At 42.2% G+C, this 72,089-nt stretch overlaps 2 protein-coding genes across 2 annotated transcripts; both read right to left on the bottom strand.

Moving 5' to 3' along the window:
- Nucleotides 1-21,327: 21,327 nt before the first annotated feature.
- Nucleotides 21,328-31,298, bottom strand: LOC124791330. Its single transcript, XM_047257852.1, has 2 exons — nt 31,002-31,298; nt 21,328-21,644 (listed from the first exon to the last, which is right to left on the bottom strand). Exons 1-2 carry the CDS (start codon nt 31,252-31,254, stop codon nt 21,442-21,444), a joined length of 456 nt encoding a protein of 151 aa, XP_047113808.1. The 5' UTR covers nt 31,255-31,298; the 3' UTR covers nt 21,328-21,441.
- A 7,903-nt stretch (nt 31,299-39,201) lies between these two features.
- On the bottom strand, nt 39,202-54,703 carry LOC124795890 (histone deacetylase HDT3-like). Its single transcript, XM_047259973.1, has 2 exons — nt 54,428-54,703; nt 39,202-39,504 (listed from the first exon to the last, which is right to left on the bottom strand). Exons 1-2 carry the CDS (start codon nt 54,651-54,653, stop codon nt 39,320-39,322), a joined length of 411 nt encoding a protein of 136 aa, XP_047115929.1. The 5' UTR covers nt 54,654-54,703; the 3' UTR covers nt 39,202-39,319.
- Between the last annotated feature and the right edge of the window lie 17,386 nt (nt 54,704-72,089).

Below are 72,089 nucleotides of genomic sequence, written 5' to 3'. Positions count from 1 at the left end.
CAAAACTAAAGTGGTAATTCCGTGATATCTCAGAATGTGTCCTATCAATGATACCTTCTCTTAGTCAAGTCATGTCACACAATTCTTTTCCCCGGTAATTCTATTCAGTATTTCCTCGTTAGCTAAGCGACCTAAATGTAACTAACTAGCTAACTCTACCCATTTAAGGATCAGCATTTTTCTGTAGGACCATATCTCTTCTTTCGTGAACTGCTTATCGTCCACGCTTCAGTTCCGCAGAAGGCCGCGCCCCAGACAAAATGCCTTCACAAAAGACCTCCCAACACTTAAATTTATATCCGATGTCAACAAAATTTCTGTTCTTTAGGGACGCTTTCCTTGCTGTTGCCAGTCTACATTTTATATTCTCTCTTCTCCGGCCATCATCAGTTATTTTACTGCCCAAACAGTAAAACTCATCTGCTGGTTCTAGTATCTCATTGCCTAGTAGAATTCCTTCAGCATAGCCTGATTCAATTCGACTGCATCCCATTACCCTTGCTTCACTTTTGTTAATTTTCGTATCACATCGTCCTTTCAAGATACTATCCATTTCTTTCAACTACACTTCCAAGTCCATTGACGTCGGAAAAACCCTAACTTTTGATTTATTCTCTCCGAATTTGAATTTTTTTTTTTCAATTTTTCCTTGGTTTCCTTTACCGCTTGCTCAGTGTAAAAATTAACATCGGGGATAGGCTACAACCCCCTCTCCCTCCTTTCTCAAGCACTGCTTACCATTTTCGTCCTTCGACTCTTATAACTGCCGTCTGGTTTCTGTACAAACTGTATACAGGGTTGTCCATTGACAGTGACCGGGCCAACTATCTCACGAAATATGCATCAAACGAAAAAACTACACAGAACGAATCTCGTCTTGCTTGAAGGGGGAAATCAGATGGCGCTATGGTTGTACCGCTAGATGACGTTGCCGTAGGTCAAACGGATATCAACTGCGTTTTTTAAATGGGAAACCCCATTTTTTATTACATATTCGTGTAGAACGCAAAGAAATTTGAATGTTTTAGTTGGACCACTTTTTTCGCTGCATGATAGATGGCGCTGTAATAGCCACAAACGTATAAGTACGTGGTGTCACGTAACATTCCGCCACTGCGGATGGTATTTGCTTCGTGCTAAAATGGACCGTTTAGCAATTGCGGAAAAGGTCGATAACGTGTTGATGTATGGCTATTGTGATCAAAATGCCCAACGGGCGTGTGCTACGTATGTTGTTCGGTATCCTGGACGACATCATCCAAATGTCCGGACCGTTCGCCGGATAGTTACGTTATTTGAGGAAACAGGAAGTGTTCATCCATATGTGAAACGTCAACCACGACCTGCAGCAAATGATGACGCCCAAAAAGGTGTTTTAGCTGCTGTCGCGGCTAATCCACACATCAGTAGCAGACAAACTGCGCGAGAATCGGGAATCTCAAAAACGTCGGTGTTGAGAATGCTACATTAACATCGATTGCACCCGTACCATATTTCTATGCCCCAGAAATTGCATGGCGACGACTTTGAACGTCGTGTACAGTTCTGCCACTGGGCACACGAGAAATTACGGGACAATGACAGATTTTTTTCACTCGTTCTATTTAGCGACGAAGCGTCATTCACCAACAGCGGTAACGTAAACCGGCATAATATGTACTATTGGGCAACGGAAAATCCACGATGGCTGCGACAAGTGGAACATCAGCGACCTTGGCGGATTAATGTTTGGTGCGTCATTATGGGAGGAAGGATAATTGACCCCCATTTTATCGATGGCAATCTAAATGGTGCAATGCATGCTGATTTTCTACGTAATGTTCTACCGATGTTACTACAAGATGTTTCACTACATGACAGAATGGCGATGTACTTCCAACATGATGGATGTCCGGCACTAGCTCACGTGCCGTTGAAGCGGTATTGAATAGCGTATTTCATGACGATGTGGATTGGTCGTCGATGGCCCGCACGATCTTCCCCGACGGCGGCTTCTGCCAGTTTTCACATTCTTCTGTAAATAATTCGTGTCAGCATTTTGTAATGATGATTTCTTGAACTAGTGCTACGTAACATGATCATTCAATACAGGAGAAGGTCCATAAACCTGTACTGTAGTCTTCTTGTGAAAACGTATTTACCGAGATCGCTATGTTAACACAATTACTGGATTACTAGTTACGGCAATATGCTATCTCCAGATCCGTAAAACCAGGCAGACGCAGTTACATCATAATGTGCTTAAACCACTCTGTCAAATTAGCTATACAACATGTATAAGAATGACGAGGCAATACAATGGCATGGCAGGTGTGCTATCATAATGCACAGGGTGTACATAATGCCCGGGAGCACTTTCAATTAGTTATTGCACAAGAACCAAACATTGTACAGATATTATACATATGTCATTCTGAAGAGAAACCCTGAAAGTCTTTTTTTTTCCATGTATACCGCCACAGCGTACTTCGATAATTTGCCGATAGTCAGCACTAGTCGCAAACGTGGCGAGTTCAGGTGCGGAGCGAGCTTTCTGTGTGTTGGAGTTCGACAAAAACAAGTGTGCTGCATTTGTCCAACGGATGTTTAGAACCAAGTACGTTAAGAAGCCACCAACAAGGAAGGCCATTTACCACCGGTACAACAAATTCGTTACGACGGTTTGCTTGTGCCCGGCAAAGAGAAGCGGACGTCCCAGTATCAGTGAAATGAATGTGGAGCGCGTACGAGAGACATTAATAGGGAGTCCAAAGAAATCGGTGCGTCGTGTATATCAAATGTTTGCACAAAAAACTTTCAGAGTTTCTCTTCAAAATGCAATATGTATGACATCTGTACAATGTTTAGTTCTTGTGCAATAAATAATAGAAAGTGCTCTCTGACTTTATGTACACCCTGTATGTACAAATTGAAGTAGGAATGACACCAACAAGACAGAGGAATACAACGTCTGGCCTCCGCGTGGTGTAATACCATGTGGGCTGCGACAAAGTAACTCAGCATGTAACTGACTTGTTCGTGCCACTCGTGCTTCAAGCTGCATGTACATTACAATAGTATGCCTTAAATGTAATTGTAATACCACGCCGGCCGGTGTGGCCGAGCGGTTCTAGTCGCTACAGTCTGGAACCGCGCGGCGCTACGGTTGCAGGTTCGAATCCTGCCTCGGGCATGGATGTGTGTAATGTCCTTAGGTTAGTTAGGTTTAAGTAGTTCTAAGTTCTAGGGGAATGATGACCTCAGTAATTAAATCCCATAGTGCTCAGAGCCCTTTTTTTTGTAATACCTCGACTTTCCTAGGTAAATAGTATAGTTCTAATGTGATAAAGTGGTTTGTAGGATGTAACTACCACTTCCCCATGGATGGCAACATGGCAATACATATTGCTGAAACTAGTAATCCAGTAACTGTGTTAACGTAGATCATGGCAAGTAAATTAGTTTTTTCAACACAAGCCTATTAAACTGGTAGTTCAGTCATATACACACGTCAGCACCTGCTTTCTTTGGAACTGGCCTTACTACATTCTTCTTGAAATCTGCTGGAACTACGTCTGCTTTGTATATCTCGCACACATTGCTGGCTTTCCGAAGGATATCAGTAGATCTGACTGAATGTCTACTCCAGGGATCTTGCTTCGACTTGCGAATTTCATTGCTTTGTTAATTTCTTCTTGTACTATCATATATCCAGCCATCTTCATTTAGGTCCTGTTTCCTTTCTGTAATACTCCCTTAAGCTCACTTCTCTTGTATATTCGCTCTATACATACACTGTGTGACAAAAGTCGTGGGATCGCGATATGCAAATATACAAATGGCAGTAGTATCGCATACAAGAGGTATAAAAGAGCAGTGCATTGGCGGAGCTGTCATTTGTACTCAGATGATTCGTGTGAAAAGGTTTCTGATGTGATTATGCCCGCACGACGGGAATTAACAGACGGCACGCGGAGTGGTAGTTGAAGCTAGAGGCACAGGACGTCCCATTTCGAAAATCGTTAGTGAATTCAGTATTCCGAGATCCACAGTGTCAAGAGTGTGCCGAGAATAACAAATTTCAAGTGTTACATCTCACCATGGTCAACACAGTGGTCGACAACCTTCACTTAACGACCGAGGGCAGCGGCGTTTTCTTAAAGTTGTCAGTGCTAACACACAAGCAACACTCGTGAAATAACCGCAGGAATAAATGTAGAACATGTACGAACGTATGCGTTTGGACAGGGCGGCGATATTCGGCGTTAATGAGCTATGCAGCGCCTCTCCTGGCATCGTGACCATGTCGGTTGGAACATAGACGACCGGAAAACCGTGGCCTGGTTAAATGAGCCTCGATTTCATTTGGTAACAGCTGGTGGTAGGATTCGAGTGTAGTGCATACCCCACGAAGCCATGGACTCAGTCACCAAGGCACTATGCAAACTGGTGGTAATTCCATAATGGTGTGGGCTGTGTGTACATGGAATGGACTAGGTCCTCGGTTATGTTCGGCTTCTTGTAAACCATTTGGAGCAATTCATGGACTTCACTTTCCCAAACAAGGATGATATTTTTATGGTGGACAATGCGCTGTGTCATCGGGCCACAGTTGTTCGCGATCGTTCTGAAGAACATTCTACACAGTTCGAGCGAATGATTTGGCCACCCAGATGGCCCGAAGTGAAACTCATCGACCAGTTATTGGACATAATCGAGAGGTCAGTTCGTTGAAAATCCTGCACCGGCAACACTTTCACAATTACGGACGGCTATAGAGGCAGCATGGCTCATTATTTCTGCAGGGGACTTCCAATGTCTTGTTGGGTTCAACCCACTTCGAGTTACTGTACCACGCCGGGAAGAAGGAAGCCCTGCATGATATTAGGAGGTATACCTTGACTTTTGTCACCTCATTGTACGGGCGGTCTGCAAAATGCTGAATAAGTCGCTGAGGAACAAAATTATTGACTGGAAGTAAACTGTCTTCATTATTCCAATATTAAGCGTTTCGGACATTGTCATCATCAGAAGTAGGAAACAAGTTAAGTTCCGTAGCTATATATAAAACAAAAATGAGTTACACAGCGGAGATAATCGGACACACAAAAAATATGCATGTCACTAGAAGACACATATCCTGAAACATCATGCTGCACGTAGCTACAAAAGTTGCATGTTATAGTAGTAACAATCACAAGCGAACTGATTGAAGATTGACGGTTGCCATATTAAGATACAAATTTTCAATACCAGACGGCGTTGACGACACTCAGTATAGTACTAAAGTACAAACTACATATACTTTATAAAAATCGAATATAAATGGTAGCAAAAGCGATCACGGCGTACAGACAAAATGCGTAATACAGAGTAACACGAAAAGTACAATTCTTAACATACTCAGGGTGGAACGTAGTGTGAACAAGTGGCATTGTGGCGGCATTAACTAACAGGCAGAAAATAATGACAATATTTAGCTCCGTAATTATGTAATTATTACATATGAACACTATGGGCACTGTAGTGAAAAACATGACTCACGGACAATGCGGGCCATTAAACCCAAACTCGCCAAGTGTATGTCATGGAAAATGTACAAAAAATACCCAAAACACAAAGCGGAGTTGATGACTATCTCAAGTACAGAATACGCACACCCAAAAACGGTGGTTTCACAGTAAATACGGATACGAGGATGCGACGAAATGGAAATAGATAATCAGTGGGTAGTACCATATAAAACGCTACTTTCCAAAATGTTCCAAGCGCACAAAAACGTAGAATACTGCAATTCAGTGAAATCCGTCAAATATGTCTGTAAGTTTGTATACAAAGGCGGTAACATAGCAGTATTTCAAATAGCGAAAGACAGCGAACAACAAAACAGAAACGAGGGAACCTCATATGCCAAATGAGAAGATACAACAGTAATGAAGCAGCGTGGCTCATTTTCTGTTTTCCCCATACGGGAAATGGGAACCAACTATACAACATCTAGCAGTAAGTTTGGCGAGTGGGTAGAGAGATTACTTCACAAAACAAACCGCCAGATGATCCACGAATCATGAAAACGGCGCACTAGGTCAAATATTCACCATACATCCGAACAACGCCGAATGTTTCTATCTCCGGTTGTTGCTACACGAAATACAGAGCCAACAAGTTTCAAAGAACTCAAGAATGTTGACAGTTGCGTATGCCAGACGTACCGAGAAGCATGCCAACGCTTAGGATTAGTGAAAAACGACAATCACTGGAATTAACACTACAAGAAGCCTCTCTTACGGCTTCAGCTGAGCAAATGAGAGACTCACTCGCCATAATTCCATCAATATGTAACACATCGAATACGAAACAGCTATGGGACTCCTTCAAATAGAGTATGAGTAATGACATATTGTACCAAACCGAGAAGCTCATTCTAAACTGACCACAGAATTCAACGACGACATCTTCAATGAAACACTCATTCGCTTAATAGACAAATGTTTATCAATAAACAACCAGACGTTCGTACAACTTGGGATGCAAGCACCTCGAAGAGATGCTATCAGTGTGCTAAAATTCAAAATTACAAAGGAAAAAAGCTGCAACATCAACGAACTACTTCAATACATTGCTCACAATGAACCACATCTCAATGACAATCAAAAGGAAATTTACAACGGTATGATGGACCGAATCGACAACAACACCGACGGACAGTCGATAGAATTGCGCCATTCCCACACCCCACAGAAGAAAAAATTCGAAGCAACTGCTTCCGCCGGTAAAGTCATGATCACCGTGTTCTGGAACTGTGAACTTGTGACTCTCATTGAAGTGACGCCAAGAGGCGGTACCATTAATTTAGAAGCATTTGTCATCACATTAACAAGACTCAAGATGCACTTCTGGCGACTTCGGCCCCACAGCAACCCAGGAAAAGTTATGCTGCAACACGATAACTCTCGGTCCCACCCAAGTCTGAATACTGTTGAACACGTCACAAAACAGGATTGGACAGTGTTACCCCATCCACCCTACAGCCCTGACCTAACCCCTCGAACTTCCACTTGTTTGGGATATTAAAGGATGCTAGTCGTGGAAGAGATTTTGAGGACGATGAGGAGGTGATTCACAAAGTGAAGCACTACTCCGCCACCAGGACAAGGATTGGTACCGACAGAACATAACACGCCCATGTTTCGACCTGTATGAAGGCCATAGAACGGGATGGAGATTATGTGGAAAAATGGGGTTTGTAGATAAAACACCATTCTTTCGCGCGAGTAATTCTCATTATGTTCAATAAAGAACTGTTAAAGAAAAAAATGCGGTGCATTACTTTCTGCGCAACCCTCATAGCTAGTTAGAATATGTTTTTAATACAAATTTTTTACCTCTTATATTTTAACAATATTGTAAATATTTAGAATTCGTTTTCAATAAATTTTTACTACCTCTTACACTTTAATGTGTATCCGTCAACTCCCTGAGCGAAGCCGCGTACCTCGGCTAATGGCTTATATGTCTTTACTTCTTTCAGTCTTGTCCACCTTCTCACGGCACTGTTAAGAAGGTGACAGGCGTTAAGCAGTCTCCTGTGGTCCCCTCTGATTTGAGAGGCACAAAGCTAATGCCAAGAATGAATGAACTCTTTAAGCTTATCTGTGAGCTCAAAATTTCTTTCGGAAATCTGAAATTAACGACATAGTACTTTTGTTTACGCAATGAAATGAATCTTCTGCACTGCGCAAAAACGAAACCTATCACGTTTTCGAAACGTTGTAATTGTTTCCCAGTTCGACACTTAAGTTTGAAATCTGGCTCAAATTCCCTACGACTTATCTTTGTAATGGTGCAAAAGCGTGGTGCACTGCGACGCCACACTCACGCTCGGCGATACTTTAAACGACAAGGTGAAGACACATGCGGAAGAAAAGGCCACAGATCAGACGTTCATGTGAGGTGTAAGTTGGATTAATTACGTCACAGAGGCAACAAATTTTATCATAATTTTGCCCACCGCCATTGTGGACGTGTCACTCGATAAAAAATGGTCAAATGTTTGTGAATTCCTAAGGGACCAAACTGCTGAGGTCATCGGTCCCTATACTTACCCACTACTTAAACTAACTTACACTAAGGACAACACTTACCCCATGCCCGAGGGAGGACTGTAGCCTCCAGTGGGAGGAGCAGCGCAATCCGTGACATGGCGCCCTAGGCCGAGTGGCCACTCCGAGCGGCTCACACGATGAGAAGGTCGCCACATTGTAGTATCACGTACGAGACAATTTGATATTTCATTGTATTCTCTGTCTTATGACGCGTCTGCGAAAGTGGTGACAGTGTCAACACGTAGGAAATATCTTTTTTTTTTCTATTGTTAAAAGCTGGTAGTGGCCAAATGTTTACTTCCCATATGTATTGAAATTTAATGCGTAATTGTTTGTTTACGTCCGATCTGGACAGATCAAAAAAAGTTATGCATTGGTTTATATGTGTAAAACTACGACGGTAATATTGACACTCAAAGATATAGCGGTAGCTAGTGGCAGCAGCGATGCTAAAAAGAGGCTGTTGTACATTCTGTCTCTGGCTTCGTTTGCTGACTTGGATGTAATTTGTAATTTTTTTGCGTTGTCTTCCTGGCAGAAGAGCACAGAGGTGTATATTGTTGTATGAAAGGGATAGCCCGCCATTGCAATCAGAATTATGACTGTAAAGTTGGGTGCGTATCTAGAAAAGACGGAAGGATTAAAAACCATTGTAATTCGAAAGAGCTCATCTTGATGAATAAACGGCGAATATATTCATCATCAAAGATAACAAAACAGGAAACGTTAATTCATTGTTTTAAAAGCCCAACACTTCACATTGGACATATGTATGTTTAAGTCTTACATGCAAGATTTACATCCTGTGGCCAAAATAATTTCAAGAGTCTGTACAGAATATATAATAACACCGATCCTAACCAGCTTCGAGTGACATTGCCGTCTTTTCTCAAAAGTAACATTCAATAGCCCGCACGTGGATTTCTTCTCGTTACAACGTTAAGGATCTGCTGCCATTTCCTCCCTTTTTTTTTTTAGGTTGTCCAGAACCATCAATACTAAATCGTCGATCGCTGCAGCTGTGGAGACCTGGGATCGACATCGCCGACATAAGAAGAATTCTTCCTCCAGCGAATCACTATTGCTGGAGATACCAAAATAATTATTATTATTGTTATTTTCAGAGAATCTTCAAGAATTCTGTTAAAAAAAGTCCTGTCATGGTCGCCAGTTCTTATAATATTCCTTCCCCAAATTAACTTCAATAATGTACTAATTCTCTCTTGAATGAATGTCTACTGTAACACCCCTCTTACGCACATCTCACCCCTTCTTTAGTTTTCTGTGTGATGGGGGTGAGAACCACGTCAATCAGCACTAAAATCATGCGGTTTTCTTATGGGTGGCGAAGGAAAATATTTCAGGCACACTTCCGCTTCGAATCGATAAGAAAAAATCTGAGGAGATCGTATAAAGGGCGTCAAGAAAACCACTGAAAGGTGAAAGCTCGCAGTGCAATGAACAACACAACGATATTCTTGACTGAATTCAACTGTTGAGACGGCACACCTCTCGACGATTGAACCCTATCCTAACGACATCGTGGGGCTGCAACCCCATTGACGTGATCTGACCTTCTAGATCAAGTGTGTCCACAGTTCCTGCCTTACTACACAGAGCGGAGCTACTAGTGACTGTTCAAAGCCATTCGACGAAATCTGAATCTGATCTGAGACAGCAAAGGGATTTAATGTTTTTTTTTTATCCCTCTTGTTTCGCCCTCTCCAGATTTTTTTTATGACAGAGCAGTGTAAATTGTCATGTGCATGAATAAAAGGCTCGTCTAAGACGCCCCCCCTCCCCCAGCTTGGTAGTACCCTTGTTACGCCAAACACATCTTCGTTCAGCACGTTACAATGTGCTGCTATAGAGACGTCAGCGCCCATTCAGCTGAGAGGTGCTTTGCGACTGCTCTAGCCCTGAAAGAGGGTCAGGGGAGGGGGTGCTGGCAATCCCACTTAACGGGTGTCGAAGTGATTGCCAGCCCCCCGATGCTAGAGCAGCTGTGAGGTGCCACTCAGTTGAATAGACACTGATATACATAGACTATTGCAAGCAGGATGCTGCTAAGGCATGAAAAGCCGTACACAGTGATTGAAATGATAATATTAGCATTTTACTGAGAATTTGCAAAATTTAAATTTTATTTGATAAGGCATCATATAATTGAATATACTGATCAAAAACCATTAAGCTACTTACAAGGGTCTCAACTAAGTCAAAGCTGATTGACAACATGGACTCTCTTTAGGCAAGACTTTATGAACTGTAATATATTAAAGATTCAAAAAATATGGTGGCTGATGTCCTGTCTAGATTACCTCCGCATGATGTTAAAGCAGCTCAGTATGCAGCGGATGACAGGGAATTTAAAATGGTGTTAATACAAAGAGGAATGGATGAGAACATTCATAAGAGCGTTATAATTTCAATATCAATTATTGATTATTGAAACAAAATCAATCACAACATGAAGTAACAGTCTCTTTGACTTTAAACTATCTTGATACCATGTAAATTCCATTTTTTATACAGAAGACATGTATAGCAGCAACAGCACACCATTGCTGATTGATGGATAACATCATAGGCACCATAAAATACTTCCGAAATTCTGTTTTAGGAATTGTGTAAGAACTCCATATTTAAAATGTTGAAAGGAATTAAATTCATCACACTACATTTTGCTGCCATGTAGCGTCTATAAGAACTCTTAGCTACAGGCATCAGTTGACTTAGTATCATAGAAATATGAATCATAATATAACTATCTCCATAAGTACAAAAATATTGAATAATAAAGGCAAGCCCTCCAGTCTTGATTGCATACCAGTCAGGTTCCTTTCAGAGTATACCGATACAATAGCGCCATATTTAGCAATCATATACAATCGATCAATCGCTTAAAAATCATACCTAAAGACTGGAAAGTTTCACGAGTCACACCAGTACCGAAGAAAGGAAATAGGAGTAATACAGTATATTACAGACCCATATAGCAAACGTCGATTTGCAGTAGATTTTGGAACATATGCTGTGTTCAAACATTATGAGTTATCTCGAAGAAAAGGATATATTGACAAACAGCCAACACGAATTAAGAAAATATTTTTATAGCGAAACACAACTAGCTCTTTATTCTCATGAAGTAGTGAAGGCTATTGACAGACGTCCTGAGAGCTTTTGATACCGTTAGTGATGACCGACTTCTAATCGAATTGCGTGCCTGTGTAGTATCGTCTCAGTCGTGCGACTGGATTCACAATTTCCTGCCAGAAAGGGCACAGTTCGTGGTAACTGACCGAAAGTCATCGAGTAAAAGAGAAGTAATATCAGGCGTTCCCAAAAGAAAGTGTTATAGGCCCTCTGCTGTTCCTGATCTACATGAAGTTTTTAGCAGAAAATATGAGTAGCCATCTTAGATTGTCTGTAAATGATGCTGTCATCTAACGTTTTATAAAGTCATCAGATGACTAAAACAAATAGCAAAATGATTAATACAAGATGGGCTAGCTGTACAGTGCGAAGTTTGAAGTCATCAATACGGGTACCGAAAGGAATCCGCCCAATTTGGGTTATACGCTAAATCACACAAATGTAAAGGCTGTAAATTCAACTAGATACTTAGGGATTACAATTACGAATAACTTAAGGTGGAAAGATCACATAGATAATGTTGTGGGTAAATCAAACCAAAGACTGCGGTTTAATGGCAGAACACTAATAAATGCGACAGGTCTGCTAAAGAGACTGCCTATATTACGTTTGTACGAGATTTTCTGGATTACTGCTGTGCAGTGTAGTACCCACACCAGATAGGATCGATGAAGGATATCGAAAAAGTTCAAAGACCAGCAGTTCGTTTTGTACTATCGCGAAACAGCGGATAAAGCGCCATGAACATGATATGTGAACTGGGGTGGCAATCATTAAAACGAAGGCAGTTTTCCTTGTGGCAGGATCTTCTCATGAAATTTCAATTACCAGCGTTCTCCCCAGACTACGAAAATATTCTGTTAGCGCCTATCGACATAGGTAGGAATGGTCATCATAATAAAGTAAGGGGAACAGAGCTCACTAAGAAAAATTTAAGGATTTGTTTTTCCCGTGTGCTGGGAACCCGTGTAGAATGGTAGAGAAATAGCTTTAGGTGGTTAGATGAACCCTCTGCTAGGCACTTAATTGTGAATTGCAGAGTAATGATGTGCTTGTAGATGTAGATTAATCAGCATAAAAGTTTCTTTAAGATGAGACAGTTCACACTTCTCAGTCGTCCCAACTTCCATTAAAAGTAGATTTCATTTATCTTACTAAAATAGCAGAAGGCGTTGTAGAAAGAATAGTGGACTGAAGTGAGCTTATTCCCATATTAATATGATTTTAGACAAAGCAAAAGAAAAATTTTTAATTTAATATTGATATAAATTAAAATAGCACTAAGCACCCAGGCAGTAGAATTCTACTATAATGCACGGTGAAGCATGTAGATGAATTTGGTTGCTTCTGGCTCACTGGCTCAATTCCTGCCTCTGGCAGGAATTGATCCAGTTATCCAAAACCCGTCAAATTAATCTACTATAAACCAGGTACTTCAGGTCTAAGATTAGATTTTTTACACGGGTGCCCCTAAGAAAAATGAATTTTACTGTTTCTTTTATAAAATGTGCATGTAAAAAGTGATGGTTGCACATAAGAAAATAAATGATGCACATAAGAAAATAAATAAATGAATTATGGTGAACATAATAAATCTATTCTCTACCTAAAATTTTCCTAATTCTTTCTTCTTGGGCAGCCATAAGATCTTTATGAACAGTTGTTTGTAAATGTCTTTTGAGATAAGGTTGATTTACAGTTTTACCACATTTACAGGTAACTCTGATTTTCTGATTTCTCGATACACATGGTTTACATATACCTATAACCATATCCACCAGTCCAATATTTACCTTGATAAAATTCTTCAAAATTTTTTTAAATCACACATTCACTGCACTGCCTTAACTGTGGATTGGTGCTGTCTATTTAAAAACTACAAAATGTAATAGGAAAATAAAATCACTTAATGAATTCCATATCGTGAAATTCAACACTTTTAGTCTTAAGTTTCTTCATCCCTTCATATCTCATTTTCAACTATCTTTAAAAAATTGAATATTTTATTCAGTATTTTTTAGAATATCTATCTAGTAAAAATTTTTAAAGTCATTATTAAGCTCTGTACAACCCTTTCCCCCATATTTAGTTTTTAAATGTTCACATCCAGTAGCATTATATGAAACGTTTACCTCTAGTTCACTTAGATTTTTAATCTCTTTTGGGGTACTTATATCGTTGAGCTTTTTGATAAGAATCTCCTTTTACATAGAAAAAAATTATTTAAACTTTTTCTAACTTCTAATGTCCATAGGGTAAAGTATCTATTTTATTTTCAAAACAAATCTTTTATTATCATGAGGGCTGTAACTTCCCCTTTTTATTGATTGATTGTTAATGAATGATGCTCAGGCTCCGGCTAGCTCACAGTAGAATGTTTGCGAGGAAAGTCACAAAAATAATTGTCTTTATGATTGCACACAGTGTTGCAGAGGCACACATATAACGGTACAAGGATTCTGGTGTTGCACCACAATGAATAAACTTTTGACTGGTACTCACTAACCTGAGTTGTTCAGTTCTTTACTGTTTAGTGTTTTGTTGTGAGGAGGCGGCGGATGTGCAGTCAGCTATGGCAGCAACAGCGCCCCCCAGTCCTCACGGCGCCATAAGTCAGATCTCTCTCAACAGTCGGCGGCCTCCGTGTAGTTGCAGTTGGCGCGTCGTCGTAGCTCGGTCAGCATTGTGTCCTCCGTCGTCGACTTTAAGTTTTGCGTTGTCGTATTATGGCGCAAATGTGGCGCCTACGCTCTTCTTGCTACTTAAAGTCCTATATTCTTAATCTCAGGTTCGTTCTTTGTTGTTTCGAGCCCCGCTTTATGGGCGTCAGTTTTTCGTAGCTTCCCTTTTTATGTTGATTGATTGTTGATGAATGATGATCAGGCTCTGGCCAGCTCGAGGTAGAATGTTTGCGAGGAAAGTCACAAAAAAAGAATTGTCTTGCTGCACTGTATTTACACTGTGTGTGTGGTAGTTGTACTGGCTTACTCAGATGAATATTTGCTCCCCGACGTGTACGAGCCTAGCTACACGTAAATGCATACAAACTGAGATTATTGCCCTAATCATGATTACAGTATATATACATCCAGAGTTTATCTATGAAAGTTTACAATTCACGTGAGCTAAATAATCTGAATCAGTACAATAACTTTATAGTTATAGTTTGATAGTAAGTTATAGTTGGATAAAATGTATATCTATGAATGCTGCACTCTGTTGATAATCCATGTTGTCGCACAGATACATATTTCATGAGCACGTAGTATTACATGGGTAGAAAGAAATGTCAAACACTGTAAATTCACTTTATGTTGGTTTATTCTAGTCTATGCACATCCTAGCATTGTCTTAAAGAAGTAACCTTTCTTTCAGATGGATGGAATTAGTTATGTAAATTCAGCCAAAGGGTTTACAGCAAGATCGAGGTTACACTATTTACTTTAACGCAGTTTAGGTATATTCACACTTTACACTATTCATAATTTCCTATCAGTTTAATTATTAATTATCTATCACATTGGGTCTAAGTTCAGTCTTTCGTTGATAATAATCAAATTAAGATAATACACTCCTGGAAATTGAAATAAGAACACCGTGAATTCATTGTCCCAGGAAGGGGAAACTTTATTGACACATTCCTGGGGTCAGATACATCACATGATCACACTGACAGAACCACAGGCACATAGACACAGGCAACAGAGCATGCACAATGTCGGCACTAGTACAGTGTATATCCACCTTTCGCAGCAATGCAGGCTGCTATTCTCCCATGGAGACGATCGTAGAGATGCTGGATGTAGTCCTGTGGAACGGCTTGCCATGCCATTTCCACCTGGCGCCTCAGTTGGACCAGCGTTCGTGCTGGACGTGCAGACCGCGTGAGACGACGCTTCATCCAGTCCCAAACATGCTCAATGGGGGACAGATCCGGAGATCTTGCTGGCCAGGGTAGTTGACGTACACCTTCTAGAGCACGTTGGGTGGCACGGGATACATGCGGACGTGCATTGTCCTGTTGGAACAGCAAGTTCCGTTGCCGGTCTAGGAATGATAGAACGATGGGTTCGATGACGGTTTGGGTGTACCGTGCACTATTCAGTGTCCCCTCGACGATCACCAGTGGTGTACGGCCAGTGTAGGAGATCGCTCCCCACACCATGATGCCGGGTGTTGGCCCTGTGTGCCTCGGTCGTATGCAGTCCTGATTGTGGCGCTCACCTGCACGGCGCCAAACACGCATACGACCATCATTGGCACCAAGGCAGAAGCGACTCTCATCGCTGAAGACGACACGTCTCCATTCGTCCCTCCGTTCACGCCTGTCGCGACACCACTGGAGGCGGGCTGCACGATGTTGGGGCGTGAGCGGAAGACGGCCTAACGGTGTGCGGGATCGTAGCCCAGCTTCATGGAGACGGTTGCGAATGGTCCTCGCCGATATCCCAGGAGCAACAGTGTCCCTAATTTGCTGGGAAGTGGCGGTGCGGTCCCCTACGGCACTGCGTAGGATCCTACGGTCTTGGCGTGCATCCGTGCGTCGCTGCGGTCCGGTCCCAGGTCGACGGGCACGTGCACCTTCCGCCGACCACTGGCGACAACATCGATGTACTGTGGAGACCTCTCGCCCCACGTTGAGCAATTCGGCGGTACGTCCACCCGGCCTCCCGCATGCCCACTATACGCCCTCGCTCAAAGTCCGTCAACTGCACATACGGTTCACGTCCACGCTGTCGCGGCATGCTACCAGTGTTAAAGACTGCGATGGAGCTCCGTATGCCACGGCAAACTGGCTGATACTGACGGCGGCGGTGCACAAATGCTGCGCAGCTAGCGCCATTCGACGGCCAACACCGCGGTTCCTGGTGTGTCCGCTGTGCCGTGCGTGTGATCATTGCTTGTACAGCCCTCTCGCAGTGTCCGGAGCAAGTATGGTGGGTCTGACACACCGGTGTCAATGTGTTCTTTTTTCCATTTCCAGGAGTGTATATTCAATTATTTTCCTAGCTTGAATTAGTTCAAAGATATTTTCAACGTTGCAGATTTACCTCTTTCACTTTTTAATCATTTGTAGCAGATCGCAAATATTCAAAATGTAACAAACCATCTCTTATCGCCTACCAATATTATGTATAAGGGCACAAGTTCAATTACAACAGGACAAGGCAGGGGCCTGAAGCACATTAACAGTGTACAACTTTAGCTTCTGTATTTCGCAGTGTCCTCAAAGAGAATTCACAAGGAGTTTTCTTCGAGCTCACTTGGTATATTCCATGATCTAAAAGTCTACAACTTTGCGATCTGCTATTACTTTATCTTGAAACTAATGAATTATATTTCTTTTTTAATCTTTTTCAAAACATGAAGTTACTTTGCTACCAAAATTTCTTTATATTTCTTTTTGTATTACTGTCTTTTCAGTCTTCTTGCCACCAGTCATGCAATGTTAGTAGAGAGGTACGTTGTTTTTCTTTTTATGAAATTTGAATCTTGGGCTTGGGGCTTGTATTGGGATGTGAGGACTAGATTTATATTTTTCATTTTTGCGTGAAAAGGGTACTGGCGTTACAGGGCTCAATGCTTTCTTGTTTACTTCAACTGTGTAAATTTCGTGTCTTTTACTTCAAATCATATTAATTCTTCTATACTGTTGTTAAACAAACAATCCTTGTAATCTTCAAAGCTTATTCTGTTTTTAACAGCACATTTCTTAACTCCTTTAATTTTCCCCAATTTTATCACCAACTTTATATGCATAATTTTTTGCTCTTAAACCACAGAATCCTTCTATTATTTTTCCATTTTATTCATCTTTCATTGTTCCTAAAACTTCCTTGTTTACTTGTGGAATTGTATAAATGTTATCTACTCGATAATCACTTATATCAAAGTAATCAATCATCGATTTCATGTCTTCATAAAAACCTTCAGTCAGTATATTGTAGATATAACTATCTGTATCTTGATAACACAAGTCAATATTTTCTCCATATATTGGTTTCATCAATCTGCAGTGAAAATCATTCATCCGTTCTTTACATAAATCAAGTATATGCATTCTGATGTAACAGCCTTATTAAATGTGATTTTTGCTTTTTCATATGAATGGCCACAAGAATTTCGTTAAAAATAGTTCTTCCCTTAAAATTTGGCTTTGTTATTAATTTATCACATTTTTCTCCAACTGAAACAATTTTTATGTCTACTCTGTTTCTTATATTTTCCATCATCTTACCAAACACAGAATTGTTCATTAGTTTGTAGAAATCCTTTTCAAAATCATTTTTGACTTTTGTTCTCATTTGTGTACTCAAGTCTATATATTTCTTCAACCCATCAGACTGCTTAAATTTTAAGACTGTCTGTATTTCTGTAAGTTTCATTCCAAGAGACAGATACTGTTTGAGGTTTCTATAATGTACTATACAATTATGCTTGTCAACCAGAGCAGTCATTAATTTGCTTTCGTTAGTGTTAGGCACAATTTTATTTTCAGGTGCAAGTGGTAAATCTTTATGTAAATCATGTAATTCTTTTGGATATTCTAAATCTATGTCAAATTTCTCCCACATTTTAGCAAGTGGAAGAGAATTAAAAGCAGCCTTCTCGAAATATTTCCTGTTATTGCTATTAGTTCTACACAATCCGTTAATGAATCAAATTCCTGTTCTCTTTGGAAATCTGGATTAATGTAACTGTAAACTGTTGCTTCCAGTCTTGTAATTCCATTTTCTTTAGCTAATGGGAACAAAACATTCCACTTAATCTACTGTCTCGGCAATTTAATAAATCTGTAATGTGTTTGCGAAGTTGTTTATTTATTATAGGACTTGTTAACTGGCATTTAAATTTATTGCATATTTTTACTCTATAATTAGAGTTAATCCAAGTTAGGCAGTCCTTTCCAACAGAATTGTTGTATTTAACTACTACATTACATTCTTGTTTATATTTTCTCTGTTTTTGAAAGTAAAATTATATATGAAGTAATCAACCGTTTCTTCTTTGTTAAAAAGTCCTGCAAAATCTTGTGTTACATGTAAATCCAATAAATAATAGTGCTTCTTTTTAACTCCTTCTAAAATTTCTAGTAATTCTCTTAAATGTGCATCAAGTTTAACATCTGCTAATTCTATTTTGTAAGGAATAACAACAGGATTTTTATATTTTTGCTAATAATTTATTTAGTATGCTTAATTATTTGTATATTGGAATTTAAGAAACATGGTATTTTTGTTTTAACTCCATGACTAGCCAATTTTAAATTTAGAAAGTCTAGATCTTAAAATGCTATTAAAACCACCATAGTCTTCATTTTGTAGAAAAAAATTTCCATTTTTCATTTTTCCTTCACGATCTATAAAATCTGTTATTTTAACTTCCATAATACTATCGCAAAATGGCTTGGTAATTGGTTTAAATTCTTCTGATTTTTTTTGTTCTTTTGTGTTAATAATATCCAACATTTGTAAAAAGATTATTATTATTTAAATTTTCTGAAGGTAAGCATAATGCAAATCTTTCTTTGGTTCGTTTTACTTTATTTCCAAGCAGTTGTGTTATAGAATATTTTTTTGTTTGTAGCACACATTTTATTTGCAGCTCCCATTTATAGAGGAAAAAATTAATTAGTTTTTCAAAAAAGTAGCTAAAATTAAAAATTGAAAAAATAAAAAGTAGCTGAAACTGGTTAGCTAAAAGCAAAATGAAGTAATTTTCTTACCTATATGAAGGTTGCGCCTTCTCGATCATGAGTAACCTTTACACTGTCACTGTGAAGGTTGCGTTCATTTATTGTGGCTCTGAGCTAACTCTCGCTGCCACAGATACGCGCTATCTCCTTAGACATTCTAGCAGTCTAGTACAGTGACTCCCTTTAAGCTATTAAAATGAAATGGCGTTTCAAAAGTTTCGTGAGTGTATGAAAGATGGTGTTGACTCAAGATCCATTGCAATGAACAGAGGAACGTCTTCGGACGTTTGGTTCTAACTAAATAATTCTTTATTTAAACCTAATTTTTACGATTACAATCACATTTATGTATTTTTCACATGCGTTCCCTATTTTAAAAATGTAGTAAAGTGAAAAATATTATTTATTTTCATCAAAATTCGTTCCTAAAAGTGGAGCTTTTAGAAGGTACTTTGAAAATTGAATACCAACTGTATACACAGACTGCTAGCGCTATTGCTTTGCCCTGCAGGGACAAAAGCTGAATTGCTATAGAACTGGTTCAGCTGGTCAATACTGTGGTAATTTGCTATCGTCATCCACCGCTGCAGCCAACATCTGCCATCAGCCGTGACAGATGACAAGACGCTTCCAGAAGAAGATCATGGATGGGCGACGAGAAGCAATCAAAGTCACAGAACAACAGCGACGTTGAGCAAAAACCCAGAGGGAACAAAATGAAAATAAAAAAGGTTCCATCAAGAATAAAAACCTCAGGGTTTCCTTGAAATGGCGCCGAAGGTTTTGCACGTTTTGTCAATGGATATATTAATTAACCAATCCATTGATTTATTTTTTATCTACACATCTTATAATAATTATACTAACTTTATTTTATTACGTGTACCTTTTATAAAAAAAACATTAAAATTCGTTTTTCTTATGTGCACCTTTGTAAAAAAATATATTCTTTTGAATTAAAGTGGAGTGAGTTAGACCTAGACTAGTCGGTTTATAGTAAATGAATTTGGCGGATACTGGATAACTGGATCTATTCTTGCTGGAGGCAGGAATTGAGCCAGTGACCGAAAAGCCGCCAAATTCATCTACTGAAGTATATCTATAAATAGATTTAATGAGACGCTAAAAGACAGTTCAGAGTGGTTTGATGTTGAGGAAGGTTGTGTAGACTTACAGTACTTTTATTTCTATGAATGTAATGTAAATGTATGTTAGCAATAGTTCAAAAACATTGTTGGTATGTGTTGTTACTGTGAAATTTTTGTTTACAGCTTTTAAATAATAAGGCAGTCATTAATCCGAAGGTTATTTTGAATACTGCAGTGCTTTATTAGACATGGTCCTGTTGGAGGTAGTGTGCCGTTGCCTTCCTTCAACATCTGAGCTGACTGAACCAGCCAGACACCTATAATCTAGCTTGGATTCCGAACTACGGCGCAACTCGGCATTTTTGATATGAACAAACACTGCTAGAGGTGAAGCGAGTGGTAAGTGATGGAATAACATCTCATGCCTGAGTAGGGATTGAAATCAAAACCTTTGGATTTGTAGTCTGGGAATCTACTTCTCTTAATGTGTTTATGAAACAAATCTTGCGCTAACTGTACATGGTTTTCATATATTAATATTTACATAGCATATAGCACACAGCACAAGTGAACTCTAGGACCAGATTCTTGTAATGGGTTGCAGCTAATTTAATTCATCATATGTTGTCGATAAAATCCACAAGTTGGTTTTGTGGCATGGTTGAATGAGTGCTCAGACTAATTTTTCATCGACCAAAAGCAGAGAAAAGTCACTATTTGTAGAAGCGGTCAACCTTTCGCCATAGTAATACGAATTTACAGAACAACACGGCCTGCGTGCCACAAAAAACAACATCTTATGTTTTACTTTGTTATTTGTTACTTGTTGCTGTTTTGGTAGTGGATAATTTATTCATACCCACGTCGTTTTATCCAAGGGTCATACTGATTATAGTCATCTAGGTGCGATTTATCAAATCACTTAATTTCGTTCTCCTATGTCAATCAGATTTATCAATGTAGTCAACCACTCCTCTTGGTAAGGAGATAAGGACTGACGTGTGGGTATTGTTCTTAGGAAAATAAAAGGAAAATAAACTACAGAAGGTTAGAAATGTCATAGAGTGAAATTTCTGGTAATGTCACTACTAATCACAGAACAATATGTCCCCAAAAATTTGAAACTGAGTTGACTGCCTGATTAAGAAATACCTTTCTCCTACTAACTCACAATCAAGATTATATTAATCTCCTCTTTCTCGTACACTGTTCTTTGGGCTGAGTGTGAGCGTTCTACAGCGATGTACATCACATTGTTAGGTTTTTGCGAATTATTTTTCTGAAAAAATAATAACAAATGAAATTAGAATATGCAACAACCACGATTTATTTACTTCTTACACTTTTTGTGTATATGGTACTAGAATAATCGCATGGCTGCACTGTGTCCACTGATTGCTTACAGATGCAGCTGCTGTCACTTGCGATGCACCCTGGCAGCATTCGCCACTGCTCTGCCAGCCTTCTTGCCAGCAGTTCGGGCTCTGCCGGCAGTCCTCGATTTGCCTGCTGTGCTGGCGTTGGAAACCGTCCTGGCCTTGGCGGTTTTGCCATGAGCTGTCGTCCTGGCAAGGGTGCTGTGCCTGGAGCCTGCATGTGAAGCTGCTCGTTTCTGGGATACTAAAAAGGGCAAATGAAGTTTGTAATTTCACTCGGCACAAAATCGGGAGCAATGAGCAATGGAAACTAATACTACATTCAATAATGTTGTGGACAATTCAACAATTCACCCCTGCAGAGTATATCACTAGGTAATTTATGTGTGATTTTATGGCTAGCATATTAAGGGATAAGACACATCGTTGTAAGAGTTCTTGGACGTCATCAGAGCACACAAGGAGAACGAATTTGATCATAGGAACACTGAATCAATGAACTGGGCGTGCATGATGTTCACTGTAAGGTAATAGGATGTGTAGAGTGCTCTGGCTAGAAAGAGACTTGGATATGAATCAGTTCAGCGCAGTAGGAACATTAACAGAAAAGTAATAGTATCAACTCTACAGCTGACTGTATATAAAAGAGTATAATAATTTACTATGAATCAGTTAATTAGTACACTTAAATCAAGTGTTGAAGGAGATAACAATTCCCATTAGTAAACACGAAATCTACAATATTTTTGTGTCAAAATCAACACCTGGTGACTCTTCTTCCATTAATACCTTGTGATATACTTATTGAGAAATGATAGCACATTAATTGCTTTTTTTACACAAGCCATAATCACCATAATGATAATAATAATCACACCTTTTTCGTTCAATACATGTCGAAGAGTTTAAATCCTTGTTTTAGATTATTTTTCCTATAGGAAAAATTATGTGTTCCTCGACTTCTATTCCTATGATATCAACATATCTTAGATTCCATATATTTTGGTATCAATAGTGACATGTATGATATGTCTGTGGCGACTTATCAGTTCTGGACAGAGTTTATACACTGTTATTGTCATCAGCACTGGAATAACCTGTGGTGTGGCTTCCTGGACATGCACCTCAGAATATATTTTCCTAAAAAAAAGTCACAATACAGATTAACCAGTGGCTTGTGCGTTACATATGCTGTCTTTACTGCTCACCTTGGGGAAACTGTAAATCGACGTTGCTCTAAATAAGCACAGCGTACAGGTATTTTCAGAATGGTTGTACACTTCATGTTTTGTCCCATATTAGTCGACTCTCTCCTGGCGCCACTTCATTCAGCGGTCCACGCCGCTATATAACTGTACAGAACTCTGATGACTCCACGAGTTTTTTAATTTAGTTAGAGATTCACATTGGCAGAGCAGACCAGACCTTATCATCTGAATCCATCATTCGTTTCACCAGTTAACGAACTGACCTTAATGTTAGGCTGTTCCATTAACTCTTATTTTCAGGCTGGGCATAGATTTCCAAGCATCAAATTCTTGTAATATTATGCCTGTGATTATGAGAGAGCTTACATGTCTTGTAATAAAACATCTCGTGCTATATGTGCTTGTTATATGTGATACAGGGTATGTATGACAGTTTGTATATAGACAAAGAGTTGTGCAGTATGCTTATTTTCTTCCATTTTTTTGCTAACAGCCTTTACATTAATTTCTCAGCAATGGTATGTGAAAATTACAAATGACTCATCTTTGTAGACTGTACTGAAGTACTTGATTACAGGAAAATGAATTTATTCATACCAATTTCCTTACAGTTTACACCATCATATCTTCATTCGTTTTACAGTTATTAGTTTAATTTTATTCACTAGTAGACAATGTTAAGTGTAGTGGTAGATGTGATCATCCATATTGTTTTTTCATGTCTTACGAAATGAAGTATAACTGTAAAAAAATATATTCCCTTTAAAAATAGTATAAGCTTTCAAATTATGATGCTCAAATATAGATGAGAAACTTGAGAAATATTCGTTTGCAGTTAAATGACTTGAGAATGTACCTCCTAAATCTAGGATCTCTCTGGCGAGTAGTTGTGAAAGAATTATTGGATCTTCAGGTGAAGAGCAGTTAGATTCAGAATCCAAAATTGGTAGAAATTTTGCATTGATTCTACATTTTTTTCTGACTGAACTTTTCATTACCTCACAAGCTTGTCTAAGTGTACACATCCAAGGTCTCTTTGGCATTGGGCAAAATCGCTGCACTGAAATACCAGGTTCACGTATCAGAATGTTTTCGGTCTTGCACATGAATTGGTACACAGGTATTTGATTAAAAGGGAAGGAAAAATACTGCATTATGGAAACCGAATCAAATGTGAGGATACGTTGATTAACTTCGTGGATATACAATAGTAGCAATGATAATATTTGGAAAGTACTCGTTTTCATGGTTATGGCTTTAAATACAAATAAAAAATACTTATTGGTTATTATCTGATACAAGTATTTGCTCGTTCTTTTGGTAACCTATTAGTTCGATAGTTCTGGTGTTAATGTTGTGGTTCTGACGTATATTGGGACAAAGATCAATAAAAAAAATTTCAAATACTAGTTGTTAGACTTATTAGATGAAATAAACAGTGTTGGTTTCCTCATACTTCAGACAGAGATAAGAGAACTTACAGTTTAGTGATACAGCTGATATTCACAAATCAAATACTAGTCTAGTTCCTAAACAGCTGACGAAATTCACAAATAAACGAGTATTCAAGTTCCTAAACAGAAATAACAATACCGCTGTTACTTTTTTTTTTACAGAACATTAAGTTTATAGGAGATGTTTATTGGAGTTGCAGAAAGTTCAAAGAGTTAAGAGACTAGAGTATACTGTATGAAAGTAAATAACAGAAAGATGCTGCAGCAGCAGTAACAGTATGGCATTCAGTTATCGACCCAGTATTACTTGGTAAGGATAAGAGATCTGAGAGAAGAGTCGAACTGAAAATATCCTGAAATGCATTGAATTATGTTTTGATTTACCTAATTCGTGTCACACACCAGAAAGGATTCACTTGTGTTCTAGGAGATACTGGCATGGTAGCTCAGCGTATTTGGTCAGAGGGTTGGCTGCTCTTTGCAGCAAAAACTTTGTGTGAAATATTCAATCATGAACTTGAATGGGTGTCATGTGACGTCCGCCCAGACCAAATGACGAGAGCAATGATGAGAAAAAGAAAGTAGCGTCTTTGCCTAGTTATCAAAACGTGGTGGGTCCCAGTTTCGAACCTCGCCACTGATTAAATTTTGAATAAAAATTATCAGCAATGGCGGCCGAAGACTTCTGGCGTAAAAATTCACCCTCGTTCTGCCAATAGCCTTGTCAAAGAGGGCGGAGGAGCGGACAGAGGTTCGTGGCATTCTCTTCCCCTTGGGATGCGAAATTGCCCCAAAAAAGACGGAATAATTAGCAGTGATCTATGCCACAACGATGTAGAAGCCAGTGGTAACCACTGCGTTAAAGACACATAATGTGTATTCACAAGATATGTGGTCTGTAACTGAAAATGTCTTGATGATCTCTTCAGTGTCAAAAGTTTCCGATCTAGTTCACGATTTTGATCTCCAGGAAAGGACTGCCAAGGGAGATGACCAAGTGAAACTATTGAATACGGAACAAAAGGGTAGCCGGCGGCAGTGACCGAGCGGTTCTCGGCGCTTCAGTCTGGATCCGCGCAACCCCTACGGTCGCAGGTCCGAATCCTGCCTCGGGCATGGACGTGTGTGATGTCCTTAGGTTTGTTAGGTTTAAGTAGTTCTAAGTTCGAGGGGACTGTTGACCTCAGATGTTAAGTCCCATTGAACCATTTGAACCAAACTCACTTAAATCTTGATGACTGCCATTGTAGCAGCGGTAATGGATCTAACAACTGTGCCAGACACCTTTAGTGTTTATAGGCGTTGTCGACCGTGGCGCCGTATTCTGCCTGTTTACTTACAGCTGTATTTGAATGTGCATTCCTATACCAGTTTCTTTGGCGCATCAGTGTACCTTGATTAGGCAAAACTGTCCACTGAGAAATGGATTACCGTATAATGGACGTGCATTTTCTGTAAGTAAAGTATATACATTTTCCGTAAGAGAAGTATATGATCGGAGCAGAGGTGAATAGGGAATCATTGTAGCGACGAAGCGAGGCGCAAATTGGGAAATGCACTGACACAAGCAACTTCAGGGCAGGCGCCAGGAACGAGCGTCTCGGAAATCGAGAAGCTGGTCGGCGGTCCGTGTGCTACAGTCGTGAACATTTGTGGGAAGTGGTTAAAGGACGGTGAAAATACGAGTAGGCTACGAGGTATTGGACGTAAGCACCGCATCGCAGCACGTGGAGTTGGGAGGCTTGCCCGCTCTCGGAAGCTCTGGCTACACAGAACAGTGCTAGGACAGGAACGAATGTTTTGGAGCACGACATGCAGTTGACATTGTTGAAAATGAGGCTCTGTAACAGACCACCCCAAAGTGTTTCCATGTTGACTTAGTGACATCTTCAATCTCGATTACAGTGGGTACGGGATCATCGACGTTAGGGCGTCAGTCAGTGGAAACGTGTCGCCTGGTCGGACGATTACGTTTCTTGTTACAACAGTTCGATGTTCCTGTCCAGATACGCCGTCATTCAGGCGAACAACTGCTCGGAACACGCTCTGACCACGGGGCAGTCTGGTAGGAGCATTTTGTACTATGAAAGACTATCGCATTGGCTTCCATGAGACCTGTTGTAGTACATGACGTCAGAGTGACTGCTCTGGACTAGTGAACATTACTGCGAACCACCTGCATCCCTTCGTGCTCGATGCCTTACATAAATGCGATAGCATCTTCCAGCTGGAAATCAGAATGACATAATTGTGATACGGTGGTTTGTGGAACGTGACAGTCAAGTCAATTCGACGTTTTAGCCACCAAATTCAGCTGATATGAAACCGGCAGAACACATCTGAAACACTACGACTAGGATGCCATCTACACGCCTGCAAACCACCTGTCCGTAATCCACAGGCATTGCGTGAATGTGGGTAGACATCTGATGCCCGTAACTCTGTAAATCTACCAGGACTTGCCGAATCCATAGGACGCCGAATACCCAGCTGTAGTGCTTTCCAAAAATAGCCCAATATACACTGCTGGAAAAAGCATTCCACACCCCAAAGCCTGTGCCCAGTGGCACCAGGATACAAAATGTGCATACTGAGGGGCTGTACTGTTAGTGACCCATTCGTCGTGAACATCGGCGATGAGATGGCGCTCTGGAGGCCGGTACTTGCGCCCTCTGTTTCGATTCCGCAGACGGTAACTGTGCTGAGTTTATAGGTGAACAGTGGGCACAACATTCATTCTGGGGTACAACCATGCCCAGCCGATGAGTTCGCACTACTATTGCACAACTTCAGACATGTGAACACGATTGCATTGTTAGCCTGCGGGAAGCTGGATAGACGTATGGACAGGTTGCTGCCCTTGTTGGGCACAATGTTCCGGTAGTGAGCCACTGCTTTCTGTGAAACATTCCCAGACCTGTGATCAGGTTCCGGATGTTCTCATAGTATGGATGTACAACAAAATCGACATATTGTGCGAGCAGCAATGGACGAGCATATATTATCCGAGGAAGAAACGAGGGCACATGTTGTAAGTGACGTGTCACCTAGGACCATTTGGAACTATCCGTTTGCAGCAAGACTAAGAACGCTTATGACTCTGCCAGGCTACCACTGCCATCAGGACATTGCCAAGCACGGCTACTCTGATGTCGGGAAAGAGTCAAGTGAAGAGTGTAACGGAGCTCAGTTGTTTCAGTGATGAAAGTAGGTTCTGTCTGTATGTGAGTGATTGACGCACGCGTGTGAAAACCTGGTGACCAGTCTGTTACGAAGTTTATTCGCCCGTGGTACTCAGATCCCTTCTCAGGCTTCAGCGTGTGGGATTCCATCAGTTACTACTCACGGTCGCATTTGGTGCATCCATACACTAAAGCAACCAGTGCCCGCTAACTTTCATTGGCTGTTATCCCAGTGCACTGTCATTTCTTCGGAAGGAAGATGGTGTGCTTCTTCAGCAGGACAGTGCAAGTCCACATGCGGCTGCTGGGACGTAAAGTACTCTTCTCGGTGTACAATAACTGCCCTGGTCGGCAATATCACATCTTTGGAAACTGGACGTGTATGGAACATGGGGAAGCCTGCAAGAATCATTCCAAATTACAACAAAAGATACCGGGCGCTTGGGACAATCTACCGCAGGATGCCATTTGGCACACTTACGATTGTTTTCATGTGAAAATACTCGCCTGCGTTACCGTCTGAAAGGGAGGTAGGGATGGGGGGGAAAGACTGTGTACTGACGCGATTGTTTGGGCTCTGAGCAGTATGGGACTTAACTGCTGAGGTCATCAGTCCCCGAGATTAGAACTACTTAAACCTAACTAACCTAAGGATATCACACACATCCATGCCCGAGGCAGGGTTTGAACCTCGACCGTAGCGGTCGCGCGTTTCGAGACTGAAGAGCCTAGAACCGCTCGGCCACTTCGGCCGGCTGACGCGATTGTTTGGGCACCTTTACCGTGACAAGTGTTTCATTTGGTCTGAATTTGTTATCATCGTTTCCTACAATGGTCAACCACCTGTCACACAATAAAATGGTCTTCTCCTTGAGGCTGTTGCCTTTTTCGGGCACTGTACAAGATATTGTAGCTGTGGCTCTTCCATTATAACCATGGATTTCTGCTTGTGACAAATTATATGTTGGAACCATTTCAGTTGGTCTCATTATCGACTACTGTCCTATAGCACACTCATGTGCTCCGATTAAATGAAACGTGGTATAGGATTGTTCGATTTGTGTCACTGCCATGACAGTGTAGAATCGTAGTCTCTTTGGTCGAGGGCAGAACATGTACGAAGTCCACTTCCTTTAAAAACGCCACGGTGGTCACAATGCTTGATGTGCTCTTGGAAGGATGCATCCCTACTGAGAGCGATTATTGATGCGTGAAGAAAATCTGGTACTACTTGTGAAATTACTTTGTTATGGTTTAAATACTTCTGCACTTGTGATTACGAGGACACTGCACCAAAAATCACAGTATGCTAATCTTTGTGTTCAGTGGGTTCGAATGGACGTGGAATGATTTTTAGACACTTCTCTGGGCTGGGCACCACTATTTGTCCATCAAGAGGTGGAAAGAAACAAAGAACACTTCAGGTGATTCAGAATTTTTGGAAACAAGAATACGCAGGTGTACCCACGCTATCTACTTTTACAATACGATTCGCACGCTACCTTACTATATGTTTCAGAGAGTATTTCTGGTGGCATTATCTTTCCCATTCCATTCACAAATGATGCTTGAAATGAATGGTCTGAATGACATCTAGCATCTATGATTTTCTCGTCGTGATCACTTCGCGAGACGTGTATGGGAGGAACTAATAGGGTGCTCGGCGTTTGCCGGAACTTTAGTTCCTTCATTTACAGTTGTGATTCTGCGTAAGTCGTGATTTTATTAACAAATTGAGCCGTGTATCGACTCGTGCTACACCTTGTGTTTAGATTGCTTTGGTTTTCCTTTTCTTCCCCTGACATGTTTGTTTGATATGTCGTCTGTCATTAAGTGGCTGCTTCGTTCTCTTTTCCCTTTGCTATCGATATCTGCGTTTTTGCTTCCGGGAAACTACTATGGAGGAAGTGAGATCTTTGACCGGTTGTGACCTCGTGTGGTGGCGCGGAAGTAGGGGCGTGCGCTCAGAGAGTCAGGTGGACGCGGGAGGGCAGTGTGACTCGCCAGCGCGGACCAGGCGTGCTCTGTTGTACCGAGTCGCCACCCGATGTATGTCGGTTGTGTGTAACGAGCGGGTGGAGTTGACGGAAGAGCTCCCCGCGGGTTGCTTGTATACAGAATCGCCCCACGAGTAGTTGCTGTTCATTTCACCTTTGTGGGACGTTAACAAGCTTCTTTAAGTCCTCCGTTTCAACACTGGAGTTTAAAAGGAGACACCTAACATGAAGGAGCGGTCACTACCCACCAACGTTGCAGAGAAGACGTGAACTCCGGTGACAGAGCGTGTTGTCGCGTGACCGTGGCGTGTTGGGTACACTGGCGACGTGTGCGTGGTCGGATGTGTGGATCCTTGCCATCGGGGGTCGTGTACTGCCTGTTCGAGCATAATTGCAAGTTAAGTTAGTGGAAGGTTTAATCATTAAGTAATAAGTTTGCGTAACCAGTGCCTCTTCTGCCTTGTGGCCTCCGGCCATCGGGTTTCCTGTCCCCGGCACCGGTGTCATTGAAGACAGTGATCTTTCCTCCTCCTCTCGTTACTGCCCGATGGGAGGTGTAGTTTTGACAGTTTTAATTGTTTCGCTATTCTGTCGTGTGTTATGAGTAAATTCTTGCTACTTGTTGGTTGATCATGTGGTCGCTCATTCAGGACTGTGTGGTGTAATGTTTCCTTGCACGAGGTTAACTCTAATTCTGTCAGCAAGTTAAACCATCTTATTACAAGTTTTCGCTGGCTAAAAGTCGGTGCAGTGACAATCCTGAGAGAGGCAATTGTGTTTACGGGCGTATTTAAATTGGTCAGTATTCTGCCTAGCCTGAGCATCCCTGAGTGGGTGGTTTGTGGCCGCCTTACACGGGTCCGTCATGTCTGTGATGTTCTAATGGTATACCAGGACTCTTTTGTTTAAAAACTTTTAAATTTCTCTATTCCTTTATTGCCAGTAATCGTGTGTTTGCTGAGACCTTTGATTTTTTTTTAAATGGCGGTGTTGGTAGCTTCACTACCTCACCGTACTTTATTAACAAAGTTCTGTATTTACTTTAGTAGCCTGTTTACTAATGTTCTTTAAATTTTTTTTAAACTGTTGTATTGCTATAAATTACTTGATTGCCGTTAGCGGCGTGTTTTGAAAGGCTGTTATTGCCGTACTGTTAGCGTCTGTTTTTTTAAAAGAAATTTTAAACTGTTGTATTGCTATAAATGACTGGATTGCAGTTTTTAAAAGAAATTTTTAAACTGTTGCATTGCTGTAAATGACTTGATTGCCGTTAGTGGCGTGTTTTGAAAGGTTGATGATTGCCGTACTGGTAATTCTAATTTTATAAAAGGATTTTTTTTAAATTGTTGTATTGCTATAAATGATTTGATTGCTGTTGGCGGCGTGTTTAAAAGGTTGTTTATTGCCGTAAGGTTAGTTTCTGTAAGATATTAATAAAACATTTGTGTGTGAAAATCTCAACTCGACAGTAAACTATTAGAAATTTGGCCCCGTTTCCCAACTTGTGGTGTGGCTTGTAGTAACCGTAACCAGTGTGTCACAAATATTTAAAAAGAAGATTCATTTGAGGCGAAACCGGCTAACTGTCAGACTGTCACGAAACTACCATATGCGGTCAAGACGTTTGTGAACTAAAGAAGCTCAGTTCTTACACTGACTTTTAAATTATTTACACAAACATATGACATGCATAAAAGGCTGGAGACGCATTTTAATCATAATATTTTATGAGGAATATGTGTTAAAATAAGTCATCGTACCCTCTTCAGTTTGGGTGCAGTTGGATTCGTCGGTTGTCGAGCCTTCTGCGCTGTCCTCGTTTACAGGGCCGGAGGTCTCGGTGGCGTTGTACACCGCGCCGCCCCCGCCAGGAGCCGCCCCCGGCAAGTCGTCATCCCAGCCGTACTCGCGCTCGCCTGGTAGGGGCGGGTCGGGTCCCTCCTGAGCGGCGACGCGCTGCGCGCACAGCACCAGCAGGCAGGTGCCTGCGAGGACCAACAGGGGGCGCGGCATCTCTCTGCGTTGGCGACACTGCACACTGTCTACTCTCGAAGTCTGAGCGACTGTGTAGTAAAGCCAAAGCTATACGCGGGGCTCTTATAGGAGCACGGCACTGCTAACCGGACGCGTTATCGCTGTCGGGAAGTGCATGTTCTTCGCCAGTTAGCTTCAAGGCTGCGCAAATGTAATACAATAGGCAGTAATTAGCTCTTACCTGCTTCTTGCTGTCAAAGTTTTAAAACTGCTGTAATTTTCCACTTTCTTGAGACAGGACATCCACGTGACTTCCACGTAGAAATAATTCTTAATTGACGCATACCTGTGCGCTACATCGAGAGAGACGAAAAAGTGATAACACAATGGACATGGTTTGGGGAGGACGGTCTGAGGTTTCCGTTCACCCACCCAGATATCTCGCTTCCTTCTTCCGTCACAGTTTCGCATATCGGGTGATAAATAAAAATTTTTGCAGTCAAGATCGCGCGTTGAAATATTTTTACTTCCACAATGACCGGTTTCGACAGAGTTTAGCTGTCGTCTTCAGATCTTCTGCAAATAAAATTACTGTGCCTGAATCGTACAACCATAACGAGACCACATCCCATTTATAAAACAAGGCTGCCACATTGGTATGTCAAATACGTGAATGGATTGCACTCTTCTTACCGTTGTGCGATTCATGCACAGTAATACTATTTCCATAAGATAGGAGGATATAAGATGAACATCAACAAAAGCAAAACAATGATAATGGAATGTAGTCTAATTAAGTCGGGTGATGCTGAGGGAATTAGATTAGGAAATGAGGCACTTAAAGTAGTAAAGGAGTTTTGCTATTTGGGGAGCAAAATAACTGATGATGGTCGAAGTAGAGAGGATATAAAATGTAGGCTGGCAATGGCAAGGAAAGCGTTTCTGAAGAAGAGAAATTTGTTAACATCCAGTATTGATTTAAGTGTCAGGAAGTCATTTCTGAAAGTATTCGTATGGAGTGTAGCCATGTATGGAAGTGAAACATGGACGATAAATAGTTTGGACAAGAAGAGAATAGAAGCTTTCGAAATGTGGTGCTACAGAAGAATGCTGAAGATTAGATGGGTAGATCACATAACTAATGAGGAAGTATTGAATAGGATTGGGGAGAAGAGAAGTTTGTGGCACAACTTGACCAGAAGAAGGGATCGGTTGGTAGGACATGTTCTGAGGCATCAAGGGATCACCAATTTAGTATTGGAGGGCAGCGTGGAGGGTAAAAATCGTAGAGGGAGACCAAGAGATGAATACACTAAGCAGATTCAGAAGGATGTAGGTTGCAGTAGGTACTGGGAGATGAAGAGGCTTGCACAGGATAGAGTAGCATGGAGAGCTGCATCAAACCAGTCTCAGGACTGAAGACCACAACAACAACAACAACAACAACACATGAAGATAACAGCCAGACTGTGTAGAAACTGGTCACCGAGGAAATAAAAATATTTCAATAGGCGATCTTGGCTATAAAAATTCTTGTTTATCACCAAATTTGAGTTCGCCCCTGGCAACATGTGTAACTTATATACCGCGTATTTGTTGCGGTTCATCTCTGTATAAAACGTTTTTTTTTATTGGTCCACGTGATATTAGCCTATGTACGGCGCAGTGATTGCCTCGCAGAGTTGTCAGTAGAATTTGTTCCCAATTAGCAGCATGAAGACCATATAAAGCAACCCCTCCCCAGCTCCAGCTCCTGCTTCCCTCCTCCCCCCCCCCCCCCCCCCCCCGATCGAACGATTCTCATACTAGGGATAGAAAGTGATGATTTTCTTTACGAGAACAATGAAGAAAATGTGTTCAAATGAGAAAATTACGTCTGTAGAGCTTCCTCCACTTCAGATTTAGTTTTTGTCATCACAGTTTGCTTTCTTAAAAGACATCATAGTCGCCGTTGACTGTATTAAATATTTATTGTTACAACTGCGATTTCGGCCTTATGGCCATTTTCAAGTAACACTGCTAAGTTACATTCTGTCAGAATATAAAACTATCTGACATGAGCACATGTCGTCAAAATGCAGCCTTTTCACTGTGAGAGTCCCACAACATCTGATGAGTACGACACTTATTACATCGTAATATGTTGTTAAATATTATACTGAACTGTCGATGTTACCATCGTTCTAATAACCTATCACACATACAAGTTCAGGTACTATCGCATGAGAGGTGAAACATTATGGCGCGTGGTGTTCGTGAGGTACTGTAGTGCTGTCAGAGTTCACTCACTCACTAATAACAGTATATATTTAACAACATATTACGATGTAATAAGTGTCGTACTCATCAGATCTTGTGGGACTCTCACACTCAAAACGCTGCATTTTGACGACGACATGCACTCATGTCAGATAGTTTTATATTCTGAAAGAATGTAACTTTGCAGTGTTACTTGAAAATGGCCATAAGGCCGAAATTGCAATACTAACAATAAATATTTAATACAGTCAACGGCGACTATGTCTTTTAAAAAGTATTGTATGACTATGAATCCCAACCATCAGAAGTTAATCAGTTTTGTTAGATTTGGTCCACTTCGATGTCTTTTCCCGTGCCAACCTGTTCACTTCAGATTTGCATACCGCGCCCCCAGTTATCGTGCCTGACAAATAAAGTAATCCACAAAGAAGGGGAGGGGGATACCTCAGCATCACGTTGCTGGTTGATAGATATATGCACGATGTGTGGACTAGCATTGTTCTGTTGATAAGCCTCACCACAGTACTATCGCATGAGAAGTGAAACATTGCAGCGCATAGTGTTCGAGGTACTGTAGTGCTGTCAGGGTTCCCTGAAGTCATACCCCATTGCTTTTCCCACCACGACGCCAGGACTAACACGGTTGTGCCACTCCAAAACATGGGAACTCTCTCCAGGTCACCACCATACTCCTCGACGATAGTCAACTAGGCTAGTGCAGAACAGTGAACACCGCTGAAAGCAGTACGACGCAATTCATCAGCAGTCCATGCTTCCTGGTCACGGCACCAATCTACACGCAGCCGCTTGTCATGTGGTGTCAATAGCAGTCTACGTATTGGATCGTAATATCCTAGACCACTACTGCGTCTCCAATTAATTGCGCGCGATGACTCAGAATGCTGCAGAGTCTCGGTTGGCAGTCGCAGATGTGACAGGGTTACGATGTTCCTGGTGCACAATACGGCGACCCTCACTTATGCTGGTGAGACCTGGTCGACCAGAACCTTCAAGACGTGTATGCCTGTCCATACTTTCCTATGCTGTTCAACATCGGAAAACTGACACATCCGAATGGACTACAGACCTGGATATTGCACAGGTCGGTCATTCGACCAAATGAAGATCCATGGAGATGCTCCTTTCACACACTGTCAGGTGCTCATAAGGCTGTCTCACAGGAGTGTGTAGCATCTCCGCATTCTTCATAGTGATCACTCAAAATGTGACGTTGTTCACGGCTCTTGTGTACCCTATCAGGCTTGGTCACAAAAAAAAAAAAAAAAAAAAAAAAAAAAAAAAAAATACGAACAACATTTATGCTCTCTTGTGGTCGTTCTACTTGTCACAGAGAAATGCAACTCTGACCATTTACATATCCACTAATGACTTGTGTACATGAAGTAACTTACATTGACATCCGACCCTGTTCTGGATGCTTCACTTCTTAGTCTGGCAGTTTATTTAGTGGATATATTCCAGTATCTGTTTTCTTCTACAGGTCTGGCCCTTTGTGGTTCTCTCTAGTACGGCGGATACTATTCTGTGACACGTCCTATCATTCTGCCCCGAATAGTCACTGTTTTCCATATATTCCTATCGTGCTCGATTCTCTGAACGAGGTGGTGCAGTGATTAGCACACTGGACTCGTATTTGAGACGCAACTGTTCAAACCCGCTTCCAGCCATCCTGATTTAAAATTTCCATGATTTCCCTAAACCACAACGGGAAAATGTCCTTTGAAAGGACAGGGCCGACTTCCTGCCCTATCCTCCCCTAACACGACCTTCTGCTCTGTCTCGAATGAACTCCCTGCTGATGGCACGTTAAACCCTCATCCCCTACTCCTCGCTCATCTCCTCCTCCTCCTCTTCGTCGATTCTGCGCAGAATCGCGTTCCTTGTCTCACCAGTGCGCTTAATTCTGTAGCGCCCATCTCAGACGTTTATTTTCAGTTCTTTTTCCACAGTCAGCTTACAGAAATTTCTTCCTCAAATTGTAGTAATATTTTAGCGACAGATTTTCTCTTCGCCTGCACTAGGTTGCTTCTTATATCCTCCCTGTTTCCTCTTTTGTGATTCATTTGGCCTCGAATGTAGCAGAAATTTATCTGCTACGTCTTCCCCATTGAAATGTTATACTACTCGCATTGTTTAGAAACATAGCAGCAGCGGAGGCTATCAATGTACATCTTACACGTTGCCAATTGTCGTACCGTAACACTAAACAAGTTACATCTCTACTGCACACCACAAACTGTGCGTGAAGCATCAGCTGCTCTAAATTCGATCGCTGAAAGCGAAGCGGAGAGAGAACGTCGTAGTTAAAATAAACCAGAGCCCGAACCGGTATTAAATGACCAGAAGCCACAATCGGTTCGCCCAATGACACGTACACATACCACATACACCTACACGTACAGAGAAACGTCTTCGGCCGGGATTCTCATGTACAGGAATAGAACTGTCTTCAGTGATCAGTCCTGCTTCGAACTGAGCCCTGATGACCAGCCAACACGTGTCTGGAGGCTCTGCAGACGGCGGTGGAAGACCAGCCTGACTGTTGCCCGCCATATGGCATGACAACCAGGTGTGATGGTCTGTCCTGCCATTCCTTTTCTTAGCAGGAACTCTTTGGTTGTCATTTGCGACACTCTTACAGCACAGCGGTACGTCAACGACATTATGCGCCCCGCTTTGTTGCCCTTCATGCCAAGCCATCCTCGTCTTACATTTCAGCAAGGTAATGTTCAACCACATGCGTCCAGAGTTTCTACTGCTTTTCTTAGTGCCTTCGCCAGCAGGGTCACTGGATCTCTTCTAACTGAGAAGGTTTAGAGAATTATGGTCAGTGGCCTCCAACCTCCTCAAAATTTTGAAGATCTAACGCAGCACTCGGAGAGAATTTGGCACGATATCAACAGGCCATCCAACAACTCTATCAACCAATGTCAAGCCGACTAACTGCTTGAATAGGGACCAGAGGTAGAACAACGCGTTATTCATTTGTGGAGCTCTTTCTCTTGAATAAATCACTCAATTTTTCTGAAATTCTAGTAATTTGTTTGTCTGCTAAGGTACATCATACTACCGATTTGCGTGCCACACGGAAATTCCTAGGTGATATGTCCTATTGTGTCAGTATGTATTTGCGATAGTGCTAAAAGCCCCCTCAATGGGATGCGTCTACCGCACTATACGGCACAATTACAAGATTGCTACGCTATCTCCATTCAGTTTCAGCTGCATATTCTTGTCCATCTGAAAATAGTGTCCTCTCATTGCCAAATTTCGAGTCTGTAACGATGAGGTAAAAAGAAATGAAACTGTGTGTTGAAAACTGCCTTTACCTTTCTGAATCAAAAGAATTTGGGTTCTATTGTAACTATGTTCCGCAATATCCCGCCACAACACATAAATGGACGCAGTGGTGGCGATACTATACTATTGTCACCAAGAATAACTCCGAAAGTGTGATAGGAGCTGAAACGTTTGTGGGACAAAAGTTGCATGGGACAACGGGGATCGTAATATGGCGTTAGTTTTTTGTTGCTAGAGATATGAAGGTCGACTTTTTTTTTTAATGGGATGCTATAGTTTGGTACTTATTTTCTGACAGCGGCTATCGAGACGAATCCAATGATGTGCAACAGTAAGGTCTTTGAAGATCAACACAGCGAAGGTCACAAAGGTGGCATGAACGTCCATTTACAGAAGGTGTTCGAAGTGATGACCATTGGTATCAGCGCAATGCTGCAATCTTCTTACCATGGATGGAGTGGTATTCCTTATAGCTTCGGCAATTATCGAAGCACATGCTCTAACAATTCTCTCTCGTACATCTTCAGGTGTAGTTGGAACGTCTTTATAAACAATGTCTTTTACGAAGCCCCACAAGAAAAAATCCAGAGACGTCAAGTCTGGCGAACGTGCCGCTCACGACATGTCTCCTCCGCGACCAATCAAACGATTTGGGAATTGCATCTGCAAATAATTTTTAGCCATCAGCGAAGAATGTGAAGGACTCCCATCTTGTCGATGCCACATTCCGTGCCTTGTTCCCAAAGGTATCTATACCAATAACAGACCTAATGTTTCATGCAGGAATGTAGTGTGCTTCCTACCATTAAGATTTCCTTTGATGAAATAGCGGCCTAAAATTCTGTTCTCCAGAATCCCACATCATACATTCACCGATCACGGTTTTTGGTGTGCAACTTGCCACAGCCAACATGGATTTTCAGTTGATCAGTAATGCATGTCAAGCAAATTAACATTTACATGGTTCGTGAATGTAGCCTCGTCAGTAAATAAAATCAAATTAATAAATGTGTCATCCCTCTGAATCAGAAGTTGAGGCCATCTGAAGAATTCAATGCGACGCATACAATCCGTAGCAGTTAATTCCTGGTGGAGACTGATATGGTAAGGCTGATATTTATAGTGGTGCGGAACACGAACAATACTACTCAGGCTCATTCCAGATTCCCTGGCAATTTGACGCAAACTACCACAAGGATCTCGAACCACATGGCAAGAGTACCAATTTCCGTTTCCTCGTTAGTAACTTTCTTTTGCCGGATATGTTTCCGATGCGTTAAAAATCAAGTTATTCTCAGTTTATAATAAACATATTTAAATCTACGACATGTAGGGTGAGTACGTTGAGGATATCTCTAAGCGTATAAGTCTCTAGCTCTCATTGAATTTCGTTGGCATTCTCCGTAAATGAAAAGCATATCGACTAGTTCTTCGAAGGAATACATCACTCACTTTCGCTTGGCCCGCCGATAGCAGTCTTACCGTTCCTATTAGTGTCGTATTGCGAAACCGTTGAATTATGTTTACATGTCAATGGCACGTTAGATGGATACACCGTATTAGGAGGACATTTACTATTAGCACGATATCCCAGAGAGAATTGTCGGAGCATGTGCTTCGGTAAGTGCAGAAGTGATAAGGAATAGCACTCAATCCATAATAAGAAATTTGCAGCACTGTATTGAAACCGATGGTCATGACTTCGAACACCTTCTGTAAATGGACGTTCATGCCATCTTTTTGACCTTCGTTGACCTTCAAAGACCTTAGTGTTATACATCATTCGATTCGTCTCAATAGCCGCTATCAGAAAATAAGTACCAAATTATAGCATTCCATTAAAACAAAAACAAAAAAAAAAAAAAAAAAAAAAAAAAAAAAAAAAAAAAAAAAAAAAAAAAAAAAACGCCGGCCGCGATGGCCAAGCGGTTCTAGGCGCTTCAGTCCGGAACCGCGTGACTGCTATGGTCGCAGGTTCGAATCCTGCCTCGGGCATGGATGTGTGTGATGTCTTTAGGTTAGTTAGGTTTAAGTAGTTCTAAGTTCTAGGGGCTGATGACCTGAGATGTTAAGTCCCATAGTACTCAGAGCCATTTGAACCATTTTTTTTTTAAAGTTAACCTTCATATCTCTGAAGCGACCCCACCTAGCAACAAAAAAACCCACGTCATATTATGGCTCCCATTTGTCCCACAAACTTTTCAGCTACTATCATACTTCCGGAATTATTCTAGGTGGCAATACTTAGTGACTCACACTGTATGTACGGCTCTTAGCATCCACGGCAGGCGCAATGTCATACTGTCATTTCATTGTTGGGATTTATGTGAGCATTCTGTGAGGAGGTGACTTATTGCAAAGTATATTCGAAATCATTTCTCTGGAGAAAACAGAAAAAAATGGAAATACAAAATGCAACAATCGTCCTTTAATCACTTCTTACAATTGTGATACATAATTTATTAGTTTCATCGCAGTGATGGACTGCGTTCACTGGTTGTTTACAGAAGCGACATACTGTAGATCACTGGTGGTGGGCCCCGGCAGCTTTCACCACTGTTCTGCCGGCTTTCTTGGCAACTGTCCTGGCTTTGGCGGCAGTCCTGGCTTTTGCGGCAGTCCTGGCTTTGCCTGCTGTCCTGGCTTTGGCGGCTTTGGCATGAGCGGCTGTCCTTGCAAGGGCCCTGTGTCTCGAAGCGGCACCATCAGCTAAAAAAGACAAATGAAGTTGTGTAATAACAGCTCACAACTAACTTCCAGTCATGCTAAAGGCCTACTAATCAGCACAATCAGGTTCACGACCAATGAGAGTTAATTTTACATTCAATAGACACTTACAAATTATGAACAATTCAAGTCTATCATTTTCATAATCTTGAGAGTGTATCAGTATATAACGTGTGTGTGATTCAATAGCTAGCGTATGAAGACAGAATACGCATCGTTGTAATACCTGTTGTACAGAGTTCGTGAAGAAAATGTACAGGGTGTACAGCGAAGCAGTCCCTGATACCAAAATTAAATATCCAGAAAACTACGATCGATAAAGGAGTTCAACATACGCTATGTTTATTGCGGAAGCTGTAAGAATTTTATGCAGAAGATATTCAGAGGTTTCGAAATAGTTCGAAAAGCCGCTAATACATGGTGCTGTAATCGCAGTACCGGCCGCGGTGGTCTTGCGGTTCTAGGCGCTGCAGTCCGGAACCGTGGGACTGCTACGGTCGCAGGTTCGAATCCTGCCTCTTGCATGGATGTGTGTGATGTCCTTAGGTTAGTTAGGTTTAAGTAGTTCTAAGTTCTAGGGGACTGATGACCTAAGATGTTAAGTCCCATAGTGCTCAGAGCCATTTTGTAATCGTAGTACGTAGATCCTATAAATAGTGTGCCTCAGCTGAGAGCGATCAGTCCCATCGTTGAAACGTGAAGGAGGTTAGCGTACCGAAGACAGAGACTGAAATCATGTATTCCACTGAACAACGTGTTTTTCTGCTACTGGAATACCACAGATTAGATTATAGTCCTAAGGCAACAGGGGCAGTTTTCATACACTATTTAATGTTCCAAGAGGACACGATGCGAAAACCATTCGCAAGCTCTTCGGCGAAGTCCAACGGACACGCAACGTGGTTAATGATCTATTAGGGAATGTTGGACCAAGGCAAAATGTAGTTCCATCCGAAAATGTCGGCAAGGTTTCTGGAATTATTCAGCAAAATCCAAAAAATTCCGTCTGAATAATTGCAGCGGAAACTGGTTTGAAGCGACCAAGCGAGCAGAAAATACTGAGAGAGAACGTACACATGTTTTCATTCAAAATCCAAACCAGTGGCATATACCTGTACGAACTGTGCAACAGAGGACTGACTTTCTGAACCAGATTGTCATAGTGATTAATAATGAAGGATTTGATGCTGGTTGCATCTCGTTGATAGATGAAGCATACTTCAACATGAATCGAGTCGTGATTAAACAAATTTAGTGATTTTGATAGGCGAGTTTCTACATCTGATAGATGATGTTTAATCAAACTTCACACGAGTGGAATAAGAGCGGCGCTCGTAGCACTACTATGAGGATGCAAATCAGGGTTGCTTTAAATACATGCTGTACCAGCGTGCGCGTTAGTTATCTTTGAGATTGCACATGGTGAGTTTACGTTAGTCAAGAATGCCTTTAAGGCGACAAAAAACGCTATTATCAACTACTCACTGAGTTTGAACGAGGACGTATAATAGGGTTACGAGAAGCCGCATGTTCCTTCTGCGATATTGCAGAAGGACTTTTCAGGAATGTAGCCACTGTACATGAATGCTGCTAGCGGTGGTCGCGAGAATGTACGGTCGCAAGAAGACCGGGCTCCTCAGTGCCACTTGGCAGTAATGAGAGGGAAGACTATCGTGTTTGGTGTGGGGCTCTGGCGCATCGTACTGCATCTGCAGCAGCAATCTGACCAGCAGTTGGCATCACAGTGACACAACGAACTGTTACAAATCAGCTACTTCGTGGACAGCTAAGAGCCAGATACCCTGTGGCTTGCATTCCACTGAAGACTAACCAGCGCCAATTGCGACTTCTGTGGTATCAAGCGAGAGCTCGGTGGAGGACAAGAAGAAGGTCTGTTGTGTTTTCTGATGGAAGCTGTTTCTTCCTCGGTGCCAGTGATGGCTGTGCGTTGGTTACAAGGAGGCCAGTTGAGAGCTTGCAACCAACCTGTCTGCGTGCTGGACACACTGGAGCTACACCTGTAACTAACAAGGGAACCTCCCCATCGCACCCCCCTCAGATTTAGTTATAAGTTGGCACAGTGGATAGGGCTTGAAAAACTGAACACAGATCAATCGAGAAAACAGGGAGAAGTTGTGTGGAACTATGGAAAAATAAGCAAAATATACAAACTGAGTAGTCCATGTGCAACATAGACAACATTATGGATACAATGAGCTCAGTCAGCACTGCCGTGGTCCCGTGGTTAGCGAGATCAGCTGCGGAGCGAGAAGTCCTTGCTTCAAGTCTTCCCTCGAGTATAATATTTATTTTCGCAAAGTTATGATCTGTCCGTTCGTTCATTGACGTCTCTGTTCACTGTAATAAGTTTAGTGTCTGTGTTTTGAGACCGCACCGCAAAACCTAGACGAAGGGACGTGCCACTCCAATGAGAACCGAAAACATTTGATCGCAAGATCATAGGTCAACCGATTCCTCCACAGGAAAACACGTCTGATATATTCTGTACGACACTGGTGACGGCATGTGCGTCACATGACAGGAATATGTTGTCGACCCACCTAACTTGTACACTTGGCGAATCGGTAAAAAGATTCTTCTACCTTGCTCTATTTAGGTTTTCTTGTGGATGTGATAATCACTCCGAAAACAGTGATGAAAACATAAGAGCTTGTGACATAAACTGAAAATAAAAAATAAAACCTTTCACTTGAGGGAAGACTTGAACCAAGGACCTCTCGCTCTGCAGCTGGTCACGCTAACCACGGGACCACGGCACTAGTGAGCTGACAGCGTCCTTGATGTTGCCTATCTTGCACATGGACTACTCAGTTTGTATATTTCGCTTATTTTTTCATAATTCCACACAACTTCTTCCTGTTTTCTCGATTGATCTGTGTTCAGTTTTTCAAGGCCTATCCACTGTGCCAACTTATAACTAAATCTGAGGGGGGTGCGATGGGGAGGTTCCCTTGTAAGAGCTGATTTGCGATTTCGTATTACAGGAGGAGCATTCTCGTGCTTATTCCACGCACGCTGACTGCAGATTTGTACGTCAGTCTGGTGATTAAACCTGCCATTCATGAACAGCATTCTAGGGGGGTTTTCCAACAGGATAATACTAGCCCAAATATCGCTATTGTAACTAAACGAGCTCTACAGAGTATCGACATGTCGCTTAGCCTGCAGGATCACCAGATGTGTCTCCAATCGAGCACATTTGCATGAATGCATTCAACATTCTCGGGGTTGCACCGGTTGATAATGTACCAGCATTTCACATATGCAAAGGCTTATCTCGCGCTTTCATTAAACGGTGATCTTTGAACGTTAATTACTTAAATATGTTACCTAGATAAATGTAATCCCGAAATTCCGTTACACTACATTAATTATTTTGTGGTGCTATGATTTATTCCGTCAGTGTACATTCTTGCTGCAAGCTTTCACATGGAGTGAACAGTACTTTTGACCCTTTAAATTATCAATTGGTCTTCGATGAGACATGTAGATAAAGACTCTAACATGGAATACCATTCACGTTTGAAGACATATTCAATTATGTAGTGGATAATTAGTGATAATTGTGACTTTATTAGTAACATAATTACTTTCATGGTTATAGCATTAAATAGAGATCGAATGTTTATAATGGTTGTTGTTTGATGTTGCAATCGCTGGGAGTTTGATGTAATGGGTTAAACAGACAGCCTTGGGTCGCCCAGCCTTCAGAAACAAGTAAAAAAGCTGATAGAGCTACTGATGCAATTTGTGTACTAAATCTGTTCTATTGACACGTTCCACATCTTAACATTCGTCGTGAATGTGACCTATTGGACAAGTAATTAAAAAACTGTGACTAAATGCATTTGGATAAACATTCGTCCATATATACAATTACTACTGCTTTGTATTTTGTGTACATTAATGGATTTATTGACAAATCTTTTTCGTTTGTTTCATATAAGTTCTCGTTGACATGTATCTTTCAGAATTTTGTTATTAGAATTGGAACTTTGACAAGAAAAAATTTGTAACTGCGGTCTTGTTAGACCGCGATCCTGCCACTGTCGAATTCCACTGATACACGTTTCACCCTCTTACACGAGACATAGCACGGTCTCCTCACAAACTGTCAACAGACAAATCCGATCTCTGAATGAGAAACCCGCTATCTAATCTTCCCTTATATACAGAACCAGCTCTTTGTCTATGGCTTTGCCCACGAACGTGTACGTCACACACATAGCACACATCTCCTCTCCCCTCTCCCTATCACAGCGTTTCCCCCCCCCCTTATCTTCTCCCACCCACGTCTAAGTACATTTACTCCTCCCTCCACCTGTCCACGATCTCTTCTTCTCTGCCTTCATCTCCACCTCATCTCTCCACTCTACCTCCTCCTTACTCCTTTCCCTTTGTCCATCTCCTCCCCTGCTGATTCCATCCACCTTCTCCACCACTCTCTCCATCACCCCCAATCCAGTGGGAACTAGACGATTCTTACCCATGCAGTACTTTCCAGATAATTTTTCATGTGTACCAAGTTTGACTGAAATCAATCCAAAGGTTTAGGTGAAGATGTGCAACATAGATACATACACACGTACACCCATTTATATCGTATCTTCTACCAATCTCGTACAGTTATATAGAAATGCTAATAATCTGCATGCAGTCCATTTCAATTTGACATTTGTTGCATGCCATCTTCATGATATCTATTATGCTGTCTCCGGCATTAGCTGTTATTAGCAATAAAAGACAGGTTTTCGAGTTGAAACTATACAAACGTACGTGATAAGCAGAAGGGGGGGGGGAGGGGGGGAGTGGAGGCAGCAGATGCGGGGCAAAAGATTTGAAATTAATATTACAGCTAGCACGAAATTATGAATGATCAGTATGTGAGGCATCTCGCTATAATAAACTTCCCCGTGGGCACTTCACAGACGATTATTACTTTTCAAGGGAGCACTTCAAATGTTGACGGTAGGCAATGGTTTGTTTTGAAACATGCGAATGAGACTTCTCTCAACCGTGATGGTGTTTCCAGCAGCGGCGTTAGCCATCTCTGGAATGATCCACATACATAGAGTATTCTCTTGTCATATCATCAGCAGCGAATCATGATCAACTTCTGGCATGGAAGAGTGCAAGAGCAACTGCTATAAGATACTGCCAACCCATTTAAATGGTGCTGGCTACCTATTTTTCATACGAGATGCCATGCCACAGTCTTTGAGACAGAGCGTGATGGCACAATGGTTAAGAAACTAGGAGGGTGAAGATGCATGTCCCCGTCAGCCAGCCAGACTTTGGTTTCACTTACTCCGTTTCACCCAAATGGCACGGCATATTTCCTTCGGTGTCCTTCCCAGGCCAATCTGTTATTCCGTGTTTAGTGGCCAGGTTGTCGCCAACTAATTAAAACCCAGTCTTCCTTTGCTTACAATTTTTGGAGACTGTACCTCTCGTTTTACGCGATAGGATGAGGTTTCAACACGACGTGTACCAATGCACTGTGTCAACCTGAGCAACATATATACTCATTACGGAACTGAAATGATAAGACCTGTTCGGTGATTAACAAGAAAGCCGGATGTCAATCCTACAGATTTTTGCCTATGGACTTAGTTGAAGTCGTTGCCTACAAATGGGAACAAGTTAATGTTGAAATGTAGGTTCACCACCTTCCACAAATGCAAACCCTACTTAGTATTATCACATTTCTAAAAAACAAGCCAGCATCATCAGAATGATCAGATAAAGGTAAAACTATAAATAAATATATATTAAGTATCGTTGTCACTTCCCTTGAAACCATGCCTTCCTGAAATTTTTAATATTTTATATATTCTTTTTATCTTTATGGCTTTTGTAAGATCTCGTAGAATAATTCTGGTGATAAAAGCTTGCTTCTAGGAAACGCGTCCACTTACGCGTTTTTGCGCTTTGAAAGATGTCTGATGTTACACTCAGTCATTGATTTTGACTACCACGACCTTGTACCTAATATGGATAAAATCAAAGCGAACGTTTTAGGTTAGGCTTTGTCAGTGCTGCTATTGATAACGATTGAAACAAGTTTACTGCTACCAGTCACAATTCATTTTATTCCCACTACGCATATCAGAGGCTTCAAGCACCATCATCTGGTGGATTTATGTGAATTAATAAATGTAAGCGCTGTATTTACGACTCTGGGGTAACCTGAGCCACTACCTAACAGAAGATAAAACAAAATGCTCTTTTAGTATAAGGTTTATACTTTTGTACTGATATTTATATGAAAATATGAACAAGAATATAAATTAAAAGTAAAAGTACCATCCAGTGTTACAAATTCCTTTTTCTGTCGTGTTACTTGTGGCCACTGGAAGTATTTTCACTTCTACATTTATATTGTTGTTCATATTTCCAATAAGAGAACACCACTAAACTGTAAGTCATATACCGAAACTATATTTAAAAGGGTGAGACCCTTAATTATCGTGAAGCACTAAATATAAGAACTTATTAAAACTGACACTAAAGTGGAGAGCGAAGTACCCAGAGACAGGTACAACAGGAAGTTAAACTTGTGCAAATGTCACCCACATTATGGATTTTTGTTACGTGCTATGTATACAAACAAAGTTTTCAACTATAAGCGTGATAAGTGCATCTAAGAGTATCTTCATTTCTGAGATGTTACAACTTTGATCAGTAGGCTGAAGAAGATCCATCTTATCCCAACAACAGCAGACCACACAGAAGTCGATGTACTCAATGAATAACTACGATTTAGTGTCGTGACAATAACACATGCAACTGGCGTAGGTTTGGATGCATTGCCGTGGCAGAAATAAACAAGGACCAGGTATGTTAACTGTTGTGTAGGTATGCAAAAAATGGCTCTGAGCACTATGGGACTTAACTTCTGAGGTCATCAGTCCCCTAGAACTTAGAACTACTTAAACCTAACTAAGCTAAGGACATCACACACATCCATGCCCAAGGCAGGATTCGAAACTGCGACCGTAGCTGTCGGGCGGTTCCAAACTGAAGCGCCTAGAACCGCTCGGCCACGCCGGCCGGCGTAAGTGTGCAGTTAATTTCAGTTGTTTTGATAAGGGTCCTATAACGATTACGGTCTGTCCAGCACTGGATGATTTCTTCATGAACAAAGTTTAGAATAACGAAACTGTTGATAAAACAAAAGTTTAGTTAAACATTAGAATGAAATATAGAAACCGAAAATGGTTAAGGAGACTAAGTATTTTCCAAAAGTGTGTGAAAAAATGCAGGATTGACGTGAACCTGACCCCATGGGATGTCGCTGCGAACAGTGCCACACAACTTTACTTTTTACCTCTCTCCCTCTTGGATGATAAATGGGCGGAGTAACATGCCACACTACACAGCAGGGAAAGTGGTATGTATTATTTGGCAGGTGTGTAACGGGTATTAAGTGCAGATATTTTTATGTGAGGTACCCCCCCTCCCCATGAACCATGGACCTTGCCGTTGGTGGGGAGGCTTGCGTGCCTCAGCGATACAGATAGCCGTACCGTAGGTGCAGCCACAACGGAGGGGTATCTGTTGAGAGGCCAGACAAACGCGTGGTTCCTGAAGAGGGGCAGCAGCCTTTTCAGGAGTTGCAGGGGCAACAGTCTGGATGACTGACTGATGTGGCCTTGTAACACTAACCAAAACGGCTTTGCTGTGCTGGTACTGCGAATGGTTGAAAGCGAGGGGAAACTACAGCCGTAATTTTTCCCGAGGGCATGCAGCTTTACTGTATGATTAAATGATGATGGCGTCCTCTTGGGTAAAATATTCCGGAGGTAAAATAGTCCCCCATTCGGATCTCCGGGCGGGGACTATTCAAGAGGACGTCGTTATCAGGAGAAAGAAAACTGGCGTTCTACGGATCGGAGCGTGGAATGTCAGATCCCTTAATCGGGCAGGTAGGTTAGAAAATTTAAAAAGGGAAATGGATAGGTTAAAGTTAGATATAGTGGTAATTAGTGAAGTTCGGTGGCAGGAGGAACAACACTTGTGGCCAGGCGAATACAGGGTTGTAAATACAAAGTCAAATAGGGGTAATGCAGGAGTAGGTTTAATAATGAATAAAAAAATAGGAACGCGGGTAAGCTACTACAAACAGCATAGTGAACGCATTATTGTGGCGAAGATAGACACGAAGCCCACGCCCACTACAGTAGTACAAGGTTATATGCCAACTAGCTCTGCAGATGACGAAGAAATTGAAGAAATGTATGATGAAATAAAAGAAATTATTCAGATAATGAAGGGAGACGAAAATTTAATAGTCATGGGTGACTGGAATTCGGTAGCAGGAAAAGGGAGAGAAGGAAACGTAGTAGGTGAATATGGATTGGGGGTAAGAAATGAAAGAGGAACCCGCCTGGTAGAATTTTGTGCAGAGCATAACTTAATCATAGCTAACACTTGGTTCAAGAATCATGAAAGAAGGTTGTATACATGTAAGAACCCTGAAGATACTAGAAGGTATCATATAGATTATGTAATGGTAAGACAGAGATTTAGGAACCAGGTTTTAAATTGTAAGACATTTCCAGGGGCAGATATGGACTCTGACAACAGTCTGTTGGTTATGAACTGTAGATTAAAACTGAAGAAACTACAAAAAGGTGGGAATTTAAGGAGATGGGACCTGGGATAAACTGACTAAACCAGAGTTTGTACAGAGTTTCAGGGAGCGCGTAAGGGAACAAACGGCAGGAATGGGGGAAAGAAATACAGTAGAAGAAGAATGGGTAGCTTTGAGGGATGAAGTAGTGAAGGCAGCAGAGGATCAAGTAGGTAAAAAGACGAGGGCTAGTAGAAATCCATGGGTAATAGAAGAAATATTGAATTTCATTGATGAAAGGAGAAAAAATAAAAATGCAGTAAATGAAGCAGGCAAAAAGGAATACAAACGTCTCAAAAATGAGATCGACAGGAAGTACAAAATGGCTAAGCAGGGATGGCTAGATGACAAATGTAAGGATGCAGAGGCTTATCTCACTAGGGGTAAGATAGATACTGCCTACAGCAAAATTAAAGAGATATTTGGAGAAAACAGAACCACTTGTATGAATATCAAGAGCTCAGATGGAAACTCAGTTTTAAGCAAAGAAGGGAAAGCAGAAAGGTGGAAGGAGTATATAGAGGGTCTATACAAGGGCGATGTGCTTGAGGACAATATTATGGAAATGGAAGAGGATGTAGATGAAGATGAAATGGGAGATATGATACTGCGTGAAGAGTTCGACAGAGCACTGAAAGACCTGAGTCGAAACAAAGCCCCGGGAGTAGACAACATTCCATTGGAACTACTGACGGCCTTGGGAGAGCCAGTCCTGACAAAACTCTATCGTCTGGTGAGCAAGATGTATGAGACAGGCGAAATACCCTCAGACTTCAAGAAGAATGTACACCAAGCAGATTCAGAAGGATGTAGGTTGCAGTAGGTACTGGGAGATGAAGAAGCTTGCACAGGATAGAGTAGCATGGAGAGCAGTCTCAGGACTGAAGACCACAACAACAACCTTAATAGATACTTACGTCAGTCGGTTGGTTGTTTTTTGTCTGCATCGAACAGCCTTCTACGGACATGTCACAAACTTTATGATCTCATGTTTTCTGTATGGTCCTAACCGCACCACTAAGTGGATTGCGCTTATCAGTACATTTAGAGTCCACGCATCCACATTTCAACACTTGACATTCTTCCCAGGGAAAATAAGTATTAGTGGCTTGTTCTTCCCGTATATGCCTGGAGGTACTAACCGAACAAAAATATACGACTTGTAACAAATATAATCATTAGTCTGCAGGTGATGTAATGTTGTTCAGTCCACCATACTCAGTCACGAATAGAAACATCTGTACTTATACCCGTTACACGTTTTATAAACTCTTCCACCCTCTGTTATAAATAACATTCCTAGGTTTAATTAAGAGAGAAAATGCCTCTGAGACGAACTGTAAGCATACAGTGCACAGCAATTGCTTGAATACTTCATAAACCAGATATTTCTGCAACATGGGTGTGATATAAATTGCGCAACAACAAGAGTGAAATGTATTTCTTACAGAAAGTGTATAGAAATTGGGAGTTCATGACTGGCTGAAATTGTCTCCACATGGGAGCGTTAATCTCGCCAGTTCCATTCTAAAGACAGGATTTTCATGCCACGGAGAAGCGGAGGAGGTAGTAAACAAAGAATTGAAACTTCATGGTAGAATAAAACTGTGTGCCGGACCGAGACTCGAAACCCTTGCTTTTTGCAGCAAATGCTCTACCAACTGACCTTTCCCCGCACGACAGACGACCCGTCTTCATAGGCTTACTTCCGCCAGTACCTCGTCTCCCACCTTACAAATATCACACAAGTTCTCTTCCGGAGACACGTCTTAGCCACAGCCTGGGCCATGTTTCCAGTATCACAGGATAACTACTGTGAGATTTGGAAGGTAGGAGAGGAGGTACTGGAAGAAGTGTAGCTGTGAGTAGGGGCCGCCAGTCATGTATGGATAGGTCAGTTGGTAGAGCACCTACCTGCGAAAGGTGAAGGTCATGCCTTCGATTCTCGGCCTGGCATACAGTTTTAATCTGCTAGGAAACTTCATATCAGGGCACAGTTCACTGCAAAGTGAAAACTTCGTTCTGGAAAGAAAGAAGTGTTCAGCAAGCAGAAAGTGAAGAGTTTATGATGAAATTATAGACTGAAATTGGAAGAAGCACCACAAATACGAATTCATCTACAAGCCTTGAAATGCATCCACCTAAAGGACGCTGTATGGAGTTTTCTTACGGGTAGGTAGCTAATTCTGCCCTGCCATGGACTCCAATACTGACATTGCAAATGAGAAATTTCGTCATTCTAGGAGAGGTGCTTGGGCTTAAGTGGCAACTCAACAAAAGATGAAATACACTTTGAGGTCCTGGGTCTATCAAAAATTACATGCAAATGGCTTTATACCTAGAGTTGCACACGTCGTGTTTCCAAACGTTTCGACAGCCATATCCCTATTTGTAGACTGCAGTTGTCCATCAGTTGATAGGACCTCATCTTCAGCCGTCCCATTGGACAGAACCACATTAGTACGTTTCTATACATGAAGTGCTGCCAGAAATGTTGGACATTTTCTCTGCAAGATGCACGAGACTATTTCAATGGTGTTGCCTTGAGAATCCAAACAACTGATCCCATAAGCATCCGACTGGAAGATAATGACTCGTATGATCGTCTGAACTCATTCCTACAACTCTTTTCTCCTATGGAGCTACGTGTAGTGGATGGCGTATGTAATTTAGACTGAAACTGTCGGAGGGTTGTCCCACAGAACTTTATACGTCTTGTCCTATAAGAGAAACTTGAGATATTTGACACAGTAAGGCAAAATTTTATGCCACATGGTAATGGCGGTGGCTAATGAAAACATCTACTCCCACGATTTGCTTGTATTCACTTTTTCTTTCTATTATGTGCAAGTTTTGTTAAACTGAATGCTATTTCAGTAATTTAATTTAATTATCGAGTGAATTTTGATTTAGCAACTGATTTTTATCGACACAATTCGAGCCAGCAGCTACGGATGTACCGTTAGTACAAAATTTTGAAGCAAAGTTTTTGATTTATTAGGTGAACTTAAATATTTCTATGGCTCCCTTTATGAACCTGTGAAGCTTAAGTAATAAACAAGAATTCGACTGCACACTACTTTAAGTTTTAATTGCATTTACCAAGGTCCTTAAACGCAAAACATTTGCAGTATTCATTCCTTTCCGAGGCTGCTAGCCCGTGACTGTTAATATCCCACTGACTCTACGAATTTATTCGTTTATATACCTTAGTTAACCGAGAGAGGTGGTACAGCACGATAGGCACGTACGCACTACGCAAAAGAAGACCAACAAACGGCAGTCTGCCACTTCGTTGGCCGAAATTTGCTTAGCGTGTACGGGTGGCAAATCGGAGCCAACAAAGCTGTTGGTCTTGGTTGCTGTTCGATCTACTGGTGGTAACGTAAAAGCGTTGGCGGTTGGTTGGCAATGGAATCCCTCTCCTAGTGAGGACGCTCGGTACATTGTTCGTTTGTTCGGTAGCGATTTGTTGTGTCTCTACAACGGATGCGTATTTAAGTTTTCCCGGACAACCAACAGTCGCACTTAGTATGTGTCATTGGCCGGTTTCGCTATTTATTTTAACAACAGGTTCACGAGAAGCTCTGCGATTTGTAGTTTAACGTACAGTAGTTGGGTCTTACACTGAAGAGCGAAACTACTTAACAAAAAATAGCGAGTGCCACTTGGGGCTCTTCTGAGACAATGAATTTCAACCGTCTTTGTCTCCCCTGCAATTCGCTCTCTCGCTAAGGATGTGCATTTATTGTGTTTAAAAATACTGGAGTATAGAGTAGAAGATGGAGAGAACATTAATGCTGACGGGGTTTTATCGTGAACGGAAATGTTTGTTAGCCCCTACGAACTGCGATTATAAAAACAAGCTTAAAAGACAGACATTTGGAGAGAAACAGTTCAGCTATTACAGAGCGATAAGCATGATGTGAAAAAGAAAATGGTGTCTTTATTAACGCCTCTTCACTGTGGAAAACAAAGTGAAAAAATAAATTTTCGAGTGACTACTAACTTTCTGCTACAAGTACAGCTCTCTTAAAAGAGGTGTTATCTTTGGAAATTTTGGCACCTACGCAGTTTAATAACAATTAGAAAACTGTAGCTTTCATTAGGAAAAAAATTATGAAATAGCCCATATTCCGATTCAGCTTTCAGGTAGACATTAATTTTATCGCATCATATCGCTTCCTTCTTTTCGAAAGATATCCACCAGTGTAGTTTCTCCTCCTTCTTTCTGTGATGGTCAGCTTCTTAGTGTACAATAAATGCTGCACTTGCAAGGTCTACTAAATATTCTTCTTCCCTCATAATATCGACCGGTGAAATTGTAATTCAAACGCTATTTTGTAAAAATGACGAGACATGAGCTATTTAGGTAAGTTATCAGAACCACCTGCGAAATCCACATGACCGAAACCCTTGGTCCTAAACTTTTCGTTTGGTGTGTGAGAAGCCAAATGCCACCGCAATGGCGACTAACATTCAGCCGAATCCAAACTCTGTTGTTCAGTGGCCTTCGTTGGCTTAGTGTGTACGCGCCTTAAGACACATGTCTCACATGTGGGAGAGCGGCGGTTTAAATCCACTTCCGGCCATCTACACTACTGGCCATTAAAACTGCTACACCACGAAGATGACGTGCCACAGACGCGAAATTTACCCGACTGGAAGAAGATACTGTGATATGCAAATGATTAGCTTTTCAGAGCATTCGCACAAAGTTGGCGCCGGTGGCGACACCTACAACGTGCTGACATGAGGAAAGTTTCCAACCGATTTCTCATAGACAAACAGCAGTTCACTGGCGTTGCCTGGTGAAACGTTGTTGTGATGCCTCGTGTAAGGAGGAGAAATGCGTACCATCACGTTTCCGACTTTGGTAAAGGTCGGATTGTAGCCTATCGCGATTGCGGTTTATCGTATCGCGACATTGCTGCTCGCGTTGGTCGAGATCCAATGACTGTTAGCAGACTATGGAATCGGTGGGTTCAGGAGGGTAATACGGATCCCAACGGCCTCGTATCACTAACAGTCGAGATGACAGGCATCTTACCTGCATGGCTGTAACGGATCGTGCAGCCACGTCTCGATCCCTGAGTCAACAGATGGGGACGTTTGCAAGACAACAACCATCTGCACGAACAGTTCTATGACGTTTGCAGCAGCATGGACTATCAGCTCGGAGACCATGGCTGCGGTTACCCTTGACGCTGCATCACAGACAGGAGCGCCTGCGATGGTGTACTCAACGACCAACCAGGGTGCACGAATGGCAAAACGTCATTTTTTCGGATGTATCCAAGTTCTGTTTACAGCATCATGATGGTCGCATCCGTGTTTGGCGACATCGCGGTGAACGCACATTGAAAGTGTGTATTCGTCATCACCTTACTGGCGTATTACCCGGCGTGATGGTATGGGGTGCCATTGGTTACACGTCTCGGTCACCTCTTGTTCGCATTGACGGGACTTTGAACAGTGGACGTTACATTTCAGATGTGTTACGACCCGTGGCTCTACCCTTCATTCGATCCCTGCGAAACCCTACATTTCAGCAGGATAATGCATGACCGCATGTTGCAGGTCATGTACGGGCCTTTCTGGATACAGAAAATGTTCGACCGCTGCCCTGGCCAGCAAATTTTCCAGATCTCACACCAACTGAAAACGTCTGGTCAATGGTGGCCGAACAACTGGATCGTCACAATACGCCAGTCACTACTCTCGATGAACTATGGTATCGTATTGAAGCTGTATGGGCAGCTGTACCTGTACACGCCATCCAAGCTCTGTTTGACTCAATGCCCAGGCGTATCAAGGCCATTATTACGTCCAGAGGTGGTTGTTCTGGATACTGATTTCTCAGGATCTATGCACCGAAATTGCGTGAAAAGTGTAATGACATGTCAGTTATAGTATAATATATTTGTCTAATGAATACCCGTTCATCATCTGCATTTCTTCTTGATGTAGCAATTGTAATGGCCAGTAGTGTAGATTGAGTTTTCCTATGATTTCCCTAAATCGCTAAACACAAAAGCCGCGAGGGTTTCTTTACAAAGATCACAGGCGATTTTCTTCCCAATCATAAACGATCTCGCCATTGATAGGTCGTTAAACACAAATCTTCCTTTCCATATCATGATACTCAGTTTAGAACCCTCTACCATACGATTAATTAGAACCATACGGCTGGAGACCTTATGCGTATCGTATTTTGTAACGAGTGAGTATTAAAGCTGGTAACTCTACCCTGGCTAGGAGGTGCGTCGTCGCTTTCTTCCGTGGTAAAGTCGACACTGTTGATGTCAACAGGCTCCTCCCCTCCCTCAGGACCTTCGGGCTGCCATTCTGGACACGGCCTTCCGTCATCGGAGTCATCGTCATCGTCCGGGTTGGAGTCGTCTTCGGCGGCGACGTGTTGCGCGCAGAACACGAGCAGATAGGACCCTAGGAGGAGCAGCAAAAGGCGCGACATCTCTCTGTTCGGCTGATACTGCAGACGGTCTACACTCTCCGGCTGGACGATGTACTGTAAAGCCACAGGAAAACGTAGGGTCTTTTATAGGAACACGGCGGTGCGAACCGGATACGTTATCGTTACTGGAAGAAGAATGTTGTTTGCGAGTACACTTCAAGAATGTGCTAATGGAGTACAGTGAACACTAATTAGCTCACACCAATTCGCAGTAATCGTTATTTCAGAACGTCTTCGTTTTTTTTTCTCTTTCTTGAAACGCGATCTTATCTAGTCTGTCCTGCAGGGTGAAAAAAATTCATTGTACACTTACAGTATAAAAAGTGCCATGTGCATAGTTTCGATGCAGTGGGAAGAGCTTTGCGTCGGAACACTCGACTTACTGAAGGTCTAGGCGGAACTTTTGTTATTTCACTTTTCTCATTTTCTGATTCTCATCTGCGCAATATAACTGTAGACATATCCAAGATCTGCAGTTTCTCCAACGTTGGACACAACGGCTACCAATAGACATGTCAGAAGGATTTATGACCAGCGATGATCAGTTAAATATAAATTACTTTTCACAGGACAGAGATAAGTACAAAACTTATGAATGTGGAGATGCAAAACACGCGTAATGTATTCAGCAGCAGAGTGTAGTTGTAATGAATTATATACATTATCAGTGACGGCATGTCTTTCATTGTATTCTCACTCCTGTGTTAGTATTAAATAACTGCGCGTAATTTGCATAAGACCAAATGTAATTGCTGCATAACGAACGAAAACCATATACCGATTCAAACATTATAAAGTTAGAAAACAAAAAATATTACACCTAGCCCCGGAATCCAACTCTTGAACTCTGGTACGCAAAGCCAAAAATGACATTAACTGATGCACTGCTATGTAGTATTGAATGAAGACCCGTGTCAGACATGCTATTACAGTGTTCCCGAACTGTCTTTCCTTCACGTTAATTTTCTACAAAAGATGTGCACAGAACGAAATTTCATTACAGGCCGCTTTAATTTATAATATTAGGAGCCAAGATCGCTTGATGTAAATAGTCTGTTTCATGACCAGTTTCGACAGTAACTAGCTGTTACCTTCAGATTCTCAGATCTCCCAGAAATACAACTAACTATCAGTCACGTCGACATACTGAGAACATGCTCCAGTTACAATAATACAGCTTCATATTGGTTTGTCAAGTATATAAAACGTGCTGAATAAAACATCCATAGCATCAATAAGGAGTGCAGGAGCAGAAACAGGTACATGAGTAAAGATTATATGTCGACACATCATCTTATTGGTGCTATGGATGTTTTGTTTAGCAAGTTTTATATTTTGACAGAGTGTTGTATTATTATAATTGGAGACTGTTATCAGTATGTCGACGAGACTGACGTGAAGCTATACTCCTGGGAGATCTGAGACTCTGATGATTAGGGCAAGTTACTGGTCATGAAATAAATTGTTTCACTTCAAGCGATGATGGCTTCGAATTTGCTGTATTTTACAACATTTGATTGCCTCCAACAACCAGCGTAAATTATGCAGAGAGTTCCGTTTGTGGGCAACGAATGGCGCTCTGGCGTTCATGTGCCCTAATTTTGGTTCACCCTTTAGATATGTGTACCTCCGGTCGGTGAGACACATGATTGCTGACGGACAGAAAACATTTTTTAAAGGCGGATCGCCGTTCGCTCTACAGAGCGAGGAGGATCCGTAACAACGTAATGGACTTCCAGTCGGGAATATAGTGGTTTTAAACTTCCGTCTGGGATTTTCGAAGGTTTCCCTTAACAATCTGAGGCTGGGGTCGAAACCACTTTTAGTACTTGCGGGCTCAACTATTAAAATCTGAATATCTGATGCGTTTTCCCTACATATCTTTTGCTGGTTCTCGTTTAAAAGATTATCTTTGCGGCGATCGGACAGAGCGAACACGTTTCGTACGAAACCTGACCATATTGTCCAAGTGAGAAAGTGTACTTTTTTATGGGTATTTAATTCATTTTTTCTGTAAGTGAAAGGGTTGCTTCCAAGGATAACACTTCAAGCCAGTCGCTTCTTTTACTGAGTTCATAAGTAGCGCGCTTATTAACGATTGGTATGCCCCACCATGCCCATAACAACAGTTACATTCCGTGCAGTATTAACCCTGAAGTTTGCATCTGCTGTACTGGTTTACCAAGTTAAACTATCTCGTTATAAAGTTTGCAGTCGCCTTAATAAGTCTTCGAGTAATACTATAGCGGTCGGACGGATGCTGCTGGCTGAGAATGACGATACTAATTTGTCCACTGATTTCGTGTGTAATTGCGATTAATGACTCACTTTTCCAAACTCTTATTTCCATCTACATCTCCAATTTATCCATAGATTTTGATGCGATACGGCTGCTTACGACCGTTCCACACGAAACCTGAACCGCTCCTTCGCCCCATGTAACCCCGCGCGAATGGAAGGGCTTGCGCACTACTGAACAAAACATCTGCTGCCGGAAAAGACACACTTATCTCCAAATGTCCATAGAACCAACAACGCCTAACGGATAGACTGTCTACGTCATACCACTATAGATTCTATTGCCCCTTACGAACTGTCTTCAGACTGAATTCGTTCGAAACACACTTACTCGCTAAGTAAACAACATAGGTTATTCTTATCTTGTACGAAATGACATCACTTCAAATGGTTCAAATGGCTCTGAGCACTATGGGACTTAACATCTGTGGTCATCAGTCCCCTAGAACTTAGAACTACTTAAACCTAACTAACCTAAGGACATCACACACATCCATGCCCGAGGCAGGATTCGAACCTGCGACCGTAGCAGTCGCGCGGTTCCGGACTGAGCGCCTAGAACCGCGAGACCACCGCGGCCGGCAAATGACATCACTCTCTCCATTGTTAGGTGAAGACTCTACACTATTCATTTTTCCCATCATTAGAAGTTTATAACCGTCACGCTTGATTATGAAGTAATTTGAAGAATAGAAGCTTTATTCATTCCTGCGAATCGAGCGTCATATGCTGCATGAAAAACACGTAACTCAGTCAGGCTGGCTTTTGTAGTGGTCATTGTGCGGGTCACGCCAAAACTGAAGTTTCCGCGGTGCTCTACGGTGAACATTGTGAACGCGACTTAAAGCGTTATACTAAAGTAGTTTGCTGATACTGTTGAAATAGCCGGCTCCTATTTCTACTTGACCCTTCTGACATACAGTTTCTTGTACGAAAAACATGCCGTGCGGCTCCCCCAGTCGGAAGTTCGAGTCCTCTCTCGAGCATGTGTGTGTGTGTCTTGTCCATAGCGTAAGTTAGATTAAGTAGTGTATAGGCTTAGGGACCGATGACCTCAGCAGTTTGGTCCCATAAGATCTTACCACAAATTTGCAATTTTTCCAAAAACATAAGATGGAAGGGGAATTTGGTCCGTGTATTATAACCAACACAATAATAGCTCTGCGAGCAGTACGAAAGGATTGCGCCAACCATATGTGGCCCTAGGGCCATGCGTTCCCTACTACTGATTTAAGGTAAATGTTGGGGTGGTTCCTGTGAAAAAGACACTTCAGATATCCCTTCCTATCCTTTCCCAATCTGTTCTTCCTTCCAATATGCTATATCGGATTATTTTTTTTCATAAGCAAATACTACCAGGTTTGATGCTTGACATGCTAGAACAAAGTGTGAGCCAGAGAAATAATGCTACCAGTTGGATATTAGTCTACACCGAGAGCTGGCGAATGTTCTCGACAAGACAAGGCGTTGTTCACAATACAATTTGGGGATATAGTATTTGACTGCACTGAAAATGATTCGTCAATAATCTCATACGTTCTCCCTTGAAATGCACGTTGTGGCGAATATGGTGGGAAGGGTGCTGATGAAACTGTAACTACATGTCTACCAGAAACGCCGCATGCGGACAGTGAGACCAGTCGTGCAGGCTGTTAAACAGCGGTCACCGTGGTAGCGTTGCCAGTGTTCCAGTCAAGAAAGCATTGAAGTGATACGTAAGAAAACTATTCTGCTGTTTGGAGAGCCGCTAGCAGTCTGGGGCGTCTGTATACAAATGAAATTAACAATCAACGTCGTGGACGAAGCTGAAGGGGCCATGCGGTGGAATGGTCAAGGAAGCGTTGACACTGTAGTAACATTGCGTGGTGCAATATATTCTCACAACTGTGTACGACCCTCTCCTTTCTACTGGTTTTGCACATCCATCAACCATCGTACCAGTACGCCCTCTAGGAGCCATACCCAAAGTTTCTTTCAGATCGTTTGACGGCTCTTCACTTGGTGAGGTTGTTATAACAATTATCCTCCACAGCAGAAAAGAGAGGGTGCTTCTGATCCTAGGTGTACGCCACATCTGTGTAACTTTCATCACTTTCCTGGAACACTGTTCACAGGATCTTCCGGTTTTAGATTGTTTCGGACCACTCTTTCTTGATGTTGACAGCGGTGGCGCAGTGGAAGACACTAAATTCTGGAAGAGCGACAGTCCAAATCCTCCACCAACAATTCACACTTGAGGTATTCCCTAAACCACTGAAGGTGAATGTTCGAATGGTCTCTTTGAAATGGAACGGTAGATTTCCCTAATCGGAACATATGCTTTGCCTCTAATGACCTCATTATAGATAATCTTCTGTCCCCCCTCCCCTCCCCCCAAATGTAAAATACTTCATATCATTGCGCTGTAGACAAAAAGAAGCTAAGGAAAAAGCGCTTCAGTCTCAAAGGGCAATTCATTAACTTTTTAATGACTACCGTAGCACGATATTACGAAGCACCTCTAACAAAATCCGAAGAAATGGCTGTCTTTGGCACCAAAGAACTGAAACTGATGCTAGCTAAGCAAAAGCAGAAAACTTGCAATATTGTTTTAACTTTTCGACTGGTTTGACTTACCCCGTGCCAACCTCATCATCTTAGAGTAGCACTTGCAGTCAACGTCCTCAATTATTTGTGGGATATATTCCTGTCTGTTTCCGCTACTGTTTTTACTTAATAGTCCCCCTCTAGCACCATAGAAACTATTTCCTAATATCTTAACATACGTCGTATCATCCTGTCCCTTCTCCTTGATAATGTTTTATACTTATTCACTTTTTTCACTGAAAAGCATATAATATTAGTAAAATCCAATCCGTCTAAAACGGAGTTTTCTTGCAAAACTCTCGTGCGACCCATCCTACAATATTACTCAACTTTGTGGCACTCTTACGAAATGGGACTAAACTGTATATTGAAAATATACAAAGAACGGCAGCACGAGTGGTCACTGTGGTCACTGTTGATGCCACGACGGAGCGTCACATAACTACTGAGAGACTTTCTCGAAGTAAAATTTGAAATTTTCCCGGCGAATCAATTGTTCAAAAAGAGTTTTGATGTAGTTTCCCTTTTCACAAAAGTACCTCTTGCGGATTCCTTGATTCTAATTGGTCAACAGTTTGAATCGGACATTACTGGTTTGTTTCGACATACTCTTTCCTCAACTTATTTTATGTTTAGCCAGGAATATTTTGAACAGTCTGACGGTGTCGCCATGGGCAGCCCTCTGTCTCCTCTGGTGGCTAACCTCTTTATGGATGATTTGGAGGAGAGAGCACTTGAATCAGCGGTCTGTAAACCAACTGCTTTTGGAGATACGTCGATGACACTTTCATAGTGCGGCCCCACGGAGAAGAAAAGTTAATGGAGTTTTTTCATCATCTTAACTCCATCCATGAGAATATTCGATTTACTACGGAACTAGAGAAAGATGGCTGCCTTCCATTCCTGGATGTTTTGGTTAAACGGAAGAGTGACGGCACTGTGGGACATTCTGACTATCGCAAACTCACTCACACTGATTTGTATTTGAATTCTTCAAGTTGCCGTCACCCATCCCAGACCATGAGTGTACTTAAAACCCTTGTACACAGGGCACACACAGTGTCGGATGCAGAGAATTTGCCTAAGGAACTGGCACATTTGAGGACGGTGTTCAGAGACAATGGGTACTCGACCCGGCAAATTAACAGGGCCTTCTCAACTAGAGTCAGGAACCGGGAAGTGGATAAAGAGGAGGACGCGCCAGCCAAGTCCCTAGCTTTTCTTCCCTTTGTCGGAAATAGCTCCTTCAAGATAGCAAGGATTCTTAATCATTTTAATGTGAAAGTGGTTTTTCGTCCGCCTTCTAAGATTTCGGATTTTCTGGGATCGGTGAAGGATGATTTGTTACTGCGGAAGGCGGGAATTTACAAAATACCGTGTCAATGTGGTACGGCCTATATAGGACAGACAACGCGTACAGTGGAAGAGCGTTGTACAGAACATCAACGTTGTACTCGCCTACTGCAACCCAGTAAGTCTGCAGTTGCGGAACATTGTATTTCTAACGGACATTAAATGGAGTACGACAAAACTTCGATTTTGGCCACTGCAACAACTTTTTGGGACTCCATTATCAAAGAATCAGTTGAAATACGCATTGCGGGAAATCTAATGAACCGTGACAGTGGTTACCAATTGAATAACGCATGGAATCCCGTCATCTCCGAAATTTACTCGAGACGAAGACGCCAGAAGACTTCGATAGCTGCGGCCAGCGACTTACTTTTACTTTTTCGTGTCCGGAAACTACAATTTGCTTCTTCTTTAGCCAGCCATAGATCGTCGAGGGTGCATCTGTGCGGGCAGGCTGGGCATTGTAGGAGATGTTCCATGTCCTGTCGAGTGCCGCAGTCGCATTTGTCGTCATGTTCGTCCAACAAACCCCATTTGATCAGATTAGATTTCACAGGACCCACCCCAGTTCTGATGCGGTTAAGCATTCTCCAGGTTTTCCAATCACCAGAAACGCCGCTTGGTGGGTCCTCTCTTAGTGGATAGTAGATGGAGGCCTCATCTAAGACGCAACTTAGGAAACTGCGTCTGGATTTGAGTCTGCTGGCGCCACACTCTAGGCCAAATATTGAGTGACGAGCATCAAAGGTTTGTTTTAGCTTCTCGGTATGTTCATGGGCTTTCCTACGTGAGTCAGGGTTTGTGAAACCTGCGGCCCTGTAAAGATTTTCTATGGGGGTAGGTTTCATGCAGCCTGTCACTATCCTGCATCTTTCATTCAAGCTAATATCTACCTTTTTTGCGTGGGCGGATATGCACCATACCGGGCAGGCATATTCGGCAGTTGAGAAGCACAAAGCTTGGGCTGAAGTTCTGACCACGGTAGGTTTGGCACCCCATTTGTTGTTGGACAGCTTTCTTATAAGGAAATTTCGTGCTTCCACTTTTTTGCATGTTTTTTCGCAATGATATTTGTATGTCAATGTTCTGTCCAGCACGACGCCAAGGTAGGTGGGATTATCTGTGTGTTCTAGTAATGTCCCATGCCAGGTAACATTGAGCCTGTACTTTGCCTGCCTCGAGCTCAGATGGAATGCACTCACTTGAGTTTTGGAGGGATTGGGTTTTAGAGAATTCTTTTTCCAGTAGGTTGACATTGTAGAAAGGGCGGTTTCTAGTTTCTCCTCGATGGCTTCAAACCTGTTGCCTTGAACTGTTATTGCCAGGTCGTCTGCATATACAAAAGTTTTGGTTTTGTCTGGAGTTGGTTGGTCATTTGTATATATGTTGAATAGGATTGGCGCCAACACGCTCCCTTGGGCGAGCCCATTTTTCTGATTCCGCCATCGACTCTTTTTCCCCTCAAACATTACGAAGAACTGTCTATTTTGGAGCAGGGATTCGATTATCTTGACTAGGTGGTAGTCTTTCAGGGTCTCGTAGATTTTATGCAGTAGTGTCCGGTGATCTACTGTATCATAGGCGGAACTTAGGTCGACTAGTGCCAGCCCGGTGATTGGTTTATTCTCAAACCCATCCTCGATGTGTTCCGTCAATGCTAGAATTTGACTGGTACAGGACTTTCCAGGTCTAAAACCTGCTTGGTGTGGAATTAGCTTCGAGTCAACGATCTTCTCTATTCTGTTGAGGATCAATCTTTCATAGAGCTTAAACAGGTAGCAGAGAAGGGTTATGGGTCGATAGCTCTTCGGAGACTGTGGGTCCTTCCCTGGTTTAAGGAGAGCCACCACTTTTAACTTCCTCCGCAGTTTCGGGATTTGAAATGTTTCACGGCACACGTTAAAAAGTCCAAGTATCCAGTCCCTGGCGCCAAGGCCGAAGTTTTTAATCTGTTCCACGCAAATATCATCAAACCCAGCGGCTTTCTCATTCTTCATGGTATTTATGCCATTGTTCAACTCTCTCATGCTAAATGGTTTCTGGAAGTTGGTTTTTTCCGTTGACAGTAGGCGTGTGATTTTAGTTTTCTGACGTTTGGAGTTGAACTTGCCGTTTAGAAGGAGTTGGTTGGCCACCTGGTTTGGAGTTACGTTGGCCGGGGCCTTGCTTAGCCTTGGGTCACCATCCAGTTTCTTAATCGGGTTCCAGGCTATTTTGCTACTGTGGGACATATCCATTCTTTCTAGGGTTGCTATCCACTTCTTCTCGCGTGCCTCGCTGAGGGCTGACATTAAAGCTGTGCCACAGGTGATGGTTACGTCGCTGAATGGGTCTTCCGCGAACAATACTTGATACTTCTCCAGGATGTCCTTTGAGGCATTTGAGAGCCCTGGGATACAATGTTGTCTGCAGCCCCTAGGAATATAGCGTCTAGATACCTTTCGCAAAGTCTCAACAAAGATAAGATAATTATTTGGTGTTGGGGTCAGACTGGCTAATTCCTCATCCAGCGCTTGGGAATATTCTGACCATCTAGCTTTTTTAAAGTTGAATCTCCTACGGAAAGGTATTTTGGTTGTTTTGATTGTTGAGTAGACTTGGATTCCAATAGGTCGATGTTGTATCTTTGGGATTGTATCATATACTCTTTTGCAGCAGGTGTCGTAGATGTTCCAGCTAACGAAGCAAATATCGGGATTGTAATCTCGCTTCCAAATTTTGCTGTTGAAGGAGCAGGGGAGCTTGGGGTCGTGGAGAAGTGAGAGGTTATTTGCCTCAGCCCATTGTTCTAGCAGCTGACCATTGGCGTCTGTCTCGTCGTAGCCCCAAGTGGTGCTGTGGCTGTTACAGTCGCCCACAACGAAGTAGGTCCTTTGGTTGTTGAAGCTTTCTGGCGTTGAAGTGTGTAAGTTCAGGCCAGGGGGTTTATATACGGAGCATATTGTAAATGAGCCACTCTCTGTTGCTAACACTTCAATGTTGTTGGTGGTTGTCTTACTCGTGGAAGAGAGCAGCATCTCGGGTTTGGTAAATATTGCGCTCCCATACATTATGTAGGGTGCTTCTACTGCCAAGCGCATTCCTTTGATATTGGGTCTGTTTGCTGTTTCATCTCTATGCGTTTCCTGCAGGCACAGTACGTCCCACTTTTATGATTGGCATAGTTGCGATATCACATCCTCCTTATTCTTGGTGATTCCCTCGACGTTCAGGCTGACGATCGTCAGGGTTGGCCCTGAAGAGGACCTGTTTTTGTTTTTGGCTTTTGATTGCATTGGTTTCCGGTGGTGGAAGGTTTGGCCGTTGTCCGACTGGGCAACGTTTCCGGGGGGCGCCGGCATTTTACTTTCTTCTATGTAGCGTGTAAGTAAAATGCACACGTGGAGGCACCTTCCTTACCGGCGGCAGCTGAGTACTGCAGTTCCACCAGCGAGGGCGCTGCCGCTGGGCGGTGTCGCCCTTCTGTCTACGCGACTGCAACGCATGCGCGGCAGTACTATCAGCGCACTATATAAGCTGGCGCGGAGATCGTCTTCGTCATCTCCTTGAACCTGGCAGATCCTCTTTATTGATCATCATCAGTGTGCCACGTCAGTGTTGTGTTTAGTGCTGTTTCTCGTGTGCGTCAAGAGGTGTGATTTTACTTGTGTACTGCCTTGAGGTTCGCCGTCAGTGTTACATTGTGTGCTATGCCATCCGTCAACACCTTTATGCTCCAGTCATACTGTGCCTTGTGTTCTTTTAATCGTCGCAATGTGTGGCTTTTTGTGTGTGCTACTTTTAAACAGTTTTTTATCTCCATTTTACAGTCACCCCGTTTTTTGTATATTGCCTTCCATGATGTTCTCCCTTTTTTATATCTATGTTCGCCTTCTTCTCTCCTTTGCTGTTTTTAAATGTCTTCTCTTATTTTGTTCTATGTCTTTCGGCTGAAGAGCAGCGCATATGCTGCTGCCAGCCCGCCCCGATGGGGAATTGAAATACAATAAAGAAAAAAAAAAATCGTCTTCGTCAGTCCTCGTTCGGCTCACCTGAAGATGGCTGGCAGTTGTCCAGTCGAAGTATCTTGCAATGAAGTTTACGACGACCGGCTGCAAGCCCGAAATCTTTTTGAACAGACTTTCTTGAAGATATGCGCCAACTATAGCAAGTTTCAGGAACGACTATTAAGAGAACAAACGAGACATCTGCTTCAACCCCTTGCGTACCGCTCCGTATTGCTTCCGTAGAGACCACAAAGAAGTTTATCAGACCGATTACAAGGGTCAAAGAGGCATTTAAGTAATCACTTTCCCCGCGCTCCATACTTTAACTGAACGGGAAAATATCTTAATTCATAGTGCCATGAGGCCATGGGATGGTTTGCAGCGTACAAGTGTAGATTTAGACGTAAATGTGCAGATTTTCGCCAACGTTAATGTGCGTAACTATTTAGAAAATACAATTAACAGCAGTCTCCAATTATTGGCTGACGTTACAGGTAAGAATACTTTTGTTATTGCAGACTGTTGTTACGAGAAGTGCAGAGTGGATTTAGTATTTTGATAAGGCATTTTACAGGATAAATCGAATAAAATTACAGCAAATGTTAGAAAATGTGTACTATCCACCACACCTAATTTTGGCTATAAGGAGTCTGAAAAGAAATACAAATTTTATCATAGACAGGGAAATTAAAAGAAGTATGGTCTCCAGGTCTTCCTTGTTGACAGAAGATTGTCAGTGAATCTCATTGGGCCGGCCGGAGTGGCCGTGCGGTTCTAGGCGCTACAGTCTGGAAGCGAGCGGCCGCTACGGTTGCAGGTTCGAATCCTGCCTCGGGCATGGATGTGTGTGATTAGGTTAGTTAGGTTTAAGTAGTTCTAAGTTCTAGGCGACTGATGACCTCAGAAGTTAAGTCGCATAGTGCTCAGAGCCATTTGAACCATTTGAATCTCATTGGGAGGGGGGGAATGTTCCTTGGGAGTTGACCAGATTTCACAGAAGTAAGGCTGTGGCCCGTTTCGCTCTTCTGACTGCAGAAACAGGACCCGTCCTAGCCCTGGGCCGAAGGCGCCTCACCGTGCCAATCCACAGTGGATAACAGAGCATGGTATTTTCACCTAATCTGTTCTGACATCAAAGGACGAGACACCGAGATGCCTCACGACCAGTGCGAAAAGGTCCATTGCTTTTGATACAGAACTTGGTGGCTGAAACGGGCAACGATGAAGAAGCATTGAGTCTCGTCATATCCGTTTATTTATTTATTTATTTAATCGTATGGTGATTTTATACAATGTACAGTTGATATAGGCAAATGATTTTATACAATATACATATGATATTAGAAAAGATTAAACCTTAAAGTCCGTGTTTTTCAACCAGTTAATTCAGCTGGGTGTGAGAGTGAACAAGTCATCGGGAATTCCAGGGTATAAATGAAGTGGATAGCGTTGGACTAAATGTTCAACTGTCTGCTCTCCTTGATTACATTCACATATTGGTGAACTGATCCAGCCCCATTTGTACCTGAAGTAGCTACAACAACCATGTCCAGTCCATTACCTGTTGAGGCGGCACCAAAGGTTCCTCGGTAGGTCAAAACCTTCTGGCTTCTTTGTGGGATCAAGGTGATGGGCTCTTGTTCCCAATGTTTTTGTTGACCATTCGTGCTTCCAGCTTTCATTTAGATCAAAACCATCAGTGATGAGTTGTCCTGCAGTAACACTTGCTGGTTTTCTTGATCGCGATCGTTGCTGTGGCGGATGAATGAATTCCTGGTGCAGTGGTATAGAGGGTGTTGCATAGATTTTCTTGGTCTCCCTCATTAGAGCTTGTTTCCCTCTTTTTCTTGGTCATATCTGTTAAAATTGGTACACAATAACTTCCTGCTTACGCTGAACGCTAAATTCAGAGGCCTTAGCCATTGTCCCTGCGTTTCACATATTCCATGCCCTGGAACTTACGATATCTGTAAAACTTAGCCGGCCGGAGTGGCCGTGCGGCTCTGGGCGCTACAGTCTGGAACCGAGCCACCGCTACGGTCGCAGGTTCGAATCCTTTCTTGGGCATGGATGTGTGTGGTGTCCTTAGGTTAGTTAGGTTTAAGTAGTTCTAAGTTCTAGGGGACTGATGACCTCAGAAGTTAAGTCCCATAGTGCTCAGAGCCATTTTGTAAGACTTACGCATGGAAGGCTATCTCACTGGGCGCTTAAATACCGGATTTTTCGTTTAAAATTAAGCGCATTCCTGGCTAAGACAACGTAGTTGGCCATGCATTATTGCACTCGCCAGTCGTGTTCATTCTTGGCACAGAAGCAGAAATCAATGAGAGAAGGTGTGATATTCTGTTCTTTAAAGGTGTGCGGTATGAGAACTTCATTAGTGAAGCCCAGCGAAATATAAGGAAAGAACAAGATAGAGATCTAATGCTACGTAAAGTAAAAGAGAAGATGAATGATAAGAATCTCCTGGCGCTGAGGCAGTATTATCCGCTGAGACACAATATATCATTCTGCTGTAAAAATCTAAACTGATCGGCAAGGGCGATATAAGTGCAAGAGAAGCCGATAAATAAGCTTATCTGGTACACCGATTTGAGCTACACACATTTTGGTCCAGGGAGGTACGCTAGCAAACTGAAAGAAATCATGTACTTTAACCCCGTAGACTGCTGAGCGAGACAAGTAGTGGAAATCTGTATGAAGTACCAAACGACACAACTTCGTTCCACAAAGCAGCCATTCCCTTTTCCCCTATAATCCATAGGAAATTACGTGACTATTGAGCCATCAACATGTGGGGTCCGATTGTGAGGACAAAAGGTGGTCACCGCTTCAACCCTAGCTGTCGGGTTAGCGTCGAAATACGTCACACTTACGCTACTGGAAACGGCTACCAGGAGATCTGTCGTGAAGGTCCTCAGGTATGACTGCCTAGGTGTGGCTGGGAATCTGAAACACTTGCTTTCTGACAACAGTTCGTTTTGAAGACGTGAAAGGAAGCGTTATGGAGAAGGAAGATGAAGGCAATTTACGCTGCCTCGTACCAAACCAAAGGAAACCGAGCAGGTGAAGTGCGAAAAAGTTGGGAAATCTTTGGCGGATCTACTGCAAAAAAAGGCGTGACACTTTGGAAGGCTACATCATGGGTTTTGATTTAGTACGATTCAGGTCCCTCATGACACAACCAAGACGTCACAAGCCAAAATTTTCGTGAATCAGGAACCAGAGGACAGAAACAAAGAAATGGTTGCATTTTGTGAGACAGCAAACGGACACACGCACAACATGTGATTGTGGAAGGAATTGCAAGTAATCGTAAAGCGGCCTTGCAACGACAGAAGAGGAATGCAAAGGATGAATCAACTTTTTTTCTGTGGAGAAGCTGCTCTTGAGAAGCCACTGCAAGGCGAAGAAAATTACAGAAACTGTTCTTCCTGTACATTGGGACATTCCAGATAAAACGCTTGGTCTTCGTAAATGTAGCTGTCTTAGAGATGTTAGGACAAAAAAGGTAATTGTACATATTTATCAAATCTGAAGGCATTCATACATTAGGGTTGGTTTAGTTAATGTTGTGTAACTTATATTAATTACGTAGTTTGCTTTATTCGTTAGATGCTCCCTACCCCTAAGTTCTGTTTGATTCCACCACTCTTCCGACGACATGAATTTCTCTCCTGTACCAACTTTTTAACTCCGAATAGCAACTGTAAGATATGTCCTCAATTGAAAGTCGCTCCGGGTTTGCTGCCGGATCCTAACTAAAATCAACTTGACTCGATATTTCGGCGATCCAACTGGTCGCCATCTTCAGGAGAATGCTGCTTCTGCTGATGAGTCCCGCTGAGAACTGACGCCAGGCCGCAGATCGACGCCTTGTATAGGCCACCGTTCAGTACAAGGTGCTGTCCTCCAAGACAGGGAGGTGGCGCCGCCCTTAGTAGAACACTGTTAGCAACGGTATATCGCACTCAGGGCCGCACCGAAGAACGATCAGTTTTGATGCGAGATAATACAGGATTCCACGTCTTGCTAAGAGGAAACCCATTGTCTCTGTTGATTAAATTATCAGCCAACCAAATTTCTCTTTATAAACACTGTTCCAAAAACTGGAAATGTTGGCAACTACCACAGTTTCATCATATTTGATACTGTCTCCCTCATTTAAGCAGTGTATTGCTACTGACGATTTTTCCGGCTGTTGTAGCCTCGTATGACGGCGATGTTCCACACACCTGTCATGAACTGTGCGAATCGAACGGCCAGTGTAAGGCTTCCCACATTGACACGGAATTTTGTATACACCGGATTTCCTAGGCCTCAAATCATCTTTCACGGAGCCGAGCAGTGCCCTAATCTTGAGAGGTGGTCGGAACACACTCTTAATGTTAAACTTCCTTAAAATTCGTCCAATCTTAAACGATATGCCTCCAGCATGAGGAAGAAAGGCCACTGATCTATGTTCCTCTTCATGCACCTCCAGAGATGGTCCAAACTCCATAGCCCGACGAATCTGCTTCTCGGAGAATCCATTTTCCTTAAAAACAGCCATCAAATGCGGAAGTTCTTGGGTTAAGCTGTCCGCTTCGGAAATGGCGTACGCTATCCGTACCAAAGTTCTAAGGACGCCACTGCGTTGGTGTGGTGGATGACAACTCTAAGAATGCAGATACCGATCTGTGTGGGTCGGCTTTCGATGAACGCTGTGTCCCAAAATACCACCTGGTTTTTTATAAACCACAACGTCTAAAAATGGAAGCATCCCATCATTTTCAACCTCCATAGTAAATTTGATGCGGGGATGAAGACAGTTGAAGTGGTCCAAAAATCTATTAAGAGTATCACGTCCATACGGCCAGACGAAAAATGTATCATCTACATATCTCCAGAAGCACATTGGTTGCAAAGCTGAAGTCCTCAGTGCCATATCCTCGAAGTCCTCCATAAATAAATTGGCGACTATTGGTGATAAACGACTACCCATAGCCACTCCGTCAGTCTCTTCAAAAATGTTACCGTTAAATAAAAAATACGTGGATGTCAGCACACGACGAAAAAGTTTCACCAGCTCTTCATCCAGGTTTTCACTGATCAAACTAAGGGACTCTTCCAGAGGAGCTCGTGTAAAAAGGTATACCACATCAGAACTCACTAATAGATCTGAAGGACTCAACTTCAAAGTTCTCAATCTTCGAATAAAATCCACCGAATTGGAGATATGGTGTTCACACTGCCAACATATGGACTGAGAACAGATGATAACTACTTTGTCAGGTTATAAGTGGGTGCACCCAAATTACTAACAATAGGGCGTAGAGGTACCCCTTCCTTATGCAACTTAGGCAGACCATACATCCTAGGCGGAACGGCAGCAACTGGATGAAGTTTCTTACGTAAATCTTCCGACAAAGAACTCTTTTGCAACAATGAAAGTGTCTTGCGCTTGGTCCTTTCTGTGGGGTCACTAGATAGTCTTCTGTACGCCGGGTCGTTGAGTAGAAATCCATTTTTAGGACATAATCATCCCGCTTCATTACAACCGTGGCATTCCCCTTGTCAGCTGGTAAAACCTGAAGAGACTTTCAAGACTTATTACACCGGGAAAGCCTACGTATGTCCTGAATAATTTGCTAGATTTGTTCCAATCTCTGCCATCATTTACATTTAGCGACTAAAATTCCCACTACTGCCATGCAACATATTCCCTGATGTTTTAACAGACGTCTTTTCAATTTGTCCCTTCTTCTTCTCAGTGCTTTCCATTTGCACATTTCCTTGCCAGTTATGCGGGAAACCTCTTCATTCTTTTCCTCACCAGTCCACCTACTTTTCAACAATCTTCTACAGTACCACATCTCAAATGCTTCCATTTTCCTTTTTTCTGGTTTTCCCACAGTCCATATTTCAATGCCATCCAATACTACGCTCCAAATATACGTTATCAGAAATTTATTCCTCAAGTTAAGGCCTATGTCTGACAATAGCAGACTTTCTTTGGCCTCGAATGCCCTTTTTGCCAGTGCTAGTCTGCTTTTTATGTCCTTGCTCCGTCCAATATTATTTTGCGCCTATGTAACAGAATTCCTTAACTTCTCATCCTTCGTATTCCCCAACCCTGATGTTAAGTTTCTCGTTGTTCTTATTTCTGCCATTTCTCGTTGAGTTCTTTCTTCGTTTTACTTTCAGTCCATATTCCGTACACATTAGTCTGTCCATCCTTCCAACATATCCAGTAGTTCCATGTAGGCTTTCACGGCCGGCGTCTTTATCAGTAAACTCTTCCGGGCTAAGTTGCCGTGGTCGATCTGTAGAACTTCTTCTCCCTGACGTTTCGTTCTCAACTACGGAGAACATCTTCCGAGGTGAGTCGACTCACCTCGGAAGATGTTCTCCGTAGTTGAGAACGAAACGTCAGGGAGAAGAAGTTCTACAGATCGACCACGGCAACTTAGCCCGGAAGAGTTTACTGATAATATCCAGTAGTTGTTCCCGTTTTGATTTATGAGAGCAAATCATCAGCGAACCTTATCCTTGATATCATTTCACCCTGAATTTATACACACTCGTGAACCTTTATTTCCTTCGTTGCTTCTTTGAGGTATGGACTGGACAGCTTTGTCACAAGATTACATCTCTATCTTACACCATTTTTAATCCGAGCTCTTCGTTCATGGTCTTCAGTTCCTATTATTTCGTCTTGATCTTTGTTCATATTGTATATTAAATCTCTATCCCAAGAGGATATACACTACTGGCCATTAATATTGCTACGCCACGAAGATGACGTGCTACAGACGCTAAATTTAACCGACAGGAAGAAGATTCTGTGATATGCAAATGATTAGCTTTTCAGAGCATTCACACAACGTTGGCGCCGGTGGCGACACGTACAACGTGCTGACATGAGGAAAGTTTCCAACCGATTTCTCATATACAAACAGCAGTTCACTGGCGTAGCCTGGTGAAACGTTGTTGTGATGCCTCGTGTAAGGAGGAGAAATGCGTACCATCACCTTTCCGACTTTGATAAAGGTCGGATTGTAGCCTATCGCGATTGCGGTTTATCGTATCGCGACATTGCTGCTTGCGTTGGTCGAGATCCAATAACTGTTAGCAGAATATGCAATCGGTGGGTTCAGGAGGGTAATACGGAACGCCGTGCTGGATCCCAACGGCCTCGTATCACTAGCAGTCGAGATGACAGGCATCTTAC

This window comes from Schistocerca piceifrons, chromosome 1, assembly GCF_021461385.2.
Source record: "Schistocerca piceifrons isolate TAMUIC-IGC-003096 chromosome 1, iqSchPice1.1, whole genome shotgun sequence".
Lineage (NCBI taxonomy): Eukaryota > Metazoa > Arthropoda > Insecta > Orthoptera > Acrididae > Schistocerca > Schistocerca piceifrons.
Note: the sequence above shows the minus strand (reverse complement) of the source record. Positions and strands in the feature narration are given on the sequence as shown.

Excerpts from the sequence above, each read along its gene's own strand:
- LOC124791330 (XM_047257852.1), bottom strand. The coding sequence starts at position 31,254 with ATGCCGCGCCCCCTGTTGGTCCTCGCAGGCACCTGCCTGCTGGTGCTG. Across the intron at positions 21,645-31,001 it reads CTGCACCCAAACTGAAGAGG|TATCCCAGAAACGAGCAGCT; the intron begins GTACGATGACTT and ends TGCCCTTTTTAG.
- LOC124795890 (XM_047259973.1), bottom strand. The coding sequence starts at position 54,653 with ATGTCGCGCCTTTTGCTGCTCCTCCTAGGGTCCTATCTGCTCGTGTTC. Across the intron at positions 39,505-54,427 it reads CGACGCACCTCCTAGCCAGG|CTGATGGTGCCGCTTCGAGA; the intron begins GTAGAGTTACCA and ends TGTCTTTTTTAG.